Raw genomic sequence first — 55,171 nt, 5'->3', positions numbered from 1 at the left:
ATAGGCACCCGGGGGGGGGCTCGGTCAGTTAAGTGTCCAACGCTTGGTTTCAGTCGTGAGATCGAGCCCCACATAGAGCTCTGCCCTGAGCGCAGAGTCTGCTTGGGATTCTCTCTCTCCCTCTCACCCTCTGCCCGCTCACGCACTCCCTCTCTCTCTAAAATAAATATTTTTGGGGTGCCTGGGTGGCTCAGTTGTTGAGCGTCTGCCTTGCGCTCGGGTCATGATCCCAGAGTCCTGGGATCGAGCCCCACATCGGGCTCCCTGCTCAGCGGGGAGCCTGCTTCTCCCTCTCCCACTCCCCCTGCTTGTGTTCCCTCTCTCGATGTCTCTCTGTCAAGTAAATAAATAAAATCTTAAAAAAAAATCATACAAAAAATAATGATAAAATAAATACTTTTGACATAAGTAAATAAATAATAACAAGGACAGGAAAAAAATAACACAATGAAATCCATCATGCGGTCATCAAAAATGTTTTGAATAATTAAGAACAATATGGGAAGGTTTTTCTAACAACACGGAAAGATTTTTCTTAACAAGACAAAGTGTTTTCACATAATTTTTTATTATTATTTATTTATTTGACAGAGATCACAAGTAGGCAGAGAGACGGGGGGGGGGGAAGCAGGCTCCCCACTGAGAAGAGAGCCCAATGCAGGGCTTGATCCCAGGACCCCGAGATCACGACCCAAGCTGAAGGCAAGAGGCTTAACCCACTGAGCCACCCAGGTGCCCCTTCACATAATATTTTAAGAAAAAGTTGCAAGTAGCTAGAACCCAATATTTTGGCCGGGATCTCTCTGTGATTAAAAAATCCTGTTGCAGGGCGCCTGGGTGGCTCAGTCAGTTAATCGTCTGCCTTCGGCTCAGGTCATGATCCCAGGGTCCTGGGATCGAGACCCGCATCAGGCTTCTTGCTCAGCAGGGAGCCCCCTTCTCCCTCTCCCTCTGTCTGCCACTCCCCTTGCTTGCGTTCTCTCAATCTCTGTCAAATAAATAAATAAGTCTTAAAAAAAAAAATCCTGTTGGTGGGGTGCCTGCCTGGTTCAATCAGAAGAGCCCATGATTCTTGATCTCAAGGTCGTAAGTTTGAGCCCCACGTTGGGTGTGGAGATCACTTAAAAACAAAAAATCTTTACAAAAAAAAAACAAAAAAACCTCTGTTGCCTGTGGAGCAGCAGGAAGTCTTATTCGCTGTTGCAAAACGGTGTGACCACTTTGGAAGACATTTTGGCAGTCTGTTCCAAAACTAAACATATCCTTACCATAAGATCCAGCAAATGCATTCTTCAGTATTTACCCAGAGGGGTTGACAGCTATGTCCGCGCAGAAACCTGCACACGAGTGTCAGTAACAGCCTTATTCAGAACTGCCAAAACTCGGAAGCAACCAAGATATCCATCAGGAGGGGTTGGATAGATAAACCGTGGGACAGGCAGACAATGGAAAATTACCCGGCACTAAGAAGGAACCATCCAGCCACAGAAGGACATGGAGGGGGCGCCTGGGTGGCTCAGTTGGTTAGGCAACCGCCTTCCGCTCCGGTCATGATCCCGGAGTCCCAGGACCGAGTCCCGCATCAGGCTCCCAGCGCCACAGGGAGTCTGCTTCTCCCTCTGACCTTCTCCCCTCTCATGCTCTCTGTCACTGTCCCTCTTTCAAATAAATAAATAAAAATCTTTTAAAATAAACAAAATAGAAATAAATTTGAAAAAAAGAAAGACATGGAGGACTCTTAAATGCACATGATCAAGTGAGAGAAGCTGGTCCGAGAAGGCCCTGTGCTGCAGAACTCCAACGCAGAGACATTCTGGAAAAGGCAGAGGCACAGGGAGTAAAAACATCAGTGGCGGCGGGGGCTTGGGAGGAGGGGGCCCCGAGCAAATGGAGCACAGAGGACTTTTAGGGCAGTGAAACTGTTCTGGATGATATTAAAATGGCAGATACCTTCATCAGACATCTGTCCAAACTCACGGAAGGCTCAGCACCAAGAGTGAACCCCAATGTCAACCGTGGACTTTGGGTGGTAATGAAGCGTGTGCAGTTGCGACGACATGAGAAAGGTCCCCTTATGCCGTGTTGCTAGGGGACAGTCTATGCATCTGGGGGCAGGAGACATATGGAAATTCCCTGTAATTTCCACTCGGTTTTGCCGTGAACCCAATAAATAAAGTCTATTAAAAATATAAAATCCACTTGTCTTATGCTGAATGAAAGGAGCCAGTCTCAAAAGGCTACAAACCGTGCATTTTCATTTGTACCACAGTCTTAGAAAAGCCCAAACTGTCATGACCGAGAACAGGACCGAGGTTGTGGGGAGGGTCTGGGGGAGACTATAAAGGGGCAGAGTGAGGGAATTTGGGGGAAATGGAACATGTTCTGTGTCCTGATCACGGTGGTTACACAAATCTCTGCACAAGTTAAAATTCACAGAGCTACATAACAAAGGGGAAAAGTAAAGTTTCCCTTATGATCATTATTCTTTAAATTTTTTTTAAAGATTTTATTTATTTATTTGACAGACAGAGATCACCAGCAGGCAGAGAGGCAGGAAGAGAGAGAGGAAGGGAAGCAGGCTTCCTGCGGAGCAGAGAGCCCGATGTGGGGCTCGATCCCAGGACCCTGAGATCATGACCTGAGCCCAAGGCAGAGAGTTAACCCACTGAGCCACTCAGGCACCCCTATTCTTTAAATTTTTTAATGCAAAAAAAGAAAATCATATGTCAGATCTTCAGCCATCCACAGCTGGCCCACAAGACCCTTTCCTGTTTCGTGCTCCGCATCAAGAGTCGGTATGTCTGGGCCTTCTGTAAGCTGGAGGCTCAGAGGAGCTATGACTCTTGATCTTGGGTGGTAAGTTCAAGCCCCACACTGGGTGTAGAGAATACTTAAGCAAATAAATAAATAAACTTAAAAAAAAAAAAAAGAAAAAGGCACAAAACTGCCCATCTCTCACATGATTTCCAAGGTCTGCGATGGACCCCAGACCTCATAGGGAAGGGCCTGCTTCATTATACCCCTTATTGTCTGCAGAGCTGCAGGACAAATTCTGTGGACTCTGCTGATCCACCAGCACCTGCCTCACCTGTGGCTTCTTCTAGGATCCCACCTCAGCAATGGTCCCAGAGATTAGGGCAGCAATCTCTGTTCCTGCCTCTCCCTCTCCTCCACCGAGCCACCTAGGTCTATTGACTTTACCTCCTATATGCCTCCCAAAACTTCTTCCAAAATAACTTGCTGTAAAAGCATCTGGCAAATGACTTGTATCCAGCATATATAAAGAGCTCTTGCAAATCAACAAGAGAAAAGGCAGAAACCCCAAAGGAAAAATGGGCCCTTCCTAAAAGGTCATCTCCAAATGACCAACAAAATGGAACCATTCACTGTAGAGGCAGCAGGAAAAGTGGATAGTGAATTTAAAAAAAAATGACTTCTGAGAGCTGCCAAGGAGCCAGATATGAGGACTTTATTGCAGTGCTGTGAAAAGTGAAAAGTCAGAAGCTGATGGAATGTGCATCCGTGGAGGAGTAGAGAAATGAAAGGAGGATGGTCCTGTGATGGAATATCATATAGGAGTGAAGAAGGAATAAATAGTTTCTCCTCTCATTTCTATCTGGATAAAAATGTATCTCAAAAACATACTGGTGAGTGAAAAAAAGTTATGCAATGATAATTCAGTGTGATATACTATTTATATAAGTCATGTAAAATACACACAATAGTTCTATATGTTGTTTACGGTTCTGTCTCTTCCCAGGAAGGTAGATACAGATTATGGAAGTGGCTTTCCCTATGGGGAGTACAGTGATTTTGTTCTGGGTACTTGTGTCTTTCGTGTGTGTCCCCCTGCAGTGGCCAGAGAAATCAGGTTGCTGCCAACCGATGGGCCGGTGGGGTCATCAGAGTGGAGTGTGACCTGATGGCCAACGCAGCTGGGGGGCATCAGTGTGATGGAGGGGGCCAGAGGGACAAGAGGAACAAAACTGAAGGTGGCCCTTATGCCAGCATATGTCCACCATATATAAAGAGCTCTTACAAACCAATAAGAAAAAGGCAGAAACTTCAAAGGAAAAAAAATGTGCCCTTCACAACAGGTAATCTCTAAATGCCAATAGGTATAAATATGCTCGACATCATGAGTCAACAGGTAGATACACATTAAACCCAAAACACCACGTTATGCCACACCTGCCAGAATGGCTAACGTGAGAAAGACGACACCAACTCTGTTTCTACACTGCTTTGGAAAACTCCACCAAACTGATTAAACACCGGTGCTGTCATTGGTAGGGATAAACTCAACAGAAATGCAAACTTGAGTTCATCACACTCCTGCTCATGATAACCCCACACTGGAAACCACCTCTATGTCCAGCCAAAGGATAGGCCAATCAATCGTGGTAACTTGACAAAATGGAATATTATAAAACAGTGATTCTCAAACAAACAAACAAACAACCCCCCCCCCCCAAAAAAAACAGTGATTTTCTACAGGGGTGATTTTGACATTTGGCCATGTCTGGGGACATTTCCGGTGTCACGGCTCAGAGGGGTATATTGTCATCATCTCGTGGGTAGAAGCCGGATGCTGCCCAACTTCCTGCCGTGTGTGGCACAACAAAGAATTCTTCAGCCCCAGATGTCAGGGGTGGTTGAGATAATCTGCTATACAATGACAATGAACACAGACCTCAACCTGCAACAACGTGGGCGAATCCACCCTCACACTGCCGGCATAAAGGGGATGCCCAGCCTGCTTCCCTTGATGCGAAGTCCAAAGGACAGGCAAAGGGATCATATGTTTTTCAAAGGCAAGTTAGGGGTTACCTTGGGTGGGCATGAAGGGAAGGAGATGCAGCATGGGCTTTGAGGGGCTGGCGATATTCTGTCGTGGATCTGCGTCCTGGCTACATGAACCCAACATTTGTGACTTGTGTGCATTTTCTGTATGTGTGCTTTATTTAAGTAAAAGATTCTAAAAGTTAAAAATCCTCCTCTTTGACCCCTCTGCCCTGTTCAGCTCTGCACTGGGTGACTTCTCTGACCTCTCCCCTCTCCCCAGCCAGCCTCCAGACAACAGCTAGGGGCACTTGGGTGACACTGTGTCCCTCCCTGCTCTAACCCCTTCCATGGCTCCCTATGGCCCCCAAGGTTAGATCCAAGTCTTTAAGGACTTTCTTGTCGCTGGTCCTGCTTTGTCCTCTCACTTCTACCTACCTGCACTACTCCTTGCACCATGGAATTAACCTTCAGCCCCAAATGCGGGGCTTCAAACCTCCAGGCCTTGGCACCTGCTTTCCTCTTTGCCGGATTGCTTGGCTGGCGTGACACACTCTTGCCCTCTGAGGTTCGGCTCCAAAGCACAGGATTTTGCAAAATACAAGAGATGGCTTTGGGTAATATGCAAAAGCTTAGCGGCTCACCCGCCCAGGTCCTTTACTTCAGGGAAAGCCCCCACACCCTCTGAGCCACCCAGGGATTACTGGGCTGGGGAGAACTGAGAAAGCCCAGATCCCCGCCAGAAGGTTGTGCCCCCCTCCGCCCCGCCCCTTGGGGAAGGACAAGACAGGGACCCCAAAGGTTCAGAGCATGGACATTGCCCCCTCTTCTTTTCCAGCAGCCCCCACGTCTCCAGCCCCCTTCCCGAGTATTGCCCGTCCTACTCCCGATTTCCTCACCCCTCCTCTCATTTCCAGCCAACTCTGCGCGGCCCCGCCCCCGCACAAGCCTGTGGCATGTTCAGATGGGGAGGTGGGGGGCAGGGAAAGTTCCGGGGAGGTGGAGTCAGGTCAGCCCCGCCCCCAGCACCCCCCCCCCCCCCCCCCCCCCCGCGCGGGCCTTGGGAGGTTCAGCCCAGCGGGTCTCCGGCTCCCACTCTTCCCCAGAACTGGGCCCTGGCAGGCTTCACGCAGGGCGGCGGGCTTTGCGGAGACACCCGTGACTCGCTGGGCTGCAGTGCTCACACGCTGTGTGACCGGGGGCCGGCACCCGAGGTCTCCGTGCCCCAGTTTCCTCGCCTGCGAAAGAAGATAAGGGCGCCCACCTCACAGGGCCACGGAAGGGTCCGATGAGTCATTTAAAATAACGTCTGGCACCCAAGCATCCCGGGACAGGTTTTTTGTGGCTGTTTTTACTTTCAATGGGCAAGAAGCCGAGGACATGCCCTGCCTTTGGGAAACGGTCAATAAATGATGTTTTCCCCTCCCACGCCTCCTCTCAGATTGTCTCCGTGCTGTTCTTGACCCTGGAGGGTCTAGAGGTCAAGTTCCAGCCAGTCTGCCCCATGGCCTCTGCTGCCTGGGCGCAGAGGGCAGCCCATTCCACCAGCCCCGGGAGACAGGCAGGACAAGCCCCAGCCAGTGGCCCCTTGCAGTTAGGCCTAACCTTTCTCCATAGCCCCCCCTCTTGCCCTCACCCATGGGGACTGTCACCCACGGGTGTCCTGCCCTCCCATGGCTCTGCCTGAGGCGGACACCAGGGACCACACCTCTCCAGCTCAGAGAGACACAGCCAGTTTCCAATGCATCCCTCTCACAGACACTGGGACTTCTCCCCTGTGACCGGGCACAGTCCCACCAAGTCTGCTGTTGCCCCATCCCCCCCCCCCCCGCCCCACTCAGGGTCACCCACCTGTCCAGCCAGCCAGAGAGGGATATCATGCGAGGCACAATCCAGACCTACCCATGACTCTCTCCGGCTGCCCGCTCTCAAGTCACATTGGACTTTTGTTTCAAGGGACACCCCCCTCCCCCACTGCCCTGCTTCCCAGTTCCCTGCATCTCTGCCTACCTGTCCCCTCAGCTGAGGGACATTCTGTCTTTGGGAAGATCACCGTGACCTCCTACCCATGTCCTGAACATCTCGTACCCACCCAACGTCCCCCATCACACTCCCAGCCCACTGACCTGGAATTACCAACGGGCCTCTTCACCAGCTTTGGCTCACTCGTCCCAGAGAAAAGCCCCTCCAGTGAACACTGGCACCAAAAGGCCAAAGCAAGAAACAAAAGGGTTGATTGGAAGGAACTGTGTCTTTTGAAAACACAGTACAAATTATGACAAGGAATTCATTCTACTTTAGAGTAAACAAGATGTGAGCTTCAGTTGAAACTACAGGCTAATTCTTCAAACAAAAAAAGAAATTAATTCTTTGGGGTTTTTTTGGAAGGGCATCTCCCCCGCACCACCACCAAATTGTATTTCATAATTTACATTTAATATTGCAATAGGATTCTGGAGTCATTGGAGGAGAAAATAGACAAGGAGAGAGAGAGAGAGAGAGAGCAAAACACAACAAAAATGCTTGGAGGGTATTGTGGGTTGAATTGTGTCCCCCCAGAAAGATATGTTGAAGTCCTAACTCCCAGTATCTGGGAATGTGACTTTTTTTTTAAAGATTTTATTTATTTATTTGACAGAGAGAGAGACAGTGAGAGAGAGAACACAAGCAGGGGGAGTGGGAGAGGGAGAGGCAGGCCTCCCACTGAGCGATGTGGGGGGCGGGGGTGGCGGCGGGGAGGGGTCGATCCCAGGATCCTGGGATCATGACCTGAACACCTGAGTCAAAGGCAGATGCTTAATGATGGAGCCACCCAGACACCCTGGGAATGTGACCTTTATTTGGAAATAGGATCTTTGTAGATACAATCAAATTAAGGTGAGGTCATCCTGGAATTGAGTGGGCCCCTAATCCGAGGACCTCACAGGAGAAGTTTGGACAGAGAGACAGGCAGAGGAGGGAAACGGTCACGTGCAGGCACCGGAATGACGTGTCTACAAGACAAGCAGTGCCAAGGATTTCAGGCAGCCATGACAGCTAGAAGAGGCAGGAAAGAGCCTTCCTTGGAGCTGTCGGAGGGGGCATGGCCCTATGGACCCCTTGATATTGGACATGGAACTCCGTTGTGGCGGCCTCAGGAAACCAGACAGGGTTCTGTGTCTGACCCACCTAATGTCTGAGTCACTCTCCCCGGAGCAGCCTGTCCTGCCTCGACCAATGGGCACTTTCTCCGTGTTTAATTACTCCTCCCGCCCACCACCCATCCCTCCTCCGTGGAAAACTCACCTGCGTTTTGGTCCCTGCCCACAGCCACTTTCTCTCACTGCAATGAAATCCCACCAGGTTGCCAGACCGGTCATATCATTTTCCAATAGACTTGCATTGTGTTCACGTCGTTTTGCGGGGGTGGGGGGACAAACAAACATCGTTTAGGGGAATGTTTACAACATCCCACAACCAGAGAACAATGGATCCCCTCCGCCCCACAAAAAAAAAAAAAAATCGTGTTCCCTGGGTGCGGCTTGGTGCTGATATAATCCTAGAGACTGAAGTAGGGTCTGATTTCTTAAATCATCAATTTAGTGATAAACAGCTTTCATGTTGTGGCAACTCTAGCTTCCCTCCACACCATACAACTACCCTCCTTGCAGATGGGACAGCCCGAGCCAGCTCCCAAATTGCACCTAAAGGATGGCTGATGCAGTGAATGCTGCGGGGACAACCAGGGGAATAAGTCGGATCCCTACCTCTCACCTTACCTCAGTATAAATTCCTGAGGGGCCAAAGTTTTTGTTGTTGTGGGTTTTTTTTAAGATTTTATTTATTTATTTGACAGAGATCACAAGTAGGCAGAGAGGCAGGTAGAGAGAGAGAGGGAAGCAGGCTCCCTGCTGAGCAGAGAGCCCGATGTGGGGCTCAATCCCAGGACCCTGGGATCATGACCTGAGCCGAAGGCAGAGGCTTTAACCCACTGAGCCACCCAGGTGCCCCCTGAGGGGCCAAAGTTTTACACGTGAGAAATAAAATCATAAAAGTACGAGGGAAAAAAACACATGGGGACCTCATAAAAATAGTAATTTGAGGGCGCCTGGGTGGCTCAGTGGGTTAAGCCGCTGCCTTCGGCTCAGGTCATGATCTCAGGGTCCTGGGATCGAGTCCCGCATCGGGCTCTCTGTTCATCAGGGAGCCTGCTTCCCTCTCTCTCTCTCTGCCTGCCTCTCTATCTACTTGTGATCTCTCTCTGTCAAATAAATAATAAATAAAATCTTTAAAAAAACAAACAAACAAAAAATAGTAATTTGAGAATAGGTAAGGTCTTTCTAAGAAAAATAATTAAACACAAAAGCTGCGAGAGAAAAAGCTGAGTCCAGCTTCCTAAAAATCCAAATAGATGCACGGGGAAAGAACATCAAGGTGAAAGTACAACAAACGGGGTGGGGGGGTGGGGGATGGGGTGGGAACGATATGCAGCTTGTATCAGAGAATACGAAGTCCTTTCCTTAATACTGAAAAGAGCTTTGGGGCACCAGGCTGGTTCAGTTGGGGGACCGTGCGAACCCTGATCTCAAGATTGTGAGTGCAAGCCCCACATCAGGAGTTGAGATTGCTTAAATAAATAGTTTTTTTTTTTTAAAGCTCCTAGATGTATGGGGTGCCTGGGTGGCTTAGTGGGTTAAAGCCTCTGCCTTCGGCTCAGGTTGTGATCCCAGCGTCCTGGGATGGAGCCCCACATTGGGCTCTCTGCTCAGCGGGGAGCCTGCTTCCTCCTCTCTCCCTGCCTGCCTCTCTGCCTACTTGCAATCTCTGTCAAATAAATAAATAAAATCTTTAAAAAATATAAAATAAAAGCTCCTACGTGTATTTTTCCCAAAATTTAAAAAAAAATAAAACTGAGAAGATTCTCAGCCTCACCTAAAGCAATTAAAAATGCAAACTCCATTATCGTTAATTTCTCAGATTAGCAAAGCTTGATAGAGCTGCTATTGTGGAGAGTGGGGAAATGAAGCAAAATTCTACCTTTGAGAAAAAGTCTACCTTTGACACCCTCTGACTGGCACTCCTGGGGGTGTATGCCTTGACTTCACCTTAACAACACTGGCTTGAATCACCTCTGCACCAGGGTCCTCATCACACTGTTCCTCAAAGAGGGGACTGGTTCCCTTAGAAAGAACAATGCCGTGGGGACCTGGCTGGCTCACTTGTTAGAGCACGCGACTCTTGATCTTGGGATCATGAGTTCAAGCCCCACGTTGGGTGGAGAGCTTACTTACAAACAAACAAACAAAAAACCCAGGTGGTGATGATAGCTTCCAACTCTGTGACTATCTTAAAAACCCTCCACCTGGGGCACCTGGGTGGCTCAGTGGGTTAAAGCCTCTGCCTTCGGCTCGGGTCATGATCCCAGGATCCTGGAATCGAGCCCCACATCGGGCTCTCTGCTCTGCAGGGAGCCTGCTTCCTCCTCTCTCTCTGCCTGCCTCCCTGCCTAGTTGTGATTTCTCTCTGTCAAATAAATAAAATATTAAAAAAAAAAAAACCCTCCACCTGAAGAACGTTGTCAATTGGGGTATTAAATGGCAGATGACTTATATCTCTAAAGCTACTATCAAAATAAATAAATACGTAAATAAAATGTCCTCCCTTTCAAAGAGAGAAAGAGAGACCTTTCATCTATTGGTATCAAGAAACACCCAGGAATATTAATAAAAAACAAGGTTCCGTTTTCTCAAAAAGTTGAACCTAGTTTTACCGTTCGAGCCAGGAATTCCTCCGCTGGGTATCCCTGGAAAGCAAGGACTCCAAGAGGTCCCATACCCCCATGTTCCCTATAGCATGACTCACAGTGGCCGGCTGGTGAAATGACCCAAGTGTCCATCGACACACGAATGGATAAAGAAGATGTGGTCCATCCATACAATGGAATATTCCTCAGTCATGAAAAAGAGTAAAATACTGATACATGGATGGACGTTGAAAACGTTATGTTAAGTGAACTAAGCCAGACACAAAAGGACAAATACCAACTAATTCCACTCATATAAGATACCTCGAATGGGTACATTCACAGAGACACAGAGTAGATAGCGGAAACCAAGGGCTGAACCTGGGTGGGGAGTCAGTGTTTCATGGGGACAGAGATTCAGTCCAGGAAGATGAGAAAGTTCTGGAGATGGATGGTGGGGATGGTGTTTGAATCTTCTTAATGCCCCAGAGCTGTGGACTTAAAAATGTTACAGTAGAGGGGGTGTCTGGCTGGCTCTGTCCAGAGAACACGTGACTCTTGATCTCGGGGTTGTGGGTTCGAGCCCCACACTGGGTGAAGAGATTACCTTAAAAAATAAAATCTTTTAAAAAAATCAAAAAGGCAAAAAAAAAAAGAAGAAGAAGAAGAAAGAGAAGGTATACAATTATACACAAAAACTAATTTCAGGAAGGTGAACCAATTTATTGAGCCTCTAGGAGCAGAGCTGGGGACCTGGGAGACAGACAGGGTAGGAGGACTCTTGGCCCTAGCAAACCCTTGCCCAGCGTTTGAATGTTACGTACTAACTGTTCCAAAGGAAAAACATTTCAATGCAAATCAGAGATTGTCATCTCCTATCTTAAAAAGCCTTATAAAGGGGCGCCTGGGTGGCTCAATGGGTTAAGCGCCTGCCTTCAGCTCAGGTCATGATCTCAGGGTCCTGGGATTGAGCCCAGAGGGTGAGTGGTCTCCCTGCTCTGTGGGGAGCCTACTTCTCCCTCTCCCTCTGCCCCTTCCCACCCCTCATGCTCTTTCTTGTTCATTCTCTCTCTCTCTCAAATAAATAAATAAAATCTCAAAAAAATTAAACTACAATGAAAGTGTACTCAATTTCCTCCTAATCAAATCCAGGAGAGGGGATGGTGCCTTGAATCTGCAGGTGTTGACATGGGGGCTCCCAGTCTTGCTGTGTCGCCGAGGACAAGTCCCCTCACCTCCCACCAGGATGACCAAGCACCACAGTTTGCTCAGGACCGTCTGGTGCCAGCACCGGAAGCCCCGTGTCCCGGCCACATTGGATGGCTGGTCACAGCACCTCCAGGCCCAGGATGTTTTATCTGCCGGTTTGTACAGACCTTGCGGGCATGCAGGTGGGGATTGGGAGAAATGAGAGCTTCCTGGATGCCCTTGGAGTGTCGGGGTGGGGTGGAGGGGGGAAGGCAGGAATCAATGACCCAGAAGCCCGGAAGGTAGGTGTGGGGGCCCTTTCCCATCACCCCCAGGGGGCCAGGCCAGCCCTGGGGATAGGGAAGTATGGACAGTGAGTGAGGGAGTGAGAGGTGTGAGTCTGCCAGGGCTGAGGGAGGGTGAGGGGTCCCCACCTGGGTGCCTCAACCCCACAAAGAGAAAGAAAAGGGGGGTTGCTGGCGGAGGATAAGAGGTCAGGAGGAGCTGCGTTCAAAGCTGCCTCCTCTCTGACTGTGTGGCCTTGGGCAGCTAACTGCACCACTCTGGACTTGTGTCCTCATCTGTGAAATGGGAATTTTAACTACACGTGCTTCACAGACAGGACTGGAGATGTTCAACTCCGTAAAACTCCCAGCGTGTGTGCCTGGCGTCAACCCTGTCATGCTGTTCCCTGCCCAGTCATGCTGTTCCCTGCCTGGCTGCTGGGAACCTCAGGCCGGGGGTGGAGGGGGGCTGCTGCCCCTGGGGAGCTGGGAGGGCCCTTGGAGAGGCAGCAGCAGAATTGGAAGAAGGCAGAGCTGCTCCAGGGAGAAAAGCACATCTTCCTCCCTCCCACCCCTGCAGGCAGCCAGAGAAGTTAAGGCTGCTTGCGTGCATGCTCAGACACTTGCGTACAAACACACACAAAGAAACACACAGAGACCCAGATCTGGAGGTGTGCGGAAAAGGACACACAGACTCACAGACACACCCAGCAGGCGCCCTTCTGAGCCCTTCCTGGACAGACTTCTTTTCTCACCTTGCCTCTCCCCATTCTCCCCGCCCTTCAAGACCATCTGTGAGACACTGTGTACCAGGCCCCCTTCCTGGTGTTACGGTCACCAGGGGATCAAAATGGAACCCCCCCCCCCAGCCTTGAGGGATGAACATTTTCTGGGGGGAGGCCATCAGGCACAGGATATAAAAACCAAGAGGGAGGAGGGCTGAGGAGAGAGAGCTGGGGAGGGGAACGGCAAGGAGACAGTGGGATGGGTCCTGCAGGGTGAACCTTTCACTAAAGACCCAAGAGCTGGAGGGAGGGCTCACAGGCAATGCTGTTCCGGGCAGAAGGAACAACCTGCAAAGTCTTCTCCATGCCCCATCCCACCTGCCCCAACCCTCCCCGGCCCTGGCTCAGGGTGTGTGCAGGGCTACATTCCTTCTGGAAGCTCTTGGGGAGAATGCATTTCTGGCTTCTAGGGCCACCCGCTTTGCTGGCTCGTGGTCCCCTCCTCCACTGTCTGAACCAACGGTCTAGCCTCTTCCACCTGGATCCGGGCTTCTGCTGCCCCAGTCCTACCCTCCTGTCCCCCAGTCAAGCACAAAAGGTGTGAACACCTGGAGGAGAGGAGGGGGCAAGCGGCTCCCCCTCTCTCCCTCAGGTCCGAGCTTTGGGCCTCCCTAGGGTCCCCGCTGCCCCTCCCCAGACACCCCACAATGGGCTTGCCATTTCACCCCTCCTGTCAACCAGGTCCCGGCCTCCCCTGATGTCCAGAGCCCCGGCCATTTTACCACTACATCCTTCCGGAGTCCCTCCTTTCTCTCCTGTCCGCACCTCCCCGCATCGGGCCCCAGAAGCACCCACCGCAGAGTCGGAAGTCTGGAGGGCCTTTGGTGGCCGTCCCCTCTTCTTCACTCACCTCCGGACCCTAACTCGGCTTAATGCCCCGCTCCATTCACCTGGCAGGTTCAGAGGTCACCTCCTCTAGGAAGCCCATCCTGAACACTCCATGCTCACCCATGGTGTGGGGGTAGGGGAAGGAGGGCATAAGGCAGCCAAGAAGCAGCCCAAAGGCGAAATCTCAGGCAGCATCTCTTCCTGCCAGCTGACTCCTCCCTCCAGCCACCTCACCTCCCGCCTGAAATCTCTCTCTGACCTCGGCCCACATCTCTCTCCGGGGCCTCCCCCTTCCCTTCTCCAGGGATCTGCTGCTTCTCTCCTGGGGCCTGGACTCCCCCATTCCACTATGTCTCCCCTTACTATGAATAGAAACAGCTGCCTGGCTCCGAACACCCGCAGGCACAAGGCGATGTCGCCTTAAACACCATAAAGCAGCTTTATGGTCCTTCCTCTCCCCATGCATAGAGTAGCGGTGTGGGGTGCTTGCAGAGGGCCCTGAGGCCTGAGGGAGAAGGATGCACACATTTGAAAAGGGAAATCACAGTCTGGAGGAGGAAACAGCAGGTGCGAAAGACGCGAAGCTGGGTTGGGAGGCGCAGGATCTCTATCCCACGTGTAGAAATCAGGCCTCGGCCTGTGAAGCAACTTGCTTGGGGCCCCACAGCCAAGAAGGCGGGGCTTTCCCCCACCTGCCCTGGATCTGCTTTACGGAGAGGCTTGTTGTCCAAAGGTGAAGCCGCTTTTCCAGATGAGGAGATGGGTGGCCTAGCCGCTCTGGAACCCCTTCCCTTCAGCCTAGAGCAGCTGGACCATGAGCCCCCCAGGTGGGACACAGGGAGGAGTTCACAGACCACCTCTGCCTCGTCCAGGATAGTCTTCCCTTTGAGGCTGGCTCAGGCTCCCAGCTCCCCGGCGCTGCTGATCCTGGGCCACGTTCGCTTCCACCTGACAAGAGAGGGCCCCGGGCTACGCTGCGCCACCACCCACGCTGCCCCTCTCCACAGCTCTGCCTCCTGACCCCTGCACCCCACCAGGGTCGGCCTGGCTGTCCGCCTCTACTCCCAACCTCCCAAGCGGGCAGTTGGCTGCTGCGCACGCTTCGGCCTCACCAACCACGAACTGGGGCGTCTTGGCCTGCGAGCTGGGAGACGTCTCCAGGCTTGGGGAACCCCAGGGGGCCTCTGAGGCCTGAGACGGAGTGCGGGCGTCCCCCAGCAACGCCCCGCGGCGAGGTCCCGCGGATCAGGGCGCGAGCCGTGTGTATGCGGACGGGCGGGTCAGAGCCAGGCAAGAAGAGGGGACCCGGGAGGGGATCGGACGGACGTGCCGCGAACGGAACAGAACCGTGGGCCAGACTGAGCGCGGGCCGCGCGGGGTTCAAAGGCGAGAGATAAGGCGCAGGCTGAAGACCTGCGGCTGGATCTCCGCCAAGCGCGCCTCCTGGCGGGCCTCGGGGGCGGGCCGGGGGAGGCGGGCCGGGGGAGGCGTGCCGGGGGTGGGGCGGGGGCGGGCCTGGGGGCGGAGCTAGGCCCGGCGGCGCGGGGCGGGGGTCCAGGAAGCGGTCTCGTTGGCGGAGAGGGCCGAGCCCCGCCAGGACCCCGCGTCCCGCCGGGGCCCGCCCCGGCCCCGCCCCTCCAGGCCCCGCCCCGGTCCCCCCCAACCCCAGCCTACCGCCGGGCCCCACGGCGGAGGCCGCGCTGGGAGCAGAGTCCCGCGGCCGCGTGCGGGGTGCGCGCGCTGCTTCCTCTCCGCGTCCGCCGCCCGCCCCTGCCGTGCCCCCAGGTAAGCGAGCGCCCCGCGCCCCGAACGCCGCCCTCGCGGCGAGCCCCGGCCCCGCCTCCGCGGCCATGGCGGCCCCGGCCCCCATCCCCCCGCCCGGGGCGGCCTCTCGGGGCTTCTCATCCGGTCCCAGGCCCGCGCCGCCGCCCCTGGAGAGACCCGCTTCCCCGAGGGTCGGCGCGCCGCGAGCGCGGGGACGACGCTGCGAAACGGGCCGGAGGGAGTCGGGGCGAGCCGGCGCGGCGACGCGGGGGAGTCCGGGCGTGTGGACGCGAGCGGCGCGCGGCGAGTGTGGGTCGGGCACCGGGAAACCATGCGGAGTACCTGCTGGGCGCCACCGACGTGCCCGCGCCGGGGATGCAGCCGCGGCCCTGACCTCGCAGCCCGGCTGCGTAGACGGCCAGCCACCGCGTAAACAGGCTGCGATCACTCCAGCCCGCGCCGAGTGCGGGGAGGACAACACCTCGGGGAGATGGAGTAAGGGTCAGGGAGCGATTCTCCGAGAGGGTGTCATCCGGGCCCGAGTGGACCAGCCCGCGAGGGCTTTTGAGGCCCAGGAAGCGACAAGGTTTTGAGGCAGGGCCCAGCGTGGTGTGTTTGCAGGGCAGAAAAGAGGCCAGCTTGGCTGGAGCTCCGGGAGGGAGGCTTGGAGGTGGGAAGAGGTTGGCCCGCGCCTCGAAGATGGCGGGGAGAGAGTGGATTCCATTCTCAAGTCTGGGGGGGTCACGGGGGGCGGCGCAGAGCAAAGTGAGTAACCCGGTCCTGCTGTGTCTTAGGAAGAGCCCCTGCTGTGCGGGGGCGGGCTGGGAGGAAACCCGGCAGGAGGCTGCTGGTTTGGCCCCCACCGGAAGGGGTGGTGGAAAGGGGGTGACGCGGGGAGGAGGGGTGCGTTTTGGCAGAAGAACATCCTCTGCGTTCCCTGCCTGCTCAGAAGTGGGGCGTGAAGGAACCCGAGCGGAGATTTCTGGAGCTGGCAGCCGGGAGTATGCATAGGCCTTTCCTTGTTGAGATGGGGAAACTGAGGGAGATGCAGGTGGGGTGGGGCCGTCGTGGCTGAGTCTGACTTGCAAAACCTGTGAAATGCCACCTGACCAGGGAGGCTCCCGGAGCCGGAGACAGACTCCACACCCAGGCAAGGTCTCCGGCGGCCCAGTGCAGGGGTCAAGCTGGCTCCAGTCTAGTGACCTGAATCTCTTTTAGGGAGGCTGTCAGAGAAAGACATTCTGGAGTGTGGGGTTGCCTTTGAAGCTCCCAGGGTCCCCAGGCTCCACTCAGGCCCGTTCCAAGAGCAGCTGCCATGAATAAACGTGGCCGGGGCATGGGTGCCAGGAGACTCTCTCGGCACACCTGAGTCCCCACAGGCCAAGCTGGGACTTTCCTTGCCTGCTTTCCCAGCTCACCTGCTCCCAGTGGAGGTGTCTTGAGAGGGGAGCGAAGAGGCTGTAGAAATGAGCTGGTACACTTGGTGGTGGAACTGGCCTCGTGACCCGGGGGAAAGTTTTCTGAGCTTCAGTTTGCCCATCTGTAAAATGGGTCAGTAGAACCTATCCCTGGGAGTGTTGTGCTGATCCAAGGAAGCCTTGGCTAGGAAAGGGCTTGGCTGATCCCAGTGGCCTCAAGAGACTGGGGGAGGGCACCAGAGCCAGCAGGAGTTCACAGAGTAATGAGCCCCCATTTCCTGCTCTGAGAAATGGGGGCGCTGTGTAACTGTGCCCACCTCCAGACCAGGGCCTTCTGCAGATGGAGTGAGTCAGGCGTGTAAAGTGTTCGGTTGGCCCAGCGCCTGGCTTGGAGTGATCACTCGGCACAGGAGCCCCTGGGCTAGTTGGCCAGGACGTGGGGGGGGGGGGGGCAGGAATGGGCCTCCCAACACCCTCGGGATGCCCACAGGAAAGCAGGCGCCTGGGGACAGTCTCCTCTTATCTGGGCACCACAGGCTGTCCTCTCTCCCGCTCTCTGGAGGCTGCCTCTGACCTTGTCCTGCCCGCTTGAGTTCGGTGCCCGCAGGCTAGTGACTTCACCTCCTTGCTTCAGCTGCTTCGTCTGTAAAATGGGACTAATAGCAGTCATCACCGCAGAGGTGAGCACAGCACCCGGCTGCTAATAAGCACCTGAATGCTAATAAGCATCCAGATGCCTGGATGTCTGGGGGGAGAGCCCGGAGGAGTGTGGCTGGTTCATCCCGGGGTGAGCCTCCCCAGGGAAGGCTTCTTGGAGGAGGTGATCATTGGCGGGTTACTAAGGATGATTCAGAGTGAACCGGGCGGAGAGATCAGGGTACAGAGATGTGGAGAAGCTAAGAGACCAGCCCAGCAGCAATCTCGCTGGTCCAGGTGGAGGCGGGGATGAAGAAGTGTCGGGATCCTGGAGAGAGCGCCAGTGGTGGCTGATTGGGGAGCAGGTTCAGGTGCGTCTGAAAATTGTGATGTTGCTAGACACCCAGGCGGATGCGAGGTGCAGGGTGGGCTTTGAAGGAGCAAGCTTGGAGCTTGGGAGACATCCCCACCTGGGGGGAATTGGGCAGAGAGAGGGTGCAGGGAAACAGTAGGTGGCAAGCCAGGAGCCAGGGAGCAAGGGCTTCAAAAGGGAGGAAATGTCAGCTCAGCTGCATTTCTGCATCCTCTGCTTGAATAATTCAGTGAGAGGGGTCTCCTTCCTCCCTTACTTGGCTGTCTTGCCCACCCCAAGCCATTCAGAATGGGCCCTTTTTTGCCACACTTGAATGGGCTCAGACCAGAGTGGCATAGAGGAGGTCTTTCTCCTCCTTCGATCTCGACTTCATACCTTTGTTAATAGGAGACGGTCCCACCAGTTCCCCACAATGAAGGGGCAGGAGCTTAACTCTCTCCCTACCCCATCTTGGGCTCCCAATCCCATCTTTTGCTCCAGGATCCCATGACTGTGAATCTGAGGAGGGGCTTGGCCATCCACACCCTGGAGAGAGCTCCTCTGGCCTGTGCTTGTCCCCCCGTCCCCGTTCCCACCTCTGTCTACCCCCGTGTCTGTCATTTATACATGCTGCTCATATGGGTGTGAAACCTGAAGGATGAGGAAGAGCCAGGTGGACATCTGGAGGAAGGGCAGTCCAAGCAGAGGCACCAGCATGTGCCAAGGTCCTCAGGCAGGACCTGGTCTGGCATGTTGGAGGTATAACAAGGAGGACAGCATGGCTGGATCGGAGGGAGCAAGGGGGAGCGTGGGCAGAGGGGCAGAGGAAGAGAGCGAAGGTCTCAGGGGGCCCCAGTCCCACGACAGCAGACCCTGGGAGGGTCCTGGCTTGAAGGATAAGAGGTTGTGGAGCCCCATTGCTTTGCAGTTTGCGGGGTACTTTGTCCCCTAAGTGCAGGGGTCATTCCTGGAACCCTGGTGGCCCAGGAGATTGGCAGGAGGAAGGAAGAGACTCCACCCCTTTTCCCGGTGGACAAGTCTACCCCTTCCCATGATGGGGGCTTCGCTGACCTTGAAGACTTCCCCGAGGAAGTGAAGCAGCCAGGGAGAGGGCACAGGTAGGGGGTAGAGAAGCAGGGAGGAGACAGCGGGGAGAGTGGGTGGGCAGCAGCAGTGACCTGGTGGGCAGGCCAGACAGGGCACAGAGCTCAGTATGGAACAGGATGCTCTCAGGGAGGGGACAGAAATGGCAGGTGGCAAAACCCAATGCAACTGTATATCGAGGATGGTCCCGCCATCAGCCTGCCAACACTCGCTTTCCAGGTGGAGGAGAAAGGACCCAGCCCCCCCCCCCCCAGGGCCTGGTTGCCTGGATCTTGTCCCCCTTCTCACCCTCACCACGGGCCCAGGCGTGTCCCCAAACCTTACAGCTTCAGATGCTTTAATGAGAGGATTCAGACACTTGGATTCTGGAAGGGAGATCCGCGGTCCCACTGAGCCAGGGCCCTGTGGCTGCCACTGTCCTCCCCACCCCACCCCTCTCCAAACTGGGGATGGGTGCGCCTCAGGGCAGCTCCCTTTGGCCCTGGCTCAGCTATGACAGTAATCCTGGCAGGCACCGTGGAGCTACAGCTGGAGCGAGGGAGACTGACTCCCCTCTTAGGTTCAGGGGACAAGGACAGAGACAGAAGGGGCGAGTACACAGGACAAGCTCTGCAGACTTTGGCCTCTGGATCTCATTTTTCCATCAGTGATGTTAACTGGGGTGGCCTTATTATACGGCTGTCACCTCCCTGTCCTCACCTCTTCCCACGTGCCCCTCTGTTCCAGCCCTGTGGGCTTCGTCTGGATCGCTTGAAGCTCCTGCCCGTGGCCCAGCCTCAGGGCCTTTGCACAGCCTGTTCCCTTTGTCTGGAGTGGTCTATGCCCATGGCTTCCTCATCTCTCTTCTCAAGCATCACCTTTTTTTTTTTTTTTTTTTAAAGATTTTATTATTTTTCTGACAGAGAGAGAGAGCCAGAGAGCCCTAGCTGGGGAAACAGCCGGGGTTGCAGAGCAGGCTCCCCACTGAGCAGGGAGCCAGCCCAATGCGGGTCTCTATCGCAGGTGAGCAGGGAGTCCGATGCAGGGCTCTATCCCAGGACCCAGGGATCATGACCTGAGCCGAAGGCAGATGCTTAACCGACCGAGCCCCCCAGGCGCCCCTCAAGCATCACCTTCTTAAGGAGACCATCCTGACCTTCCCGTTTAAAAATCACAGCCCCCACTGCCCAATTCCTGATCTCTTTTCCCTATCCTGTTTTTCTCTTCACTATGGGGCATAATGAAATCAATTAATAAAATGTATAGTATTTGGTCCTGTCCTGGACCTCAGCTCCAGGCACACAGTGTTTGTGCAGCAATGACAAGGAGGCAGCCTTTGGAGACGGGTGGGATAACCTTTGGATCCCAGCCCCCTGCCTCCTCCTCTGTGCCCTTGGGTGATTCTGTGCCTCAGTTTACACAGCTGCAAAATGTGGATGACAGAAGCAGCTGGTGGCAATTTAGACCCTGAGGCAGGACACTTAGAACTTTCCCTGACATATTTCTAGAATTTTCCACAAACATGTTGAGTGTGGGGGGAGGGGGGCAGAGCCTTTCTAAGGAGGTCCTGTTTTTTCCCCCTCTTCATAGATTTCAAAGCTTTCACTTTTGAGTAAGAAGGAGATTTTTTTGATAGACCATGAACCCCGGGCAAATGCCGTGACCCTTTAGGATGCTTCATTTCTAACACTGACGTCCGGTTTTTCCTCCACTGAGAGTCGGGTCTGCAGACTGGGGTGGTCCTCGGAGGGGAGTGCCAGGTTATACCCATGTCCATGCTTCCTCTAGGGTAGCTCTTCCTGGCAAAGGACGGGTGGTGAATTTTGAAGCTTGTAGCCTTTTTTTTCTCCCTGAAATGTATATAACTCCCAAGAAATACTGCGATGCAGGGAATAGGAATCGCTCATTAAATCCAAGAGCCTGTGGGACGGGCTCAGGGAACGAGGTCTCTCACTTACATGCCTGAGTGGTTGGTCCCACATTCGGTGAAGCTAGCCGTTGGGGCTGTGGATTTTCAGAGCACTTTCCAGAGAGGGTGGGGCCGCGGGTACCTGTCAGAGCCTTGGCTTTGGCATTGATGACATGTCAAAGATGCTTGCAGTAACTTCTGGATTGAGACAGGAGCAAGCCAGAGGGGGCAGGAGCCGCTTACCTGTTTCAACCTGTTTCAGCCTTGGGCGGTAGAGGTAGGACTGAGTAAACACACCGATTAAACTTTGGAAATAGGTGAAGAGGTGCCTTGGGACCTTGGGAAATCCAACTGGTACATAAGTCACTTGCACGGCATTGCTCAAATACTGCCTAGAGATCGGGCGGAGAATATTTAGAAACCATTACTACGTGGACATTTGAAGCCACTGGCTTTCATCTGGAGTAGCTCATTCTTGCCCAGAACACGCAGACTGGATGCCTCTATTATTCCTGAAATATTCTGGAAGCGCTGCCCTTTGTACATTTCAGTAGCATCTTCTTTGTAGCTGGCGAAGGCATTCTTCATTGCCTCACCTGTGCTGGTGTAACCTGGGTCTTGTCTTCTGAGGAGGTCTTGCTGGAACCGAGGCCCGAGTTGGAGCTGGCAGTGAACACAGCCAGGAATCGGACCCCGCTGACTGCCCTCCCACAGCCCCCCGCCCCGTTCTTTGGGGAGATAGATAGAGGTACATCGTTACAAGGCAAAATAAAGCAGACCAAATGGAGAGCCCATGGGGCAGCCTGGAAGCCTCGGAAGGCCTCCAAGAAGCAGCAACAGGCAGGCTGCTTACTTTGAAGGGTTGGAGGAACGGAGAATAGTGACTCAGGCCGAGGAGATATCCGGGGATTGCATTAGAGTGATGTTCCTGAAACCCGACCGGACCCCGGGAATCTGGCCACGGACCCTGGCTGAGAACCGTGGATGTGGGTGGGTGGTGTCTACAGGAGGTCCCTGGGGCGACCAGGTCAGGGGGGAAGGGAGGCTTGTCCTTTGAGCTGTGTGCTGCTGAGGGTGGGGACGAGCGCTCAGCCTGCCTGCACCCCCGGCCGCATCTGTGTGCTTCCCATCTGAGAGGAGGGGCTGCCCTCAACGGTTGGTCATGGTCATCATCGGAGAGGAAGTGCAGCTTGGCCTCTAGTTACGCAAACACCTCTGGTCCTTAAAGGGCCCACGGACAGCCTGGCATTCTGGCAGGGGGGGCCCTTCTCTGCCTACCCCGTGAGGTTTGGGACCCCAGCCCAGGCCCCCAGAGGGCGACCAGCTCTCATAGGTGCCCCGCACAGTCTCCATCCCCTTTCTGGGCAGGCAGACAGGATGGTGAGAGTTTCACAGAAGGGGCTGCTGGCCAGAAGACCACCCCCAGGAGCAGATCTGCCCAGGTGTGTGGACCTGAAGTTCAGGGTTGGCAGCTGTGTGATCCGGAACCTGGACAAGGGCATGGGCCCACGTTCAGAAGCGTGGCAGCGGGGGCAGGGAGGCAGTGGCCAGGGGTGCTGGGGCTCCAGAGCCCTCAAGGCCCTGCCTTTCCCCATCATCACCCCTTTTTGCGTTCAGAAGGCACCTTCTCGGAGTCCCACATCTGGAATTCACCCACAAGGTCTCTTCTTGGCCCCACCCACCGCTGGGCTGCATGTCCCCAAATTCCTGCCCAGGCAGGGAGTTCCCAGATCAGTTGTCCACCCCAATGTCCTCGACCCCCCCCCCCCGCCCTTGAAGATGTCCCTACCCAGCCCTGTCTCAGCCACTGAGGAGCTCTTGGGGCAACATTTCCTTCACCTTTGAAACCCAAGGACAGCCCACGCTCAAGGAGGGGTCACAGAATTGGCTCCCTTCTGGCGACCTCCTAGCTGGAGCCGCCCACACCCCCACTGTATCTTAAGGCCTAGGTGACAGGCACTTGCCACCCTCCCCCCTCGAACCAGGAGAGCTCTGACCAACTGGACTGGCAGCCTCGCCGGCATCCAGCTCTGGCCAGGACTGAATGTCATCTTGTTTTCACTGTATCTGTCTTATGGCTACTCTCGGGCAGTGACATTGACTTTCTCTTTAGGAGAGGGAGGGAAAGTTTCTTCTGAAAATAAACATGCTTAAAAACAAAGAGCCTTTCGGAGGAGATTGGTGTGTGCATAGTGCACAGATGAGAAAGGCTGGGGGCCGAAGAGTGACCCGGCTGTGGGAGGTATGGGGGGGGGTGGAGGGGAGGGTCCCCAGTCCGGCCCAGGGACACTGGGCAGGGCTTCCTGGCCAACGAGGGTGAGAACAGAGTCTTGAAGAAGCGGAAGGCATTTGGCAGGCAGAAAGGGCATTACTGGTAGGGGGAACAGCCTGGGCACAGCGCTGTGGGCGGGGGGGGGGGGGGGGGGGGGGGGGGAGGGGGCAGGAACGTTTGCAGAATTTCAAGCCAAGGCTGTGATTCTTAGGTTAGAAGGGCAGCCCGGGCAAAATCCAGAGGCTGGAAGCCCAGGGAGAAAGCCCCAGTTAGTGACATGAGAGGGGAGGGCACCGCTGTGGACCATGAGTGGGAAGGGACCCGCTCGGTGGTCACGTGGCAGGCGGACGCAGCAGGCGAGGAGGGGCCGAGCAGCCCGGCTGTGCGCAGTGGACTCCGGGACAACTCCCAGATTCCTGTCCGCAAAGGCTGGGTGGAAGGTGGGACCTTGGCCAAGAAGCCCAGGGAGGAAGAGTGCACACTCTGGTGCAGGGTGACTTGATCTTGATGGTGGTGTGTCTGGGCAAGGAGCAGTCAGGTGCTCCCGGCTCAGCAGGTTTGTTGGGGGAGATACCTGGGAGCTGCAGGAATCGGAAACCCACTGTGCGCCTGCGCCCTGGCAGGTCCCAGGTGGGTGCGATTTCCAGGCACAGCAGATGGCAGTGGGGGTCCAGGACTGGATTGGGGGCCAAAGGGGAGGAAAACCAGCGTGGATTAGAGACAGAACAGCAGAGAGGGGAACCAGGACGCTACAGTTCTTGGAAGGAGGGGCGGACAAGGGGTCCCATATGCAATCGGGGTCATGAATACATAGACAAAGAATTGGCCACTGCGATTGGCCATGGAAAGGGGGGGGCGTGTGTCCCCAGGGAACTAGGCAGAGTGCAAAGCAGACAGGTGGAGATGGAGTGGAGCCCGGGCTCACAGGGCAGGTTCTGCTTTCCAAGAATGCCAGAGGAGCTGCAGAGTTGCTGAGGTTCTGCGAGCCTGGGTCCATCTGGAATGCCTGGTGGTATAGAGCAGAGTTCAGGGGCAGCTGTGGGACCCTGGGTAGATGACTCAGGGTCCCCGAGACTCAGTTCATCCATGAAATAGGGACGCTGGGGCACCTGGGTGGCTCAGTGGGTTGAGTGTCTGTTAATTTCAGCTCAAGTCATGATCTCAGGGTCATGAGATCAAGCCCAGCGTGGGGCTCTGTGCTGGGCATGACGCCTCCTGCAGAGTTTCTCCCTCTCCCTCTGCCCCTCCTCGTCTCCCCCGCTTCCCCAGCGCACACTCATTCTCTCTCTCTAAAGGAAAAAGGAAATATGGATGCTGACAGCCTCTTCCTTGGGGCATGTCTAACATTTCCGAGGTAGGAAGGCAGGGCACTGGCACAGGGCCTGCCGCGGGTAAACCTCTCTGGGTGGCCCCTGGCCTAGTACCAGCACTCCAGGTACGTTGGGCAATCCCTGCTACAGGTGTGGGCAAGGCCTGCTGTCCCAGAAAGCAGCCTGGCTTTGGGTGCTCCTTGGCCCTACCTGAACCTGCCTCCGTCTATGCCGTCACCAGGAAGTGGCAGAGGGGCCCAGGGGCCAGCTGGTGGGAAAGAGTAGGGCAGATGTTAGACCAGGTTGGGTGGAGCAGGTGCCATCAGAGTGCAACCTGGAACCCACGGTTGTCTCCGCCCTGGAAGGTGGGTAGTGACATTACTAGAGGCGATGGTGGTGTTTGGGAACCAGTTTCGTAACGATGAGCTGGGGCGGGGAGCTGGTGGACAGCTGGAAATGTCGCCTCTGAGCCCATATCTCCTCCACCAACCCCCCCTTCAGCGGAAACCTTTATTTTCGTTTTGTACTAATACGATTTTCTGTTTAAAAAGTCACCTTTGATATTACACTCACTAGACTCCTATTCAGCCTTAAAAGGAAGGACATTCTGGGGGCGCCTGGGTGGCTCAGTGGATTAAGCCTCTGCCTTTGGCTCAGGTCATGATCTCAGGGTCCTGGGATCGAGTCCCACATTGGGCTCTCTGCTCAGCGGGGAGCCTGCTTCCCACCCCCCATCCCCCACCTGCTGCTTTGCCTACTTGTGATTTCTCTCTCTGTGTCAAGTGAATAAAATCTTTAAAAATAAATAAATAGGGGCGCCTGGGTGGCTCAGTGGATTAAGCCGCTGCCTTCGGCTCAGGTCATGATCTCAGGGTCCTGGGATCGAGCCCCGCATCGGGCTCGCTGCTCAGCAGGGAGCCTGCTTCCTCCTCTCTCTCTGCCTGCCTCTCTGCCTGCTTGTGATCTCTCTCTCTGTCAAAGAAATAAATAAAATCTTTAAAAAAAAATAATAAATAAATAAATAAATAAATGAAGGACGTCTGACACCTGCTACAACATGAATGGACCTTGAGGACATTATGCTCGGTGAGGGACACCAGACACAGAAGGACACACTGTATGATTCCGCTTACAGGAGGGACCTAGAGTCATCAAATCCATAGAAACAGAAAGCAGAGTAGAGGTGACCAAGGGTCGGGGTGGAGGAATGGGGAGTTAGTGTTTAATAGGGACAGAGTGTCAGTTTCACAAGACGGATGGCAGTGATGGTCGCCCAATGATATGACCATACTTAATACCACCGATCTGTACACATAGAAATAGTTAAGATGGCATATTTTTATGTTATTTGTATTTGACCCCAATTTAAAAATTAGGACACCTGGTGGCTCAGTTGGTTAAGTGGCTGCCTTTGGCTCAGGGCATGATCCCTGCATCCTAGGATCAAGCCCCGTGTCGGGCTCCCTGCTCAGCAGGGACGCTGCTTCTCCCTCCCCCGGTCTTGTGTTCTCACTTGCTCTCTCTCTCTCTCTTTACCTCTCAAATAAATAAAATTTTAAAAAATAATAAAACAGTAAAAATTGACGTCGCTGTGAAACATTCCTTGTAAAAATCAGTGAATCACAAAACAAGCAGACCAGGTCCTCCCTTCCCTGACTTCCTGGTGCAATAACGCCTGAGCATAGACTACATCCTTATGGCCTATTTCCGTGAGTTCATGTGCCCATATGCAGCTGTGGGAAAAAGTACAGTCTTCATATGTTTTAAATATTTTTTCCTGCCCACGTTCTTCTTCCTTTCTCTTGTTGGGCCTGTTAGATCTTCTGATAGTCCCAAAGGTCACTGAGACTGTGTACTTTTTTTTTTCCCAATTGTGGTAAAACATACAACAGATAAAATTTACCATTTTTAAAAATTTATCATTTTAACCATTTTTAAGGGCGCTACTTAGTAGCCCTAAGTCCCTTCACAGCTTTGTGCCGATGGCACCACTATTTCCAGATGGTGCTTGTTTTTTTAAAGATTTTGCTTTTAAATAATCTCTACACCCAACCTGGGGCTAAAATTTACAACCCTGACATCAAGACTCACAGGCTGTACTAGCAGAGCCAGCTAGACGCCCCAAAGTTTATTTATTTATTTAATTTTCCTTTTAAAATCTGTGCACCTATCATGGGGTTCAAACTCACAACGCCGAGACCAAGAGTTGCATGCTCTTCTGTGTGAGCCAGCCTGGCATCTCCCAGATGACACATTTCTTTTTTTTCTTCCTTTTCTTTTTTTTTTAAAGATTTTATTTATTTACTTGACAGAGATCACAAGTAGCCAGAGAGAGAGGGGGGAGGAGAGGCAGAGAGAGAGGGAGGGGGAAGCAGTCTCCCCTCCAAGCAGAAAGCCCAATGGCTTTCTCAGGATCCCAGGACCCTGAGATCATGACCTGAGCCGAAGGCAGAGGCTTAACCCACTGAGGCACCCAGGTGCCCCACCAGATGACACATTTCTATTCCATCTTTGTTTTTTCTTCTCTGTTCTTCAGTTTGAATGTTTACTATTATCTAGCTCCAAATTTGTTAACTCTTCAATCATCTCTGATTGCTATCAAGCCCATGTGTGATTTTGTAATTGCAAGTATTGCATTTTTGCAGTTTTAGAATTTACATTTGGTTCATTTTTTTAAAAGATTTTATTTATTTATTAGACAGACAGAGATCACAAGTAGGCAGAGAGGCAGGCAGAGAGAGGAAGGGAAGCAGGCTCCTCATGGAGCAGAGAGCCCATCGCGGGGCTCGATCCCAGCACCCTGGGATCATGACCAGAGCCGAAGGCAGAGGCTTTAACCCACTGAGCCACCCAGGCGCCCCTACATTTGGTTCATTTTTCTTACCTTTCCTTTACCTTACCTTTTTCTTATATTTCCTTACCTTTCCATTACTGGCTCCCCGCATTTTGCTTTTATTTTATTTTATTAACTCCCTGAGCCCCCCTCCCACTCACTCAAGTCAATGAGCATAATGTTCCTCCTCTTTTTTCCCCTTTGGTGATTTTTTAAAAAGATACATTTATTTAGTTCAGAGAGAGAAGACATGAGCAGGATGGGGAGAGGGAGAGTTTTATGTCCTGAGGTTTCTTTTTTTTTTTTTTAAGATTTTATTTATTTATTAGACAGAGATCACAAGTAGGCAGAGAGGCAGACAGAGAGAGAGGAGGAAGCAGGCTCCCCGCTGAGCAGAGAGCCCGATGTGGGGCTCGATCCCAGGACCCTGGGATCGCGACCTGAGCCACAGGCAGAGGCTTTAACCCACTGAGCCACCCAGGTACCCCTCCACTGAGGTTTCTTATTTGTTTGTTCATTAGGAGCTTTTTTTTCCCTTCCCATCCTTGAATAGATCGTAATAGCTGCTTCAAAATCTGCAGCTGCTCCTTCCAACATCTTGGTCACCTCAAATGTTAGTCCCTGTTAATTTCCTTCTGTCTTGAGTATGGTTCGTGTTGTCTTGTTTCTCCAAAGATCAAGTAATTTGGGGTTGTATTCTGGACATCATCAAGATGTTATCGTGGAGACTCTGGATTCTGTTATGTTCCTCTGGAGAGCACTGAATTTTTTTTTTTTTTTAAATCAGGCAGTTAACCTATCTGGACTCAGGCTCCAAAGTCTTTTGTCCTTGTGGTGGGTGGCAGGTGAAATCTCTCTTCCTTTCTTTTAACCTTAGCTGGCCTGGTTGGAGTCTGCCCTGCACACGTGTGGTTCATGGCTTAGCAGGAGACGTGCACAGACCTTTTGTGTAGAATTTGGAACTTCCTTTTTCGGACTTGCTCCCTTCCTTCATGTTCCATCCTGTTGTTAAGCAATTGTGATCTCTCTGGGCTCTTCTCATTTTTCAAGCCAGTTCCTATTTCCAGCAAAGAGCAGTACAAATGGGAATCCCACCTCCCATATGCCAGGTATAGACTCCCCTCCAACTACTACCTCTTTGGGGTCACTCTAGAGCAGTACTGCCTGATAGAACTTTCTACAAGGATGGAAATGTTCCACACCTGCACAAATCTGGTGGCCACAAGCCACGTGTGGCTCTTGAGCAGAGAAATTTTGCTGTGTGCAACTGAGGAATTGAATTTGAAATTGTGTTTCATTGCAGTTCATTGCAATTCAAATAGTCCCATGCTGCTGGTAGCTATCATGTGGGGACATCACAGCACCCGGACTCTCAAGTAGTCTGTTTCTGTATGTTGGCCAGGGTTTCTGGTTGTCTCCAGTGGGGATGGTCTGAAGCAGCTGACTCTGACTTCAGTGGAATCCGAGCTCTCCTGGTGCTTTTCCATTGCCTAAATGACATATGGGGCCATTACTGGCTCCCCGCATTTTGCTTTTATTTTATTTTTTTAACTCCCTGAGCCCCCCTCCCACTCACTCAAGTCAACGAGCATAATGTTCCTCCTCTTTTTTCCCCTTTGGTGATTTTTTAAAAAGATACATTTATTTAGTTCAGAGAGAGAAGACATGAGCAGGATGGGGAGAGGGAGAGAGAATCCCAAGTGGACTCCAAGGCGCGGAGCTGTACATGGGGCTTGATCTCACGACATCAAGAGCATTACCTGAGCTGAAACCAAGAGTCAGTTGCTTAACTGCACTATCTGGGTGCCCCTCCTTTGGTCGTTTTTCTAAAATTAATAATTGGGGGCACCTGAGTGGCATAGTTGGTTAAGCATCTGACTCTTAATTTCAGCTCAGGTCACGATCTCAGGGCCATGACATTGAGCCCCCCACTGGGTTTCGTGCAGGGCATGGAGCCTACCTAAGATTCTCTCTCTCCCTCTCCCCCTCCCCCTTTCAAAAAAATTTAAGTGTTGTAAAATACACATGACATAAAACTTACCATCTTGACCATTTTTGAGTGCACAGTTAAGTATTGATATATTCACATTGTTGTGCATCCCTCTCCAGAACTTTCTCATCTCCCTAATCTGAGACTCTTGTCTCTCCACCCCCTCCCTCACCCCTGGCACCCACCATCCACTTCCTGTCTCTACAGATGGATCTCTCTAGGGACCTCCTGTGAGCAGGATCCTACAGTGTCTGTCTTGTTGTGACTCGCTTCCTCAAAGGATGTCCTCAAGGTCCATCCATGATGTATTTTCCTCTGCCTTTTGGACTATAATGTAAGATTTCTTCACATGGAGCCCTGAGGTTTCCAGTCCCTGACTGTCAGATGTCCAGATTGCAAATTTGCCCTGGAGAGGAGAGAGGGATGGACTCCAGAAGGGCACCGGGAAATTCAGGGAGTGATGGATATGTTCGTTATCTCGGTTGAGGGTGACGATTTCATACGTACGTACATAGTTCAGAACACATCAGATCACACACTTTAAATGTGCACTTTCTTGTGTGTCAAGGATACTTCAGAAAAGCTATATTTTTGTTTTTGTTGTAGTGGCCCAAATGGGCTACCCTTATCCCCCACCTGTAAGCTTCATCAGTCCCTGTGCAGGTAACAGTCAGCTCCTGCCACCCCCCCCCATCCCCACTTGCTTTTGGGGCTGAGGACTGCTCCCTTCCCCCTCAAATTTCAAGAGACCTGATCCTCTCTCCTTTCTTAGTCCTTGAAACCTCCCTGACCAGCCCTCCCCCAATACACTAGGTGATGTTGGGCACCCCAGAGGTCTCTCCCGGGCTCTCACTGCCCAGGGGGACACCCAGAGCCAGCAAGCTCTCTAAGCTCCAGGGCTAAAGAAAGCTCCAAAGAAAGGCCCAGGGATAGGGCGCAGTGGGATGGGCAAGACTGGGGGGAGGGGGGTCTGCTGAGCGTGGGGAAGGCAGAGCAGGGCTCTTAAGGAGGAAATAGAATCTGACCCAGGTCTTGAAAGGCTAGTGGGAACCGACCCACTGAAGCAGGGGCAGGCATCTCCAGCAGAAGGCCGCAGGCAGATGCTAAGTCCTGGACGCTGGTGGCTGGGGGTAAGCTCATGGGTGTCCCAGCTGCTGGGTAGGGCCCTAGGAGGGAGTTGAGGCCATCAGAGTGGCCCACAGCCAGCCCAAGGCAGCTGCAGTGATCCTCATGGCCCGGCTGGTGGCTGTCTTCTCTAGGGGGTGGGGGCATTGCCAAGAGGGTGGCCAGCAGGGGTGCAGCTCACCTAAGCTCCCCGGGCCTGCCAAGGGGTGTAGCAATTAAGAAATCATGTGCTGAGGGGCACCTGGGTGGCGCGGTGGGTTAAGCCTCTGACTCTTGATTTTGGGCCGGGTTGTGATCTCAGGGTTGTGGGATCGAGCCCCACGTCAAACTCCGCAGTGTCTGCTTGTCCTCCTCCCTTGCTCTTTCCCCCACATCCGCTCGTTCTCTCTCTCTCAAATAAATAAATAAAATCTTTAAAAAGAAAAGAAAAGAGTTAATTAACTGATTAAGGCTCAGTTGGTTAAGCCACTGCCTTTGGCTCAAATCATCCAGGATCGAGTCCCACATCAGGCTTCCAGTTCCGCGGGGAGTCTCTTCTCCCTCTGACCTTCTCGCCTCTCATGCTCTCTCACTCACTCTCTATCTCTCTCAAATAAATAAATAAGTAAAATCTTTGAAAAAAGAAATTATATGCTGAGCAACTGGTTCGCTGAAAACACAGAGAGGGTGGGGGAGGGGCTTGTTCCTGGGGAAAGCTTGACAGGCAGAGGCAGGCCTGGGGCGGCTGCACAGAGTCCCATGAGCCCTGAGCCCTGAGCCCTGGTGGTACAGGGCAGCCCCCTCGCCACCCTGGTGAGCTTCCGGTTCCAGCTCTCTCCTTTGCTGGCTGAATGGCTGGTAGCTCCTTGCTTTAAGCCTCGGGCTTCCCAGTTCTGAAATAGGGCACAGGGAATCTCCTTTACTGGGATCGAGCTGACCTTGCCTGTTGAAACAGGTGGTTTCTTTTTAAGTAGGCTCCACACCCAGTGCGGGGCTGGAACTCACAGCCCCGAGATCAAGAGTCACGCACTCCACCAGCCGAGCCAACCAGGAGACCCGGTGGGGTTGTTTTTGTTTTCTTTTCTTTTCTTTTCTGGAAGATCTCACCACCTGCACTGAAGTCCTCACATCTGCCCACCTGTCCATGCGTCTGCATTACCCATACCCATTCATTCATCTGCTTAGCACTTAGTTGGCACCCGATGTTGTGCGAGGCCCTAGCTTAGGATACTGCAGTGCCTAAAACAACATTCTAGCCTTCAGGAGTCTTACATCTTGGGGTGAGGCAGAAAAACAAATAACAGATCAAGTAGGACAAGAGGGCTGAAGGAAACAAAACAGGGTGAGGAGATGGAATAATACAGAGGCTTCTTTGGTAGTGATCTGAGAAGGTTTTTCTGAGCTGAGATATGAATAATGAGCTCTAGACACAGGGATGTGTAGGGGAACAGCATGTGCAAAGGCTCTTGGTTAAGAATGAGCTTGGTGAATTGAGCACAGCACATGCAAAGGTCCTGGGGCAGGAATGAGCTTGGTGAATTAGAAGGCCAGCAAGCAGCCATTGCAAACAGTTGAGTTGGTGTGGTGTGGGAGGGTGTATCAACAGAACCAGAGTATGGAGGACAGAAGTGTGTCTTTTTTTTTTCTAATTTTTAAAAATTATTTAAAATATATTTAGAGAAAGTAGAGGGAAAGAGAGACTCTTAAGCAGGCCCCACACCCAGCACAGAGCCTGACACAGGGCTTGATCTCACAACCCTGAGATCATTACCAGGGTGGAAATCAAGAGTCGGACACTCAACCGACTGAGCCACCCAGGTGCCCTCAACCGTGTGTCTAAATCTGAGGGGTCGGGGTAGGAGGCAGAGTCCTGGACCTGGGTCCGGGCAGGGAGCACCACTCATAGGGATTCTGCTCAGAGAGGTCCACAGTGGAGGAGGAGCCAAGGCCAGCCACAGGGGACAGCCAGGGCTCAGGGCTGGGAGGCTGTGGCTGTCTCCACACCACCCCCACTTAGCACATCATGTGTTCCCTGCCTGGGCCTCCAGCCGCGGGAGTCAGGTGACCCCCGGCAGCAGGCCAGGCTGCAGGAGCCCGGAGGGGTGTGTGTGTGTGTGTGTGTGTGTGTGTGTGTGTGTCCATCGTCCCTGGGCAGCCCAGACATCTGGAGTCTGAATTGATTTCCTTTTTCACAACCCCGGGCAAGTCGTGCATTTCCAGCGAGGTTTAAAATAAAACAAACCTTCTGTGTACAGCCCTGCTCCGCTGGCCAGTGCCGGGTGGCGCTCGGGACTTCCGGGGAGCAAGAAGGATGGAGTCAGCTCCCTCAGACCCGAGAGGGGACAGGGATCCTCCGCTCATCCTCCCCTCCCCGGATCAGCACAAAGCCCTAATCTCTCTCCCTGGGTCTGAGGATGTATTTTTAGCCACTCAAAAGGATTATCAGAGTCTGGCTCCCAGGTGGCAGGGGCAGGGCTGGGAGTGAGGCCAAAGAGGCTTCAAGACACAGCGGCCTTGCTGGGAGACAGGGGGCAGGGCAGGGGTGATGCGGGCAGGGCAGGGGTGTTGGGGGATATAGGCTCAGGCTGGTTGGGCTGACCAGCCACTCCCTTACTTGGTGAGTCTCCAGATGACCCCTCAGTGGCCCTGGCTAAGCCCAGCCTGAGTTCATGAGCTACAGCTTTAAGGGAAAGCTGCAGAGGTCAGAGAGGTTCTGGGAAGAACCTTCCAGAATCTGCTGCAGGCCAGGACCCCACCTCCCAGACTGCCCCTCATCCCACTGCCCCTCTCTGCTGCTAATAACATGCAGGTCAGTCCTCCTTAGCTCTCACCCCACTGCCCCATGTAGAAAGGGTTCTTATTAGCCCATTTTACAGATGAGGACACGGAGGCACAGAACAGCCTGCTTGCCTGCCTTAGGTTGCTTGCCTGGTGAATGGGTGAGGCAGGAGTCACCTCAGTGTGGTACAGTCCCCTGGGCCCACACAACAAACTGGAAAACAGGCGATCTGGCTGTACCCATTTTTCAGTTGGGGCAGCTGAGCCCAGTGTGGCAGAGTCACAGGAAATGAGCAGAGGAGCTGGGGCCCAAAGGAGAAAAAGGAAAATCCAGGAGGAGTGCCAGCCTGAGCCTCATTCCTTCCCGTCGTCTGGGAAGGAGGGGTCTGTTGAGAGTCGGGTGGAGGAGGAAGACAAGTCTGGGCCTTGCTGGTCATGAATGTTCAGTAACAGCCGCACAGGAGTGCCTCCTGTGTGCTAGGAGGGGACAGACAGACAGACAGGTTGGAGAAGGGGTAGGGCTTCCAGGGCTGAGACCTCTGCAGTCAAGGTGGGTCAGTCTGACGTGGACGCCGGGAAGGGCCAGGCTTGCTTCAGCTGAGGGGACTGGGGCTCCAGGCTGGTCATGCTTCCTTCCTTCTCCACCTGGTGCTGTCTCCGGAGAGCCTCCGTGACGAGCTCCCAACCTCACAGTGAAACAGGACTGGGGGAGTGTGCTTCAACTAAATCCAATCAGGAACTACCTCCAGGAGGAAGCAACAAATGAACTGGGTTTTGAGGGATGCCTAGGAGTTTGCCAGACAGACAGGGAAGGTGTATAAGCCCTGTGGAGACCGCTTCATGTTCTCAGCACCCAGCATAGGGCAATAAATATTCAGTGGGCATTCTAGGCAGAGGGCAGCACTTTAAAAGGGGCTGTGTGAAATCCTATGGTGCGGTGAGAGCCGAAAGTGTCAGGCAGCGAAAGCGGGGCTCGAGAAGCCCGGGACATCAGTGGAGGCCTGAGATTGGAAGATGCCCTTGGTCTTGTGCTTTCCCCCTTGTCTCTGAAGCTCATCACGTCTTGCCGGTGGCACAGAGGCAGTGGCTCTTCATCTGGGCATCCTTGAGTGGGGGAAGCATGTGGGGTGGGGGGCTGGGACTCCCGGATATCTGCTTCAGCTCTGGCTGGCTGGGGGCTTTCCTGGCACTCCTTGCCTATTTGCATCCGCACTGGGCGGCAGGGGGAGGGTCTGCTGAGAGAGTGGGAGGAGGCTAGAGATGCCATGCGGTGGATGTGGCTCCAGTTGGGAGGTGGGATGCCAGGCTGGGCATGCGCCCTTAGGTGGGGGTTGGGGGGGGTGGTTGGGGGGGGCACCAGATCAAGCCAACCTTGCCTGTCAGTGCAGCTGGTTTCTTGTAGAGCAATCAACCACCCAGGCAGAAGTCTGTGTGCCCATCTGTCCCTTCTGTCTGGGCCATCTGAGCCCGCTGGGTCTAGATTAGCCACTGTCACGTACCCTTGACCGTTTGTCAGGCTGCTGCCACTGCTCATCACCTCACTGACTGCCAGATGTCCCCCCACCACCACCATGGGGACTGCAGACTGCTCCCTCATCTGCATCCCTCCCTGGGCTGGTCCATCCCTCCCCATGGACTTGAACGCCAACCACATGCTGGTTCTGAGACCCAGACTCTCAGAATTTTTCTTTTCTCTGTATTTGACTTGTGATGTTATGATTTATAGTAAGAAATAAATATTTGGTCTTTGTCTCCGGTCTCACACTGAGCTCCTAAAACCCTTGGAATTTCCAGCGACGGGGGTGATCTAGGTGTCCTTTGTTAGGTTGACATGGTGACTTTGGGAAAGCCCCGGGCGCACCAAGGCGGGGGGGGGGGGGGTGCTGGTTGTCAGGGAAGGCAAACAGTGAAGAGAGAGAGAGTAGAAATTTGGTGCAGCCCCCTCCCACCTCCAGGGAGGGGAGAGGGGCTGCAGGCTGACTCATTCAGCAGTGAGCAATGATTTAATCGAGCATGCCTTTGTAATGAAGCCTCCCCAGAAACCTAGAGGGCGAGGTTCAGAGAGCTTCTTGGTTGGTGCGTGCATGGAAATTTGGGGAGAGTGATGCACATGGACGTGGGGGACCCCTCCCCTCCACCTTGCTGTCTCCGTCTCTTCCATCGGGCTGTTTCTGAGTTGTGTCCATGTCTAATGAACCGGTGACCTAGTAAGTAAAATGTCTCTCCGAGTTCTGCGAGCCACTCTAGTGAATTACCCAAAACCCCCAGGAGGGGGTCGGGGGTCCTCTGGTTTACAGCCAGTTGGCCAGAAGCACAGGTGACGATTTCATTTAGACACACTTGGCGGCTGAAGTGGGGGGACAGTCTCTGTAGGACTGAGCCCCTCACCCCGTGGGATCTGACGCTGTCTCCAGGTCCAGCGTCCAAACTGAGTTGAGTCGCATGGACAAGCCCACACGGTGGGATTGGAATCAGAATGGTGGACTTTCAAAACGCAGGCATTCTCATTAGCAGGAGGAAAGGGCCCACGTCGGAGATGGGTGACTCAGTGAATTTCCTCAACCAGTAGAGCACTGGCTTGGATCAGGAGACAGAACGTGCCAGCCTTAGGCAACCCCACAGGGCCCCTCTGGTCACTGCCTGTCCCCAAGGCAGCCGCCTGTCCCGATACCCAGCACTGTGGTCACGGAATAATACTCCCTAAAGACGCCCACATTCGGATCCTGGAGCTTCATGCAACGAAGGGGACTGGAGGTTGCTGATGAGCTGAGCTTGGCGTGGGGGCTGACCCCGGATTCCCCGTGACTCAGTGTCATCTCAGCGGTCTTTATAAGAGGGAGGCAGGAGGATCAGAGAGAGAGAGATACTGGCTTGGAAGACAAAGACGGGACCTTCATCCAGGGAGTGCAAGTGGCTTCTAGAAGCCACAACAGGCAGGGACGGATTGTCCCCCGGAGCCCCGAAGGAGCCCAGCCCTGCCCAGCCTTGTGCTCAGCCCAGCAAGACCCCATTTCAGACTCCTGAGCCCCAGAACCGTGAGAGAACACATCTGCCACTGTGTTAGTGGTAACCGGCGGCAGTGGTCGCGGGACACGGATGCCGCCATCCTCGGTCGGTTTTGTTTTTTTTTTAAGATTTTATTTAACAGATAGAGATCACAAGTAGGCAGAGAGAGAGGAGGAAGCAAACTCCCTGCCAAGCAGAGAGCTCGATGCGGGGCTCCATCCCAGGATGCTGGGATCATGACCCAAGCCGAAGGCAGAGGTTTTAACCCACTAAGCCACCCAGGCGCCCCTCCTCAGTCGGTTTGCCTGCTGTTGAACTTGATAAAAATGGAATTCTGTGTGTGCGTCTCTGCCCGGCATCGGGCTCTCTGCTCAGCCGGGAGCCTGCTTCCCACCCCCCACCTTCTGCCTGCCTCTCTGCCTACTGGTGATCTCTCTCTCTCTCTCTCTCTCTCTGTCAAATAAATAAGTAAAATCTTAGATAAACAAAGAAACAAAGAAGTCTCTGGAAACCTGCCCCTCCTCTCCACCCCCTTCCAGTGGACAGCACCTCCTTCTGGCCTCCGAAAGGCCACTTCCCACGAGACTGCCAACAGCCCATGGCTTGTGTCCTTATCTAAAATAAAACCAAGGGCCACAGAAGCCCCCGGACTCCATGGGTGGGAGTGGAAAATGGTGCAGCCCCCCCAGAAAACAGTTTGGCCGCTGCTTATGAAGCCAGATGGGCGGCTTCCCTGCGATCCAGCCGTCCCAGCCCTCTGGGCTGACCGGGGAGATGAGTCTGCTCGTAATCGCTGGGTTCCTAATTACCCCAAATGGGAAGCATTCCAGTTGCCATCAACAAGCAGATGGTACATATCCACGATTCGGGGGCGGGGGGGAGGCGGTGACCAGTAGATACTATGACACGCGAATCTCAAAACGGTTCCCCAGAGCGAAAGAAGCCAGACACGAAGATGGAGCGTGTGATTCCGTTTATAGAAAGTTCTCGTGCAGACAGGAGGAACGCATGGTGGGAACAAAGCTCAGGAGGTTACCTTTAGACGGAGGAGATGGAGGTTGACCGGAGAGGGGCACGGAGAGCTTTGTGGAGGGAGGTGGGGAATGTCCGTGGTTGGAGGCTGCTGCACGCGGCTGCCTGTATTTGCTTGAACTCGGCAACCGTACGGTGAAGGATTTATGCATTTTGCTCTAGCAGATTTTACCCTGGAAGAAAAAAACCCATTAGCAAATCTTGAAGCCTGGCTAATGATCTGCGCGCTGAAATATTTAGGGGTGATGAAGCTTGATGTCTGCTGCTTGTTTTAAAATGCATCCAGAAAAATAAGATGGCCTGATCTGGGGGTGGGGGATGGGCGCCCTCGCAGATATCCCATAGAGCAGATAGAGCAAACTGTGGGCGGCAGAATCTAGTGCTGGGGTGTAGGAGTTCACTGTAAATTTTTCCAACTTTTCTGTAGGTTTGAAATTTTTCATCACAAAGTAGTCCCATCTCCTCCCTGAAGCCCACAGGCCCTGCATGACCTGGCCCTGTCCCCTTCCCCTTCCCCCCCCCCCCCCGCCCGCCTTTCCCCCTTGCTCATTCTGCTCCAGGGGCCTCTTGCTCTTCCCCTAACACTCTGAGCTCAGTCCTACCTCAGGGCCTTTGCACCTGCTTCTGCTTTCTCTGAAAGTCCCTCCCTACCACCACTACTCTCCTCTGCGTAAACCCAGGCTCTTCTCATCTCTAGGTCTCTGCCTAGATGGCATCTCCTTAGGCTTTCATTGGTCACCTCGTTTAAAATCGTGGTACCCTGCTCATTTTCTACCAGGCCTCATCACACGGTCCTATCTCATTTATGAATCTGTATACTTGTGTGTTGGCTGCCCCCCATAAGGGGACAAGAATATGTCTGCTTTTTTCCCTGATGTGTCCCTAACACCTAGCCGCATGCTGGCATGAACAAGTCAATCAGAGAACACCTTGTGGATGGACAGACAGATGGACAGTCGGGCAGGCAGATGGATGGATGGACAGATGGACAGATGGGTAGATGGACAGATGGGCAGGCAGGTGGATGGATGAACATACGACTGGATGGATGGAAAGATGGATGGTGGGTGGGTTGGTTGGTAGGTAGATGGATGGCGGGACAGGTGGATGGACAGACAAGTAGATCAGCAGGTAAGGTGGATGGTTGGATGGATGGATGGATGGATGGGATGGACAGACATAAGGATGGACAAACATCCCAAGTGGGGACCAGTGTGGGGGTCCGGACACTTTTCTTAAGATCTCGGGAAAGGGAAAAGCTGCTTGGGCGCCTCAAGATGGCTGTCGGAAAGCCTTCTTGGTGGAAGGAAAGCTCACTTAATTGCGGCTCCAGTGACCTGGCAGGACCATCACGCACCAGGGACTCTTGCCCAGCCGCAGCCCAGCCTCACACCCAGCGAGGCTGCCGACATTCACACCCGGAAGGATGCTCAGGAAGGGAATTGCGGATTTCCTCAGCTTGTCACCTTTGGGCTGCCTTGGAGGCCCCTTCCCACAATGGTGGGACACCTCCCTTGCCATTGGAGAAGTCCCTTGACTTCCGGCCACCTTTTTTTGCACCTGTGAAGTGTAGAGTAATAACTCTCTTCATGAGGTGTGTTTCCGGGATCAGCAGGCAGGGAGACACTTTGTGTTAGCGGGCTGGGCTCCCAGGTGGGCTGCTGTCCCTGTATGACAAAGGAACTTGAGATTCAGAGCCGGCAGGTCACTTGCCTGAGGGCACACAGCGCAAGTCCCTCCTTCCCACAGGCTGTCATAAAGTCAAGGTTGCGGGGGAGCGTTGGGGCACAAGGGGGTGAGGATGGGGCGGTGGGCTCTCCCGCGTGCTGAGCTCCCATTAATGGGACCCTGTGCCCACAGGATGTTGTCCAGCCTCAGCGAATGGTTTTGGCAGGAGAGGCTGTGGCTGCCACCCAACAACACGTGGGCTGCCCTAGAGGACCGGGATGGCCTGGTCTATCCTCACGCCCGGGACTTGCTGGCAGCCCTGCCCGTGGCGCTGGCCCTGGTGGTCATGCGCTTGGCCTTCGAGAGGTGAGTTTATGCCTCGCGGTGGTGCCTGGCCCTGTTGTCCTCCCCTGTGCACAGTGCTCAACCTGACCAACTGTCCTGTGTTGTTTCGTCCTCATGTGTCCTGGATAGAGCCTGGCTTGGAGCCGGCGTGCCTTTCCTGGCACCCCCCCTTGCCCCTAGCGGCCACCACCCACGCTCCGCCGGCCTCTGAGCTTTCACCGTCATGCCGCTCGGGTCTGGACATGCCTGCACGGGCCTGCATCTTTGACAAACCTGGGGGGCAGGCGGGGTGGGGGAGTGGGCCTGGAGGGCGCGTTCTTGCTTTGCTGACCGCGGAAGGGTCTGCAGAGGCCAGTCAGTGAGCAAAGAAACTTTTTTTTTGTTTTAAGATTTTATTTATTTGAGAGAAAGAGGGCACAAGATGGGGGGGGATAGGGTAGAGGGAGAAGCAGAGACTCCCCACTGAGCAGGAAGCCTGATGCAGTTCGGGGAGGGGGGCAGCACGATCCCAGGACCCTGAGATCATGACCTGAGCTGAAGGCGGATGCTTAACTGCTTACCCAGCTGAGCCACCCAGACTTGCCTCTTGCCCACTCCCTCCTGCCTCTCTCCTATGGGCAAGGTGGCCCTCACCCCCTCCCTCCTGGCTCCTGAGGCTTCCCTCCTCCCTTTGTAGCAAAGGAAGGAGCAAAAAGCACTGGCTTCCCCTTTTGTGCCCTAAACCACCCCAGCCCACCCCATCCGTCCCCGCCCCCACTGTCTAGCAGCCTGCTGGTGCCAAGCCCCTGAGTGTTTGCCAACACCCCCCCCCCCCCCGCAGCCCCGCAGGTTCCCAACAACCTGGTTCCCAAACTCTGTAGATTTTCAGTCATTTCTCAGGGGACCCAGACACTGCTTCCAGCCGAGTCTCTCTCTTCCTCTTTCCCTGGCTGGCTGTCTCCTGGGCCTGGGCATCTCTCTCGGGTCCCTTTCCTGGGTCCCAGGTGGCCTCACCCTTCCCACCAACTCTGTAGTCACAGCTTTCAGACCTGTTCCGCCAGGCCCCTTTGCTGCCGGCACCCCCATGATCCAACCCCCCCCCCATGATCAGCTGCCTCCCCAAGATTCCCTCTCTGGCCTCCCTCCCTCCCTTCCCACGCCCTGCCCTCTGCACGTTCACCACTTCCTATGTGGCCACCCGGCCTTTGCACTCACTCCTCTGCAGTCCCTTCTAAGCTGGGTTGCAGAGATGCCCACCAGGCCCCCCCGCCAGCCCTCCCCCCACCCTCCAGAGCCCTTATCCCCCTTCAGCACACCCCCCTATCCCTGGACCCCCCCTCCCCCGTTTTGGGTCCCTGTCTTTGCCCTCCCCTGGTGGCAGGGACTAGGGAGCCTTCTACCTCTTGCCTTGTCTCTCCAGTCCAGGCTTCCTGGATACAGGCTGGACCCCAGGAGACCCAGGGAATACCCACAGAGGTTGTATTTACATAACAGATACCCTCTGAGCGCCTGCTGTGTGCCCACCATTGCTCTGAGCAGCTTGTGCATCCTAAGGCAGCCCGGTGAGGTGGCTCTGTATGCTATCCCCATTTTACAGAATAGGAAATGGAGGCACAGAGGTCGAGGGACCAGCCTGTGGTCACCCAGAGGGAGAGTCATCTGGGACTGAGGCTTTGCCTAAGGGGTTCTAAGAGGTTCACGTCAGCGGGGGCTCCCCACCTTTCCTGCAGGGCAGGGACGACAGGAGACCTGCCCCGATTCACTACTGGAGCCTGGAGTGAGGGGTTGTTTATTTAACTGATGGCCTCATCAGATGTAGGTGGGGTGTGTTCACATCCCAGAGGTGTCCTTTTAAGGGGCCATGGGGATGGGATAGCTTTGGTGAAGTTTGGAATATCGGGCAGGTTCAGTGGGGGTGGGGTCGGGAGCTGATGACCAAGAAAGAATTCTCGAGACCTCTTTGGTGCAGAATGGTGGTTTATTAAAGCGCCGGGGACAGGCGCCGTGGGCCAAAGCTGCTGCTCTGGGGTTGTGAGGGATTCCGTACTGGGGTTGGGGAGGTAAGGAACAGGGAGGTTTCAGAAGAGCTTTCCTATGCTAAAGAGGACCTTCTAGATACCAGAGGCCTCGCCGTTGTCGGGTTCAGGATGTTTTCCCCTCTAGCAAGGCTTTAACGTTCTGGGAGATTCTGGAAGAATAGCACACATGCGTCCCACCCAGGACTGGGGGTGGGGGGAGGTCGCAGGGTGACAGCTTCTGCTTTGTCCTCAGCTGTCCTTCTGTCCCCTCATCAGTTTTTCCAAGGTGGAAGGCAGAGGTTTTGGCCATAAAGTACATGCTGGGCCCATCAGCTCCTCCCTGGCCGGGTAGCCCTGGGCATCAATCTGACCTGTCTGAGCCCCCGTTTGCCCATCAGGACAGTGGGGACTCACAGTAGAGTCAGACGAGCCGCAGCTGATGCCGATTTGTACCCATGCTCGGCACTCAAGGCATGACAGTCCCCCGCTCCCCCACGTCCCTTCACTGTTGGGTCTGGAAGGAGTCCTTGCTGAGCTGCCCTGAGCCTCGGTTTCCCCAAACGCAGGGTGATGGTTGGTGGGTATGAAGTGCCAGGGGGATCCCTCCCCCTTGTGGGACGTGTGGTGATGGGCCAGGGACCAGGCCCCTCTGCCTGTCTACACCGCTCCTGCCTCTGGGGACCCCTGAGCCTGGCAGGGGACAGACAGGGACCCAGACCATGAGGACAGGCAGTGAGGAGGCCCTTCTTCCTGATGGGGACTGTATGAAGCTACCTGAGACCTGCAAGTTAACCTTCACACCCCCACCCTGAAGACCGGCCACCCAACTGCCTTTTCTTAGGTTTGGTCCCAGTGCAGTGGCCAGGCTACCCCTCAGGGCTTCCAGCATGTGACTCGGCCCCTCTGAGCCTCAGTTTCCCCACCCAGACTGACAGGCTCTGTCTCCCCTGCACCCAGATTTGTTGGCCTGCCCCTGGGCCGGCTGCTCGGTGTGCGTGATCAGACCAGGAGGCCAGCGAAGCCCAATGCCACTCTAGAGAAGTACTTCCGCACAGAAGGGTGGAAACCCAAAGAGGTGAGAGCCCCCCTTTGCCCCCCTCCGTCCCCTTCAGCCAGCACAGGCTCCCTTGTGCGTGGGGCCTGGGGAATGGGATGTGGCCCTATTGCCAGGAACAGGGACGTGCAGGGCGGCCTCCGCACACGCACAGTGCTCCTACCCCCAGACCACCAGCCAGTGCCCCGTCCCCGTGGGCAGATCCTGCGACTGAGGGACTGGGGGGTTAGGGGCGGTGTGGGGGGGGGGCTGGTCTCTCCTGAGCTGGTGAGGAGAGGAAGACCTGACTGGTGGGGTTGGGGGGGGGGCCAGAGCAGGCCTGTGACACCTCCCCGTGCCCATCTGTACGGTGCTCTGGCTGTCCGTATGCAGGACCTTCCTCCCTCCCTGGTCACCCTCTCTCTACAGGTAGGGGTGGGAGGCGAGGTCTCAACTGCCTGCCTGGGGTGGGGGTAAGATGGACTTTTCTGGAAAGGCAGAGGAGGACCTGTGCTCCACCGCCGCCCCCTTTCTTAGTCCCGGTCCCTATCAGCCACCTGTCTCCCCTGTGAGCAGGGCCGGCTTGCATACGGCCTGTTTTGGGGGCCCCCTCCGTGTTTTGGGGGCCCCCTCCATGTCTACAGGCAGACAGTCCCACGGGCAAGGTCTGGGGTAGCAGGGGAAGGGGGAACGCAGCCGGGTCTCATCTGTCCTGGGACAGGGACAAGAAGGAAGCCACCTCTGTGACCTCCCCCCATCACCCCTCCCCAGCACCAGATGGCCATCCTCGCGGTCCAGTGTGGCCTCACGCTGCCCCAGATCCAGCGCTGGTTCCGGAGGCGCCGGAACCAGGACCGGCCCTGCCTGACCAAGAAGTTCTGCGAGGCCAGGTGAGCCGGGGCTGGGGGAAGCGGGGGCAGCACTGGGGGTGCAGGGGGGACGCAGGCGCCCCCGGTGGCTGCCTCACGCGCTCCCTCCCCTCCTGCAGCTGGAGGTTCAGCTTCTACTTCTGCTCCTTCTTCGGAGGCTTGTCGGTCCTCTACCACGTGAGTGCGCGATGCGCTGGGCACGGACTGGGGGGTTGGAGGGGTGCGGGCAGAGGGGGGAGCCCGTGCAAAAGCACAGGGAGGGGAGAGCACTGGGAGTGGGCGTGGCAGACATCCACAGGCCCCGGAGCACATGCCGTGAGGGGAAACTGGGGGTCCAGAATGAGAGCGGCCCTGGGGAAACCCCCCCACCCACCCGGGGTGTAGAGGGCTGGGCAACCTCTGACCTCTGGGCAGCCTCAGACTCCGTGTCCCTGCAGGAGTCATGGCTGTGGGCACCGGTCATGTGCTGGGACAATTACCCAAATCAGGTGAGTGGCAGGGACAGCCCGGAGGCTGGTGGGGACTTGGGGGTGGTCGGAGGTCCTTCAGCCACAGCCGGGAGAGCCAAACCCAGACATGACACGACTCCCCTCCGGGTTCCGTTCTGTATCTTTGCCTCCGCTGTGGAATGGGTCGGGGCCAGTTCCGCTGTGGAATGGGTCGGGGCCAGTTCCGCTGTGGAATGGGTCGGGGCCAGTTCCGCTGTGGAATGGGTCGGGGCCAGTTCCGCTGTGGAATGGGTCGGGGCCAGTTCCGCTGTGGCATGGGTCGGGGCCAGTTCCGCTGTGGCATGGGTCGGGGCCAGTTCCGCTGTGGAATGGGTCGGGGCCAGTTCCGCTGTGGCATGGGTCGGGGCCAGTTCCGCTGTGGCATGGGTCGGGGCCAGTTCCGCTGTGGCATGGGTCGGGGCCAGTTCCGCTGTGGCATGGGTCGGGGCCAGTTCCGCTGTGGCATGGGTCGGGGCCAGGACTCCGGGAAACTGGGAGCAGGAGCTGCGGCAAAGCCACTGCCCTTTTGCCTACCTCTGGGGACAGGGATCCTGCTCCTCCTTCACTCATTGGGATTCAGGGGTCCCAGTTCTGAGCAATGGAGGAGGGCCCTGGGGAGCCCCCACCCCGACAGCTAACCTTGGCCGACGCCCCTGCAGCCCCTGAAACCCTCCCTGTACTATTGGTACCTCCTGGAGCTGAGTTTCTACGTCTCACTGCTGATCACGCTGCCCTTCGATGTCAGACGCAAGGTGACGCCTGGCTGGGAAGTGATGCGGGAAGAGGGAAACGGACCCAGTCTTGCATAGGGTGGGATGGCCTCACCGCCTACCCCGAGACCCCCTGGTGCCTCAGGTGGGAGACCCAGAGTCCACAGGGTACAGACGCCAGGGGCGTCTGGGTGGCTCAGTCTTTACACGTCTGCCTGCGGCTCAGGTCATGATCCCAGGCAGGATCCTGGGATCGAGCCCCGCATCAGGCTCCCTGCTCTTTGGGGGGCCTGCTTCTCCCTCTCCCACCCCTCCTGCTTGTGTTCCCTCTCTCTCTGTGCCTTTCTGTCAAATAAATAAATAAAAGCTTTTTAAAAAACAAAAAAAGTACAGACGCCAGCCACCCAGCTCCCTGCGAGGGCCCACACCCAACCTGGTGGGGTGTCCCCCCCCACCACCCAGCCTCATCCCTGCTGTGACCCACTGTCTCCGCAGGATTTCAAGGAGCAGGTGACGCACCACTTCGTGACCATCCTGCTGATCTCCTTCTCCTACAGTTCAAACCTGCTGCGCATCGGCTCGCTCGTGCTGCTGCTGCACGACGCCTCTGACTACCTCCTGGAGGTGGGCCTGGCCCAGCCCGACCCTCCCCCCACCAACACCCTCCCCCCACCAACACCCTCCCCCAACACCCTAGCCCTTCGTGACGCCACGCCCCGGCCATGAGGCCACGCCCCGGCCATGAGGCCAAGCCCCGGCCATGAGGCCACGCCCCTCGCGACTTGCTGGTTGTGGGGATGGGGGAGGAAATGAAGGTTCTCATGCTCCTGGAGAGCCGCACTACACCTTTCTAGACAGTTCTTGGAGAGGAGGCACTGCCCTTTCCCAGCGCCCTACTTCTCACCTACTTCCCGGTCCCCACCATTGGCCTGAGGCCGGTTCTCTCTGTTGCCTTCCCCAGGCCGGCAAGATGTTCAATTACACGCACTGGCGGAAAGTGTGCGACACCCTCTTCATCATCTTCTCCTTGGTCTTCTTCTATACCCGCCTCGTGCTCTTCCCTACGCAGTGAGCACGCCGTTGGGGGAGCAGGGAGGGAGGGCATGTCTGAGATCCAGGCCTGCCTCCCTCTGGGTTTCCTAACCCATGGACTTAGGGGTGCTGGCTGGGTGGCTTCCAGGAAGAGGCAAGGAGAGGTGTTCCTGGAACTGGGCACGACATGTGCAAAGACCCCGTGGTAGGAGAGACGGAAGTCTGGACTCAGTCATTCCCCACTGTGCCTGGAACACGGAGCAGGAGGCAGGGTTGGGTACCCACTCACTCAAGTCTGCCCAGTCTGTTTGCTGATGAGGGAGCAAGGTGAAGATACCTGCTCAGGTGGGGCTGATGTGTGTGTGTGTGGGGGGGGGACTATAGTAAATAAGGCAAACAAGTAGAATCTAAAGCAGGAGAGATTGACGTGCTGAAGAGGAAGTGAGGTTGAGAAGGGCGCAGGGAGTGTGTACGTCGTTGGAATTAGGCTGGTCAGGGAGGAGGCAGCATTCATACAGGAAGCTGGAGGGAGAAAACTTAACACTGATGGTATGGGAAGAGTGGTCCAAGCAGCGGGCACAGCATGTGCAAAGGCCCGGGGGCAGAACTAGGCTTGGTGTGGAGGTATGGCTAGGAGGCCCATGTAGGTGGAGCAGAGTGAGTGAGGAGGAGAAGGGAAGAGGGGACGGGGCAGGTCATTTGGGGCTTTGGGGGGTCTCAGGGAGGACTTCTGCTTTTACCTCTATGAGGAGGGAGCCCTGGAGGTTTGTGGGCAGAGGAAGGACATACCCACAGGCTCACGGGCGCCCTCTGGTGGCTGCTGGGGAACAGCTGATGAGAGACCTGAGCAGGAACTGTGGGGGCCCAGGGAGGTCCGGCAGAGGGGACAGTGCTGGCTCAGGTGAGCCATGGTGGGGCTGGACCAGTGCAGGTGACAGAGGTGGGGTCAGTCACTTGAGGCTCATGAAATGGGTATGAGGTCGGAGCTGCTGCTTGAGGAACAGGGGCGCAGCTCTGGCTATGCTGGTTTGCAGGGCCTGCGGGGGGACTTAGAAATGTCACGGAGGTGGCATGAGCACACGAGCCTGGGGTTCTGGACGGAGATGTACGTGCCCCCGGTTTGTAGCCACAAGACTGGAGGAGGTCACTGGGTGACCCGGAGCCCCCGACATTGGCAGGACGGGGGAGCCTGTGGAGGAAACAGAGGAGTGCGGGTCCCTGAAGGCCCAGGAAGGGAGGGCCAGCTGCCTGAGCGAGGCTGGCTCATGGTGACCCCACAGCCAGGCCAGGGGGCAGGGCAGGGCAAAAGCTCACTGCCTGGGGGACCGGAGTGGGGTGGGGGGCAGCTGGACCACTAAGCATCCCCTTGGGGTTCATGTGCGTTCTGACAATTCAGTGTGACCAGGCAAGACGGGCACTTAAATGCGCAGCTAAAGAACATCAGTATCTTGGGTGGGGGGTGGGGGGGGATGGGCAGCAGAGGGAGCCACGGAAGGTTGTGGAGCGAGGAGGGTCACACAAGTTAGAGGTCCCAAGGACCGCGGGCGGCGGCGGTGGCGGCTGAAGCCCGTCTCCCCGCCCCCTGCTGTAGGATCCTCTACACCACCTACTACGAGTCCATCGCCCAGTGGGGCCCGTTCTTCGGCTACTACTTCTTCAACGTCCTCCTGCTGACGCTGCAGCTGCTGCACGTGTTCTGGTCCTGCCTCATCCTCCGCATGATCTACAGCTTCGTGAAGAAAGGCCGGGTAGGGCCGGGGTTGGGGGGGTGGCCGGGGGGCGGCTTGCGGGTGCCTCCCTGCAGCCCCCGGCCCAAGCCTCATGCCCTGCCCGCCCCGCAGATGGAGAAGGACGTGCGCAGCGACGTGGAGGAGTCCGATTCGAGCGACGGGGAGGCGGCCCCGGAGCGCCTGCCGCTGAAGAACGGCGCGGCTGCCAGGCCCGGGGCGGCCCCCACAGACGGCCCTCGGAGCCGGATGGCTGGGCGGCTGGCCAACGGGCACACACCGGCCACATAGCTCCCTGAGGCCCAGCTTTGAGGGCCTCTTCGAGTGCCCCATAGCTGGGATTTGGATGGGGGGGCGGCAGGACTGGTGGCCCTGGGGCCAGCTCTGGAGACTGGGACGGCCCTCCCCCGGGGTGGGGGGGTGAGGGCTAATGATCTGTCTCCAGACCCTTCCTTCTGCCTGCCCTGCCCTTCCCTTCCCCTCCCTTGGGCAACTGGACAGAGCTGGGGAGGGTGAGCAGCCCACAGAGGCTACCGACCGCCAGGGCCAGCTCCAGGCTGGAAGGGGCCCAATAAAACTTGAATGGAACCAGCTTCTCTGAGAGCTTCTGTCCCTGTTAAGAGTCCCTGGTCCATCCCCAGAGGCTCCAAGGGGACTCTAATTACCCTACTGATGAGACACTCACCTTCACCCCAAAACACATGCCCACCGCCAGGGGACTCGCAAGCAGTGCGAGGATACGCCCCCACCCCCACCCCAGGTGAGTCCCTGGCTCCCAGCCAACACTGTAGCCAAGGCACCTCCTAACACCACAGGGCAGACCTCGGCCGCTGCTCACAGCCCCAGCCTACAGGTGAGAAGGTACTGGGCTCACGCAAGTCAGAGGCTGGGCAGCCCCTGCTCAAGGCTGGCAGAGTTCCGGGGCCTTCCTGGGGACAGTGAAACCGGGCCCAGGGGCTGAGGTCCTGTGGGCTGCCCCAGGTTCAGCCTGGGTAAGGTCATCACCTCTGCAGGAGCTCTGCGGGAAAGGAAGGCGCTGAGGGTCCAGGAATCACGCCACAAGCCCCACACCCCACCCAAGGCCACTGAAGAGGAGGCCTGGGAGCCAGAGGTGGCAGAGGACAGGGACCCTGGGGAGAGGAAGTGTGTTAGAGGACAGATCACTGAGGGTGAGAAAGAAAGGACAGTAAAGGAGCAGAGGTGGGGGAGGAAGAGGAGGGTGGGCGGAGCCAGAGAAGACGGGGCAGGAAGCGGGGGAAGGGTTCGGATCCAGTCGCGCTGCTCTGCTCAGCAAAGGGGAGGAGAAAGGTCTTGCTTGGTGGCCCCTGGGAGAGACACCGGGAAGAGGGACCCGCAGGACAGGGAAGGGGGAGCAACCAGGAGGAAGGAAAGAAGAGACCCTGAGGGCTCAGCCAGGGTGAGTGGGGCTGGGGACCGGGAGCTGGAGGCGGAGAGGAGGTGGAAAGACCTGGAGGGAAGAGGAAGGAGAGCAGAAGAACCAGAGCAGGTGCCACCAGAAAGGAAGGTGGAAAATGAAACACCGTGAGAAAGAGAAGTGGGGGCCCCTGGGTGGCTCCGTTGGTGAAGTGTCCTGGGATCGAGTCCTGAGTTGGGCTCCCTGCTCAGTGGGGAGCCTGTTTCCCCTTCTCCTGCTCCCCCTGCTTGTGCTCTCCCTGTCTCTGTCAAATATTTTTTTTTAAAGAGAAACAATGTCAATTATTCCTCTTTTTTGTTAAGATTGATTTATTAATTTACTTGACAGATCACAAGTAGGCAGAGAGGCAGGCGGCGGGGGGGGGGGGAAGCAGGCTCCCCACCAAGCGGAGAGCCCGATGCGGGGCTCGATCCCAGGACCCTGGGATCATGACCTGAGCCGAAGGCAGAGGCTTTAACCCACTGAGCCACTCAGGTGCCCCGTTATGTATCTATTTGACAGAGAGACAGCAAAAGAGGGAACACAAGCGGGGCAAGTGGGAGAGGGAGAGGCAGGCTTCCTGCTGGGCAGGGAGCCCGATGCGGGGCTCGATCCCGGGATCCTGGGATGGTGACCTGAGCTGAAGGCAGACACTTCACCCACTGAGCCACCCAGGTGCCCCGAACGGACATTTCTCCAAAGAAGATACGTGAATAACCAACACGCCCATGAGAGGAGGTTCAGCATCATAAGTCCTAGGGAAATGCCACAAGATAGTACCTCACATCTGTGAGGATGGACAAAGAAAAAAAAAACTCAAAGCAAAAAACAATGTTAATAAATATATATAATATAATATATAATATATATATTATATAATATATATTATATATAATATATAATATATAAAATATAATATATAATATATAAATAATATAAATAAAGCCGCAACCCACGTACTTTCCTGGTAGGAATATAAAATGGCCAGTCACTGCGGGATGCTGTTTGGCAATTCCTTAAACAGAATGACCGCATGACCTAGCAATTCCACTCCGGGTACGTACCCCCAGAGAACTGAAAACAGATAAACAGGGGCGCCTGGGCGGCTCAGTGGGTTAAAGCCCCTGCCTTCGGCTCAGGTCATGATCTCAGGATCCTGGGATCGAGCCCTGCATTGGGCTCTCTGCTCAGCAGGGAGCCTGCTTCTTCCCTCTCTCTCTGCCTGCCTCTCTGCCTACTTGTGATATCTCTCTCTGTCAAATAAATAAAATATTTTTAAAAAAACAGATAAACAACGCTTGTACATGAATGTTCAAAGCAGCACCATTCACGAGCCAAAAGACGGAAACAACCTAAGTGTCCATTAGCAGGCACATGGGTATACAGACTGTTTCCATACCAAGAATACTGTTCAGCCAGAAAAAGGAAATACTGATTCATGTATAACATGGATGAACCCCGAAAACATGAAACACAAAAGAAGCCAGACACAAAAGCCAGACACATTTTATGGTTCCTTTTATATGAAATACCCAGATTAGCTAAAGCTATAAAAAACAGAATGTACATTTATGGTTGCCAGCGGCTGGGAGGGAAGGGGGGAATAGGGAATAATTGTTTAGTGGGTAGAGATTTTTTTTTTTTCTCAGAGTGAGCCTTACTAAAGAACTCTTGGGGAGGGGGATGCCAGCTGGCTCAGTCGTGGAGCATGTGACTCCTGATCTTGGGGTAGTGGTTTTGAGCCCCATAATGGGTACGGAGATTACTTAAAATTGAAAGAAAGGAGAGGGGAAGGAAAGGAAAGGGGGAAAGGAGAGGAGAGGAAAGGAAAGAAAAGGGGAAAGGAGTCCCAAATATCAGTGAGTAGAAGAGCCCCCCAAAAGAAAAGAGGTCAACAGGATATAAACAAGCATGTCACAGAAGCGGAGTTTTTTAAACATGAGAAATACAATGGAGGGGCGTCTGGGTGGCTCAGTGGGTTAAGCCTCTGCCTCTGGCTCGGGTCATGATCTCAGGGTCCTGGGATCGAGTCCCACATCGGGCTCTCTGCTCAGCGGGTAGCCTGCTTCCCCACCCCCGCCCCCACCACCAACTGCCTCTCTGTCTCCTTGTGATCTCTATCAAATAAATAAAATCTTCAAAAAAAAATTTTTTTTAATTTAAATAAATTAAAAAAAAAGAAAATGCAATGGAATGTAATCTTAAAAAGGAATGAAATTCTGATACATTCAATGACGTGGATAAACTGTGAGAACGTTATCCCAACTGAAATAAGTCAGGCACAGAAAGACAAGCATTGTATGAGTCCACTTATGAAGTGTCTAAAGTAGTCACATTCTCAGAATCAGAAAGTAGAATGGTGGTTGCCAGGGGCAGGAGGAGGGAAAAATGAAGAATTATTTAACGGGTAGAGAGTTTCTGTTTTGCGAGAGGGAAAGAATTCTGGAGGTCGGCTACAATGTGAATACCCTTAAACCCACTGAAGTACACACTTAAAGTAGCTACAATAGTAACTTTTCTGTTACATGTATCTTGCCATACAGCTTGCTTGCTTGCTTTCTCAGAGAGAGAGAGCACAAGCAGGGGGAGGAGCAGAGGAAGAAGCAGGCTCTCCGCTGAGCAAGGGAACCCGATTTAGGATTCTACCCCAGGACACTGGAATCATGACCTAACCAAAGGCAGACGCTTAACCGAGTGAGCCACCGAGGCATCCCGTGTATCTTACCATAATTTAAAAGGGTGTGGGGGGGACTTCTGGGAGGCTCAGGCCTTAAGTGGCTGCCTTCACCTTGAGCTCAGGTCATGATCCCACGATCCTGGGATCAGCTCCCTGCTCCACGAAAAGCCTGCTTCTCCCTCTCCCCCTCGCCCTGTTTGTATTCCCTCTATCGCTGTCAAATAAAATATTTTAAAAAATAAATAAAAGTTGGGGAAAAAATGAGAAAGTCGCTAAACTAGGAATAGAGGGGAACTTCCTCATCTTGATAAAGAATACCTACAAAACCCCGCAGCTAGCATCCTACTTAATGGGGAGAAGCTCGAAGTTTTCTAAGAACAGGACTACAGGGGCGCCTGGGTGGCTCAGTGGGTTAAAGCCTCTGCCTTTGGCTCAGGTCATGATCCCAGGGTCCTGGGATCGAGCCCCGCATCAGGCTCTCTGCTCAGCGGGGAGCCTGCTTCCTCTCTCTCTCTGCCTCCTCCCCACCCCGTTTGTGTGCTCTCTCTCTCTCTCAAAAATGAAATCTTAAAAAAATAATAATAACAAATAAATAAAATGAAAAATTCCTGCTCGGAGAGAGACGGCATCAACAGAGTGAGAAGACAGGTACAGACTGGGAGGAAAAATTGCAAAAAACATATGTGATAAAGAACTCTTCTCTAAAATAAATAAATGATAGTTGGGGCGCCTGGGTGGCTCAGTGGGTTACGCCTCTGCCTTCGGCTCAGGTCATCGTCTTGGGGTCTTGGGATCCAGCCCCACATCGGGCTCCCTGCTCGGCGGGGAGTCTGCTTCCCCATCTCTCTCTCTGCCTGCCTCTCTGTCTACTTGTCATCTCTCTGTCAAATAAATAAATAAATAAATATTTTTTAAAAATAAGAAAGAAAGAATACTTAAAACTCAACAGTAAGAAGCCAACCACCCAGTTAGAAAATGGGCCAAAGATCTGAACAGACACCTACCTCATCACAGAGGGACAGATGGCGAACGAGCACGTGAAAACACACACAGGTCACCAGGGGAACACATGCAAAATGAAGCCACCATGAGCCACCACAGCACCCCCCACGAGAACGCTCCAACACGAGGCGCCTGGCCGGCTCAGTCCGTGGAGCATGTGATTCTCGATCTCGGGGTTGTGATTTTAAGCCCCATGCTGGATGGAGCAGTTCCTTAAAAATAAAATCCTTAAGGGGTGCCTGGGTGGCTCAGTGGGTTAAGCCTCTGCCTTCGGCTTGGGTCATGATCCCAGGGTCCTGGGATGGAGCCCCGCATCGGGCTCTCTGCTTAGCAGGAAGCCTGTTTCCTCCTCTCTCTCTCTGCCTGCCTCTCTGCCTACTTGTGATCTCTGTCAAATAAATAAATAAAATCTTTGAAAACAAAATAAAATCCTTAAAAACAGAACAAAACAAAAAAAAATAAGAATACCCAAACTCCGGAGCGCGGACAACACGGTTGCTGTCAAGCAGGCCAAGCAACGGGGCTGCCGGTCCCCAGAGAATGATGGTGGCAGGTTCCCTGACTGGACCAAACGCACCCGTCTGGTGGGGGTGTCGGCTGTGGGGTAGGCTGTGCCTGCGCGTGGGCAGTGAGTATATGGGAGCTCTGTTTCCTGTTCAGTGTTGCTCTGAAGCTAAAACTTCTCTGGAAAAGAAAGTCTATTAATAAAATATAAAAAAGCAATCAGCCTCCCTCGTGGTCAGGGAAATGCCTATGGAAAGCCCCATAAGACTTACTTTCCAATCAGGAGGGAGGAAAAAAGGTAAATTCGATAATATCAAATGTTAATGAGATGTGGAGGGGGGATGATGTTTTCCTGGGGGGCAGGGTGCGGACTGGAAATCGACGCAGGTCGTTTTTGAAGACAAGTAGGCACTAACCAAAACAGCTGAAAATATGCTGGCCCCACAAGCCGCCACCTCTGTTTCCCAGCATCTCAGACACACTGGGAATGGCTGCGGCCATAGGGGCTCTGCAGCTAGCAGGAAAAAGGAAAGGTGTCCAACAGGCCAGTACTGGGGAAATGTGCTAGCAAAATGCACATGATCAGTGCAAATTACAGTCATTTCTTCAACCTGGAGAGGCACCAAAACATGCTATTGAGTAAAGGAAAAAAAAAACTTGCTAAAATATGTATAGAATCACATCTACATAAAAATACAAAACAAATTATGATATATATATATATTCTAATATGGAATAAAGACTACGTAGCAGGGGGTGCCTGGGTGGCTCAGTTGGTTAAGTGTCTGCCTTCAGCTCAGGTCATGATCCCAGAGTCCCGGGATCAAGCCCTGAGTTGGGCTCCCTGCTTATCAGGGAGTCTGCTTCTCCCGCACTCTGCCCCCTCCCTCCCCATTCATGTCTCTCTTTCTTTCTCTCTCTCAAATAAATAAATAAAATCTTTTTTAAAAATTTAAAAAAAAATTGGGGTGCCCGGGTGGCTCAGCGGGTTAAGCCTCTGCGTTCGGCTCAGGTCATGATCAGGGTCCTGGGATCGAGCCCCGCATCAGGCTCTCCATTCAGCAGGGAGCCTGCCTTCCCCCCTCTCTCTGCCTGCCTCTCTGCCTACCTGTGATCTCTCTTTGTCAAATAAGTAAATAAAAATCTTAAAAAAAATTTTTTTTTAATTAAAAAATAAAAAAAAATAAAGACTACATAGTAGGGGGTAATGAAGGTTGGAGACCAGAAGGCAGTTTCATTATAACTTCCTCCTTTTTAAGGATGCATTTATTTATAAATTATTGGTATATTTTTTAAGACTTTAAGTCATCTCCACATCCAGTGTGGGCCTCAGACTTACAAGCCAGAGGTCCAGAGTTGCATGCTCTACCAACGGAGCCAGCCAGGCAAGTAAAAATTATTTGCATATCTTTAAACAAATATACACAGGAAATAGTAGAAGCAAATATGTCAAAACATCAATGGTAATGAATTTGGGGCTGTAGAGATAGCGACGATTATCACTTTCTTTCTCCTGTTAACATTTCTCTGTTTTTCATTCTTGCCAAAATTCCAATAAAACGAAGTGGGAGGAGAGAAAGTATGAGAATGAGCTTTTTAACTGAAAAGTGGGTGTAAGCAGGTGTTCACTTTATAAGTATCCATAATGTTTGTTTGGTGTACCTTTTTATAGATGCTGTCTCACAATAAAACAATAAAAAGATTTCAAAAACTGAGTAGGGCTGAGGCAGGGTGCCCAGCTGGCTCAGTGGAAGGAGCATGTGACTTGAGCTCTGGGTTGTGAGTTTGAGCCCCAGCGTTGGACACAGAGATTGCTTACACACACACACACACACACACACACACACACACAAACACTGCAAAGAGGAAGCCAGCAGATTGCAGAGGGGCTGGCTAGAGCAAGCTAGATTCTCCTTCATACTCCACATCTATGGAAATGATGGAAAACTTTTTCTTAATATATGTTATTCTATGGAGGTCCAATTCACATAAAATTAATCATTTTAAAGTGAACGATCCGGGGTCACCTGGGTGGCTCAGTCGGTTAAGCGTCTGCCTTCGGCTGGGGTCATGATCCCAGGGTCCTGAGATCGAGCCCCACATCGGGCTCCCCGCTTCTCCCTCTGCCTGGAGCTCCCCTGCTCCCCTGTGTCAAATACATAAATAAAATATTTTTAAAAAATAAATCAGTAATTAAAGTGAATGATTCAGTGGTACACCTCCACCGTTTCTACCGGGTTCCAAGACATTTCCATCCCCCTAAAGGGAAACCCCACCCCCACTGGTACTCACTCCGGCTCCTCCTTCCTCGAGCCCCCGTCAACCACCCACCTGCCTTCTGTCTCTCTGGGTTTGCCTGTTCCAAGCCACAGAACCACAGCGATGGCATCACAAGATCCATGACCTATCGTGTCCGCGCCTCTCACTCAGCCCCATGTTTTGAACGTTCATTATGTTGTTCATTACCCTTCTTTCTTTCCTCTTGATGCGTGAATGCTAGTCCATAGTCCGGCTAGGTCACATCTGGTTTATCCATTCGCTCACTGACAGACATCCAGGTTGTTTCTTTCGACCATTGTGAACTGCACTGCTATGATCGTTCGTGTGCAAATCTTTGAAGATCTCTTTC

At 54.2% G+C, this 55,171-nt stretch overlaps 1 protein-coding gene across 2 annotated transcripts; it reads left to right on the top strand.

Moving 5' to 3' along the window:
* Positions 1-15,126: 15,126 nt before the first annotated feature.
* Positions 15,127-47,538, top strand: CERS4 (ceramide synthase 4). Of its 2 annotated transcripts, none has more exons than XM_045991992.1 (11): positions 15,127-15,374; positions 38,937-39,110; positions 42,044-42,161; positions 42,891-43,009; positions 43,108-43,165; positions 43,426-43,476; positions 44,136-44,228; positions 44,682-44,810; positions 45,148-45,254; positions 46,810-46,966; positions 47,060-47,538. In XM_045991992.1, the coding sequence occupies exons 2-11, from the start codon at positions 38,938-38,940 to the stop codon at positions 47,234-47,236; spliced, it is 1,182 nt and encodes a 393-aa protein (XP_045847948.1). In that variant the 5' UTR covers positions 15,127-15,374; position 38,937; the 3' UTR covers positions 47,237-47,538. The 2 variants fall into 2 exon arrangements, with proteins under 2 accessions (XP_045847948.1, XP_045847947.1); XM_045991991.1 differs by lacking the exon at positions 15,127-15,374 and adding an exon at positions 15,673-15,848.
* Positions 47,539-55,171: the final 7,633 nt, after the last annotated feature.

This window comes from Meles meles, chromosome 20, assembly GCF_922984935.1.
Source record: "Meles meles chromosome 20, mMelMel3.1 paternal haplotype, whole genome shotgun sequence".
NCBI classification, from domain to species: domain Eukaryota; kingdom Metazoa; phylum Chordata; class Mammalia; order Carnivora; family Mustelidae; genus Meles; species Meles meles.
The sequence above is the reverse complement of the archived record's forward strand: the minus strand, read 5'-3'. Positions and strand labels throughout refer to the sequence as shown.

Bases quoted from the DNA above. Each gene is read 5' to 3' on its own strand.
- CERS4 (XM_045991991.1), top strand. The intron at 42,162-42,890 runs GTGAGAGCCCCC...ACCCCTCCCCAG, and splicing joins AAGGGTGGAAACCCAAAGAG to CACCAGATGGCCATCCTCGC. The intron at 43,010-43,107 runs GTGAGCCGGGGC...CCCCTCCTGCAG, and splicing joins AAGAAGTTCTGCGAGGCCAG to CTGGAGGTTCAGCTTCTACT.